The sequence below is a fragment of the Durio zibethinus genome, chromosome 5 (genome assembly GCF_047325235.1).
Source record: "Durio zibethinus cultivar Kanyao isolate XHJ-2024 chromosome 5, ASM4732523v1, whole genome shotgun sequence".
Lineage (NCBI taxonomy): Eukaryota > Viridiplantae > Streptophyta > Magnoliopsida > Malvales > Malvaceae > Durio > Durio zibethinus.
The window spans coordinates 24,683,076-24,744,023 of NC_143166.1; the positions used below are offsets into that span (position 1 = coordinate 24,683,076).

General features: G+C 29.6%; 3 non-coding genes and 1 pseudogene across 3 annotated transcripts; 2 read left to right on the top strand and 2 right to left on the bottom strand.

Moving 5' to 3' along the window:
- Positions 1-24,243: 24,243 nt before the first annotated feature.
- On the bottom strand, positions 24,244-24,349 carry LOC149518857 (small nucleolar RNA R71). The gene has a single exon (XR_016342557.1). It is a non-coding gene; the product is annotated as a small nucleolar RNA R71 (small nucleolar RNA).
- A 13,060-nt stretch (positions 24,350-37,409) lies between these two features.
- LOC149518858 (small nucleolar RNA R71) lies at positions 37,410-37,516 on the bottom strand. The gene has a single exon (XR_016342564.1). It is a non-coding gene; the product is annotated as a small nucleolar RNA R71 (small nucleolar RNA).
- Positions 37,517-43,361: 5,845 nt separating this feature from the next.
- LOC149518859 (small nucleolar RNA R71) lies at positions 43,362-43,468 on the top strand. The gene has a single exon (XR_016342542.1). It is a non-coding gene; the product is annotated as a small nucleolar RNA R71 (small nucleolar RNA).
- Positions 43,469-48,643: 5,175 nt separating this feature from the next.
- LOC111281578 (pentatricopeptide repeat-containing protein At2g02980, chloroplastic-like) lies at positions 48,644-50,103 on the top strand (annotated as a pseudogene).
- Positions 50,104-60,948: the final 10,845 nt, after the last annotated feature.

The window sequence follows — 60,948 nt, forward strand, 5'->3', positions numbered from 1 at the left end:
ATTTTTAAATTGATCTAATTAACCTAAATAAATCTAATAAAATTACCAAATAATTAAAACCTAAATTTAACTACAAATTATGAAGGTTAAAGATCTATAAGGAAAATTACTAAAAAAGGTAATTTCCTAAAATGGCAGGTTACTAGAAATGAAAAATGACAAAATCGAATATTAAATTAAGCATAATTAAATGCATAAATTAAATTTGAAATTAAAGAGTAGAGGGATAAAAACATAACCTATATTTAGCAACAAAAACAAATTGAAATTAACCTAACAAAACATAAAAAGCAAAATTAGCATTTTCAATTTAAAATTAATCTAAGTAAATTCCTAACCCAAACTAAGATGCATGAAAAATGTAAAACCAAAATTAAACATGAAATGGACATGAAATGCATGGAATGATGTCCCAAGAATAAAAATTAAAGACTACCTAAAAGCTAAAATAAAATCTTAATGCAAAGATATCAATTTTTATTGAGGCATTTTACCAAATAGCTAATGTACTACATGCAAACTTCTAAATTAACTTACCTAAATTCTAAAGCATGTAACTAGAATTAAACCTAAGCTAATCTAAAGAAAATTGACATGGAAAATGCTAGAAAGAACACCTAATTCAGACTGAAAATGGGGAAACTTCTAAATTAAACTAAAATGCAACATATGTAGCTTGATTGAAACAAAATATAATCTAAATGGATACAAACACTAAATGTAACTTGAGTAAACTAAAATGGACTGAAAATATAACCAAAACCTCTAGGAAGCTAATGCAAAAGCCAAATCAAATTAGGCAAAAAAAAAAAAAAATACAATACAAAACCAAACTTAAAAATGCACATTACATGCAACCTATGGTCTAAAATGCTATGCAAATGTGACCCTACCTAAGGAATTTGGAAAAAAAACTATCTTAGTACTTTAAAACAGACTTAAAAATGAACAAAAAAATGTATGTGACCCCTCCTTAAAATAGAACACAAAATGCAAAAAATTAAATGCAAACCAAAATTCTAGAATGCATGGACACTAAAACCTATCAATTAAAATGCTTGGCAAATGTAATCCTACCTAAGGAATTTACTAAAACTGTTGTAGTACCTTAAAAAAACATATAAAAACAAGCAAAAAGGATGCAAGAAAGCTTTGCCTAAAATTCATCAAAAAATTAGCAAAACAGTGTTAAAATCAAAAGCAAAATAAATGCCTAAAATGAAAATCTAATAGGCTAATTGCTACTCAAAATAAAAAATGCAAAAATGTGACATGAAATCTAAGCCTAGAATCTTAAAATATACATGAATATTAACAAAACATATGTAAGGGAACTTCACCAAAATAGAACCAAAAATTGATGCAAAACAGTTTTGAAAACTAATAAAAAAATGCATAAAAATGCATGGAAACCAAAACTACTTCCTTACCATTTCACTAACCATAAACAAAATGCAAAAACATCATAAAAAAATACACCAAAAACCATAAGGTTGAACATAAAACAAAAGGAAAATGGGATAGAAACTAATACAAAGTGATAAGAGCATGAAACGAAAATAATAAAAAAAAAATCAAGTCTTTTAGGCCCCCATGAGAATTTTCTCAAGCCAAGGCAAACTTGTACTATCCTTTTATTCCAATCAAAAGCTTAAATATAAAACAAACTAAAGTAGAAAATAAAAATAACCAAAACTGGGAAAAATTGAAAATGAAAGCTAAAAATTCGTTACTAAAAACGTAAAGGGCACAAGGGCAAAATATAAAAATCAAAGTTTCCTACCATAATGTCCCCTAAGCATAAGTGAAGCCCTTATCAAATACATGAAAACAAGATGAAATAATCCCTTAAAAATCATGGCAAAATAAAAATAAACTACTTACCAGAGATGTGAAAACTGAAAGGTAAGAAAAAAATCTTACAAGCAATCATTTTTCTCTTTTTGTCTCCTCAAAATGTCCTATTATCCAGCCTTATCCTAGGTCTTTTCTCAGCCCATAAATGGTTTCTCAAGCCATACAAACCAGTGACCATGCTTGACTTTTTTTTTTTTATTGTGTTTCCACTTGTAGCTTGACTTACAATTTGTTCCCTTTGCTCTCTCCTTTTTTGCCAATTCTTCTTGGTCAAATTTGCTTGAATTTTTAGCTTGTTTTTTTTTTTTTATCTCATTTCAACTTTAAACTCAGCTTGAAGTTCTTCCAAATCAGCTTGTACAATATCTCTTTTGAAACAAGCCATCTTATGTAAGAAAAAGAAGCTACCCATACCTTTGTTAATGGCTAATGGGTTGGGGCTTCATGGTCATGGCTTGGCATTTTTTTTTCTTCTTATTCATGGCTCCATTTTCTCTTGAAAATCAGCTCTTCTTGTCTCCTTAGGGCCCATAAATTGTTTTGGCAAATTTCGCACTAGATTTAGCCATTACTTGCATGATGACACTAGGTGTAGGCATGGTGTATTGGTTTTTCCTACACATGAAATTTAGAGAATTTAGGTGGATAATCAAGCAAAATTAAATCAAGTTAAAATTTAACCAATTAAGTACATGATAATTATAAAAGAATTAAAATTATCACTTGCTAACCCTTTTGTAGAAATTACCCAAATTAGGAAATGTAAGGAATACTCTGATACACTCTGTATTTATGGGGTAATAATGATGCAAATAAAACTAAAATTTTGAAAAAGGAAGAGGAAGAAATAATAAAAGAAAAACATTCTTTAAATAAATTGCTACTGACATGTAGTTGGATTTTTTGGTGTATGTCCAAAATTCACATATTCAAGAAGTTAAAAAAAATATTATTCTTCAACAAGCAAAAAGAAATGAAAAAACAAGATTTTTTTAAAATAAAGGAAAAAAAAAAGAAAAGAAAAGAAAGTTTTTCTTAAATTTTTTGTTTATGGGCTTAATAAAAAACAAACATGAAAAAAAAAGTGAAAAATCTTCGAATCCTAGTCATTATGTGTTTTTTTTTTTTGTGTTCTTGAATTTTTTCTCCTTCCAAAAAAAGGAAAAAGTTCTGAGTTCGAATGTTATTTATCCTTTTTATTTCATTTGATCTTTTTTTTTTACATACATTTTTATCATGTTTTTAAAGTTGAAAATAATAAGATAGGACATCACTTGATCTCATGCATATATTAATAAATAGTACATGCATTCCATCTCCTGTATATGTTAATATATAGTACATCACTCCATGTCAGGCATATTTTAATGGTAGTGTCAATTTCATTGGGTTTGCATAACACATGCATTGTGTTTGATGAAAATATATCTCATGCATGTAGTATGTTAGTATATCTCATATAAGTATGTTGTATCAGTCATAGGTATACATCTCATTACTCATATAGTATGTCATTTTATTTCATGCATGTGGATTCATGAATGATATGATTTTATTAAACATGCAATATGCAAATTGCAGTTCATGTTAATTCAAGAAATTGCATACATATTTGCGAATGATGTAATTTCTATTATTTGGACCTAGTACATATAAAAATCTATTGTCTTAGGCATCTTTGTATTTCATGACATTCTTTAGCATCTTTATCATATTCATGCATTCATAAACATGTTTTGTGTGTCATGCAAGTTGGAAATTATTCTATGGCATTCATTTAGTAAGAGTAATAACATAGACATTTTGGTTAAATCCCTGAAATAAAATATTTGTTTTAGTGGGTATCAGAAGGGCAACAATGGGAAATCCATTGGAGACAAGGATCAGTGCATTAGAATTGAATCAAAAGGAATTTAGGCATGAGCTTCAATAGATGAAATAACAAATTGCTCAATTGGTAGAAATGGTTAAAGGTTATGGTAAGGTTAAATATGTTTCTCCTCAAGGGTCTTTCTCATTTCCAATTCAATAAAATCAAGATCAACTAGTTCTTACTAGGTCTAACATCCTTAAAAGAGATCTTGATGCATACGGTGTCTCGAGTAAAGATCAAAGTTTGAATAAACTAAAAAAAAAAAAAGAATGGATAAATTGACCACACAAATGACTAAACTCAAAATTTTGATTTCCAAGATGGAGTCACCAAGTTTCAAACAATACTCACCAACTATCCCATATCCAAAGTTACACTTAAACTCCCATGTCTACTTTTGACCTCTTTTCCAAACACCTAACATTAGGCCCCTAAACTTTATACAACCTTTGAAAATTGCGCACCTAAACTCATATGCTTCACCTCATATTCCATAACCACCTATTCAGCCTTTTACTCTCTGACCATCTACTCAGCTAATGTCTCAAGTTCTTACTTCTGTACCAATGGATCAATCCCTCAAATAAAAGATATATGAGATAAGACTCAACTTGACTCTAGTCTTATGACAAGTATTGACCTGTATCATTATTTGGTAAAGGCTTACCTTATTACACATGTCTATATAGATATAATGAAATCCATTTATCCTAAGTGGTGTGTTTTTAATTCTCACTGTGATTACCACTATGATAATGTAGGCCACTCCATAATGAATGGCATAACCTTAAAGTACAGGGTGCAAGGTTTGATCAATGTCAACTTGTTCAATTTTGATGCCGAAACAAAGCAAAATGTTTATGAAAGTCCTTTGTTGATCCATGCTAGGATAACAAACAATATTGTAGGCAATAGCAAAATTGATCAAGACAAAAGAAGTAGGGATAGGGTGATTCTGACAAAACATGCATCCAAATGTTTAGTTATGGCTAATATGGCTCTGAATAGTCTAAAACCTTCAAAATATGGGAATCATGTTTGATGAAACTTTCAAGAAATATGCCCAACGTTGGAGAAATTAAACAGCTTATGTTCAACCTCTATTGATTAAGAAAAAAAATGGCTACACTCTTTATCAACGCCTTTCGTGCTTTTTTCTATGATACTTTGATGGGTAATGCTTTGCAAACTTTTATCAAGATAGTGATTTATAGAGACATAATAAAGAAGTCAATAAAGAGTGGCCAGATTAAAGGGAGTGATGTCGATGATGGTGATGGAGGCAATGCATATACGAAAATTAAAGTAGAGGTGTAAATAGGATAAGATTAAAAAGGCCCTTAAACTTTAAAACCAACACTTAATCCCATTCATGCATTTGCACCGCATTTTACTTTATTGTTACATGCATTCTTATATTGTCATGCATTCACATTTTGTCATTCATGTTCAATTATCATGCATACATAATATATATATTTGTGTTCATGTATACCATTCACAATTTTTTAAACATGTGGCCTTTTAGGAAAATGTTTTAAAACAAACAAAACAAGGTAGTACTCCAAGTAAAATTAACCCTTGAAATTTGACCTAAATATAGGGAGACTCTTAACGATTATCATTTATGTGAAGTTTTATTCGATTTTCATGGGGCATTTTAAAAATTTCTAAAATTAGAGGCATTTTTAAAGCTCTACCTAAATATAGGGGGTAAAAAAAGTGTCTTGATACTTAAGATTTTTCATCTTGATCCAAAATAAATTATTTTTGTTTTTTAAAAAAATTAAAATGATTTACCTTCAAAAAAATTTAAAAAAATTTAACTTTCGGAATAAATAAGTGAAAGAAAGGAATTAATTTATGAACATTAGAATAGGAATATTTTTACTAAAATTCAAGGATAGCACGCAATCAATTGGTACTATTTTTAATAGGCACTGTAGGGTTGCTAATCCTTCCTTATGCATAACTGACTCCTATATCCAACTCTAATTTTACAAATTGCAAATATTCTTTTAATAAACTTTAAACTTCTTTTAAATGTTTTATTAAAATGATAAAATTTTTGTGTGGCTAATCACACCTTAAAAAAGATTGGTGACAACTCCTCAGTTTTGATATTTCTTGAAAATGCTTTTTTACTTATATTTCCCTATGTCTAGTGGTTGGGTTCCCAAACCTACACATTGTAACAAGTAGTTCATATAATGTCTATAGCTGCCTTCTCTGTAATGATTGTATAAGTGATCCTATGACTTGAGATTACTTATGATCATATATGATGAATGCTATACTTTGACTTTACTTATGGTTCTAACCAAGAATGCTCAGGTTTAGTATTGTTAGGTATAACATGAGGCATATGAAGATGCATGAAGTAATCAAGATAAGATTAATCACTTTGTGTGATTAAAAGAATATCCCAATTAGTCTTGATTGAATTAACTCAAGAAATCTTTAACGAAATTGAAATAAGAGTTTATAATTGTTCTAAAGCTTATTTGTGAGTTAATGTCAAGGACAAGACTTAATATGATTGAACAAAAATTGAGTAGACACTAATCATACTCAATGGTCAAGCTGAGATGCTTAGTGATGAAAGGATATTAATTATACATCAAGACCATGCACGGATAAGTTGTTAAGTCACATTGACTTTCTTTAAAAATTGGGGCTCATGACAATGTGACTAGCATTGATCATGATCTATAAACATGAGATTGGCTAATTAGAGAATTAGTGATGAAGTCAAAAGGTTTTATTCATTTAAGTTTGAATATATGGATTACAATACTTATGTTTATTGCCAACATACTAAGCAACCTAATGGGTCACACACAATAGGACATGTTGTGAAAGATTAAAATTGGGATAAATTAAGTTGGATTTAATTTATTAGGTAAATTCTAATATAAAGAAATAGACAAAAGTCTGATACTAAATGGGATATTGTATGGCCAGCCAAGTTAGTAATCCTATTAAGAATAGGACTTGGTCAAAGCATAAGGAAACCTAATACCCTAGGGTTTTGACTTATCTCTTGTCTCTATATAAAGAACTTAAGCCACTCCCTCTCTTGTAGCATTGTAAGAGAACAAATGTCTTATGTGTCAAGAACAATAAAGAGAAAACACAAAAAGGGCAATCAACTAATCTCATTAGCTAGAGATTTTGGTTTTGTGTTCTTCCCATCCCTTGGAAAAGGTTTTTTCATCTTGTTTGTGTGGATCACCATTAAAAGCTGAATGCTTGGACAACTCTAGGCTTGCTAAAACAAATTCAATGAACCCTTTCTTGGTGGAAAGTGAAATAGGCACAAAAGGTAATATACTATTAGCTAAAACTAATTGTAGTGTTTGTATGATCTTGTTGATTGGTTTTGGATTTAAAGAGTTGAAAATTTTTAAAATTTTATTGCTAATACTCTGTATATTGATACATGATTCCTTTCAATTATCTATAATAGTCAATTGCCTTTAGATTAAGTAGTCGACTGGTCCATTTCCAGCTCTAGTAATCAATTGCCTTAAAGTTAGGAATCGCATGCTCTTTTGTTAAAATTTTGCCAAGAGCTTTAGCAACTTTCTAGAATAAATTTTAGTCAATTACTTATCTTTGGCAGTTGACTACTCCTCATAGCTATAGTATGGTAGTCGACTGCCGTTGTGTAAAGTCTTTTAACTTAATTATTTAATCTTAGAATCAAAGTTCTTTGACCATGGAGAATGTCTTTAAGCTTCTTTAGAGCTTAATCTAATTCATCTTTTGATTATGTCTTTTACTTAATCATATTTTCATATTTTAAAATATTTTCTAACAAGTTCTGTGCCTCCAATAATAGGCAACACCTTTTTTGCTAGCTCTAAACACTAAACAACAATTACTAAAGTCTGTTGTTACATTTTACGTAAAGAAATACAAAATTCTCATAACCAAATTTACATTCATTTTGTACAACAGATGGATACAAGAACAAATTACAAATAAAACAAACAAATTGAGATTAAAGGCTTATTTAGCATTGTTGTTGGAGTTGAAAAATTTTGGGTTTAAAAAATGCACTTAAAAAGTGTAGTAGGAAAAGTGTAGTTAAAAATTGTAAGTATTTGGTATTACTATGAAAAAGTATTATGAGTAATTGAAATTTTTAAAAAGATATGCATAAAATAATAGAATATTAGAAAATATAGGAATAATATAGTGATTTTCTCTCCTAAACACACTTTTCATCGAAAAAGCACCTTTTGAGAAGCTTTTTAGTTTGTGTTTGCAAATCATATTTTTTAAGCATTAGATCAAAACTAGCTTTTGATTACAAAAATAACTTTCAATAGCAAAGTTAAAGTAGCCCTAAGACTCCAACCACAATAGTAAACTAAAGTTTTTGGTTCAATCTTTGATAGAATTTATTTTCATTTGTTACATCATGTACTTTTATTTAGTTGTCATTTCAATGGCTTATAAGCAAGAAGTTCTTGGCTAAAATACCTTTCAACCACTTAAGAATTGTACAACTTCAAAGCCTACTCAAGATTGATGCATGGGTTGTTTTATATTAGCTAATAGAAGACCTATTCATTATATAAAAGTCCATGAGTGCATCAAATGCTCTTTTATCCAAGGATTGGACTTTGGTAAATTAGTATTCCTTTCATCTTAAGCTCCCAAAATAATATAAAAAGCCCAGGATTGAGGATATATTAACAACACTAGTGTAGTTAATCAAGAACAAGTGAAATCGATCAATGAAGAGCTTTGCATGTATCACCACCTCTAACAATCATCTTCAGGTTTTTTTTTTTATATTAATAATTAGAAATGTATCTTGTTGTTGAATATATTACCAAAGAAAATATTTTTTAAGCTTATTTAAGTAAAAACATTTTTTTTATAAATCATATAGTATGCATAAGTGTTGAAAATGATATTTTTGAAGTATGAAAAACTTATTAGATGAAGAAAAGCAAAAGTAATCTAGTACCTTGGAAAAACATTCAAATGCTTAATTTTTTGAGGATGTAGCTAGGGAATTTGAAGGCTCCTAAGAAGGAATTCGAATGTTCACATATTGTTTAAAGAATGGCTTAGAGTATTCGAATGCCATTTTTGAAAATTTAAAAAATATATTTATTGGACATGTTTCTTCATTCTAAGAGGGATGATTTTTCATCCAAAAGGTGCTAACTAATGAAAAGGTGTTTCTAACATCAATTGGGGCATATAAATACATCCATTAACACTCATATTACAAAAAAAAAATTTATTCTTTCAAGATTAAAAGTCAAATTTTTTTCTTGCACTCTTTGGTTTTTGGTTCAAGCAAGTTCAAGAAAATCTTGAAATGCAATAATTTTCTTCTTCAATTTAGGATTGTATCTTAGGGATAACATCTTCAAAAATCCATTTGCATTGTAGTGGGAAAACTATTACTCTTAAGATAGCTTCCTAAAAATGCCTTGCCTAAGGAATCAATCTTTCTTCTTTTTCATTATTGTATTATTGCGTATTGCCATAAGTAAACCCATATACAAGAATTTAAAGGTAATAGAACTTTTTCAAGGGCTATGTTTGTATTCAAGTATCATGTTCATGAAGTAAAGAAAAAGGCACCAAACAAAGTTAATGGTGTTAAATTGAATCAAAAGTTATTTTGTGAAAAAATTATCTTAGTGACTATAGAAGATTAAAATTGGTTGTTCCCCAATTTTTGTTTTTGGTTTGAGTATGACATGGAGTCATTTGTCCTGATTTGTTTTCTATAAATCTTGAACTCAGCAAGAGTAAGTATGATTGAATGAACAAAGAAGCAAAGTGGTAAATGCTATAATTGAAAAATCTACTTCAATACATCAAGTTAAGCGTTTACTTATTGCACTACTTTATCATATAGTAGAAAAATAAATTTATGTCTAAGTGATTGAATTTTCTAATTGCATGTTTGTGGTTTTAACTTATGTTTTGAAAATCATGCTTTGAAGTTTTTTCAAAGAGTGGATAGATATAGTTTTTGAATTGTCATTGGTTGATATTTCATTTACTATAACTTTATTTTTATCAAATAATTATGTTCAACTGAAATGATAAAGAAAAGGCTTAAAAATAACCTATGGAAATTTGTGTGACAAATCAAAGTTTTATTAGATGTAATGACAATGATTATACACTTTTCTTTGAATAAAACTTACTAAATATGTTTGCTAATAATTAGAGGCATTAGAGTTTACTTGGACATTATAAATATGCATATATTGGTTTTGAAATATGATGATAAATTCCTATGTGAAATATGCATGAGATTAATATTTCATATGATATCATTTTCTTGCATTTCTTGATTGTATAAAGCATGTGATAAATTATCATGTGGCTTGATATAAATTCATAAGCCTTGCATATCTTTGTGTAGTGATTATATATATGAACTTATGAAACTCTTGTTCACATTTTGTTAGTCTCTATGACTTTGAAAATGTTTTAAAATTCATTTTTAAATGGTTATAATTGTTTGATTAGAATATACATGACTCTAAATATGAGTTTTGAAAATATAATATGTTGGTAATTATAGTTTAATCATAATTAGTTGTTACATGATTATATTGAGATGATTATTGATACATAATAAGTTATATTTTGCATGAGTAAAATATATGTTTTTTAGGTTATATAAGAATTGAAAAGAACATTATATGTGACAAATATAATTCGGTGGTTATAATTTAATCATGTTTGTGATATTATTGATACATGATTAAACTTGAGTTGTTTCATGCATAAAAATATATGCTTTATATTATGATGAGTATTTCATCATGAGATTTATCATTACATGATCAAAGCATATGCTATTTTGTGTGAGATTTATGTTACTAACATCTTTGATTTTTGAGAAATCTTGAGTTGATGATTAGTAAGGATTTCAAGAAAAAGGAAGTCCATAATATATTTATTATAACAATGAACATTTAAAAGTGTATCATTTAATTAAAGGCAATTAATTTGAAACAAATTAATGTGGTGACAAATGAGATGATATGATGATAAGATTCATTAAAAATTCACTTTGTGAAAAGGAGCAAAGATGAACTTAAGTAAATAATTAAATTCAATAATAACATGCTATGATAAGCATGCCTTTGAAGAGATATAATGAGATCCTTTAAACTTGTTGAGATTCAAGTGAGTGAATTATCAAACCAAATGATGTTTGATAAATTTAAAGAAAGATAACTTATAACACAATGTTATAAAGCAAAAGGAGGGAGATATGGATTACTGGAAACCTATTTTTTTGTGATTAATTTTTTTTATGAGAGAATTTCTAAGTTACAAGCTTGAAGTTCGTTAAGTGGAAGCATAATTTAATTATACTGTGGATGATGACTTATTTTCATCAAGTGAAAAAGGAAGGTACTCAAGACAAAAAGATAAGGTAAGACAAATGAAGAGACTATAATCAAACTCTTTCTAGTATGAGGTATGTTAATTTTAAAGCAGATAAATTACAAATCTATCATTATGCAACTAAGTTAGAATTTGGATATATTAAGTTTTAAATTCACAAGTGCTTGATTATTTATCTTAAATGATGAAAACACTTTAGATAATGGTGATTAAGTTGTGATACACTACACAAAAATCAAAACTGTGTTATAAGAAACAAACTTGTGTGGCATTATTATTCATAAAATTTAAGCTAAGCAATGTCTCATGCCACTAAATAAGGATTTACTTAGATTTTAAAAGGTTTCTTGGGAAGTACATTTTGTTGAAAGAACCAAAAGATCAATAACTTTGTCTAACAATAGCAAACACATTGCTATGAAAGAAACAATCATGAATTGTAAAGAATGTAAGAAACTTCCTAATAATAAAATATTAGTGGATCCACTAACTAAATGTTAACAAATGATAAGATTGCAAAAGCCATGAGAGATATGGGATTATTACTAGTTACTAGGAGGTAATCTTGATTGATTCCTACTCTTAGTGTTGCCATTTAAGATATTGATCCTTTCAATGTAAAAGGTAATCTCTTCATGGGAAAAACATTATGTATAAGAGTTTAAGGTTTTCAATGTTGAATTATCTAAGGGATTCATATATGATATATATGAAATTCTCAATGCATCACCATCACTCTTGGAATAGTGGAGGTGAATTTATGAAGATATTCCATTATAAAGTTTCATATCTAGATGCATTTCTAGTTCACAACAAGTGGTTGGACATAAGTCCATAATAGATTAATAGCTCATTTGAGTAGAGTGTTAACTAAAAAAAGATGTTGTGGAGCACTTTAGATAAGTGTTATTATACAAGTAGAAAAGTGAAAGGCCTTTTCTTATGGATTTTCAATTAATCCTAGGGTAATTGTTTACATAGGATCAAAGCAAAGGCCCATTAGTGTGCTATTTTTGGTAGAACTCATGAACATTGGTGTGAATATAGTTCTTTGTGTTTCATATTCAAGCTAAAAGTTCAAGTTGTAAACCACCTTTAGACAAACTCTTTACATAAGAACAAAAATTGCAAAATTCTATCGATTTGCATAAGCATTTGCATTCTTTAGTAATAAATGACGGATTATTGTATATATTACCAAAGAAATGCTTTCTTAAGCTTATATAAGTAAAAACATTGTTTTTGAATCATTGCGTATCCATAAATGTTGAAAAATGATGTTTGGAAATGCAATCAAATACTTGATATGGCATACTTGGTCATAAAATTTGCATGGTTGCTAGGGAACATGTCTAAACTAATGATATCACAGCTGCGAATGGTGAAAATGGAGCTTTTGATGTATTTTTAGGTAAAATAATATTATTTCTTCTAAATATTTTGTTTAGAACATACTTCTCTATACAAGTTTAGAATAGATGTATTAAGGTTTCATTAGTAAAGCTTATGTGCTTTCTTCATCGAACATATGGGTGTATTTACTTGTATACTTAAACAATTCAAGTATTTAGATATTTTATAATATTTAATTAAGGGAAATGAATTAAATTTTATGCTTTTATAAAATGTTTCAATGTTAAATGTCATTAATAAATAAATAAAGCCATTTCAAATATTTTTTTCACTATATAAAAAATAATATTCAAATTTTAGTAACGTTTGTAAAATGCAAACGTCATTAAATATCAAATTCTACTGGTGTTTATAAAAGACAAACGCCATTAAATTTTTGACATCTAGCGATGTTTATTCTTATAAACGTCACTAAATTTGCAAAAGTCTCATTTTTTGAATTTCATATCAAGGCATTTAATAAACGTAGCTAATTATAAAAAAGGCCACAAAGTTAATAGCATTTTTGGCATTTTTTTTAAATGCTACTAAATTTCACGATGTTATAATAATTGATATTTTTAATGGTGTTTTTTTGAAAACGTCACCAAATGTCACTAAATGGTGAAAAAAAACATAGCTAAATGCCCTATTTCATGTAATGTTCCCATGTGGTGCATGCTTGTGTGGACAAATGCCTAAGTCCAAATGAAGAGGCAGTCTACTACTTCCAAGTTAGATGCATGCCATGTGAAAATTCATAAAAATGCTTAAAGCAACTAATTCTAATGAGGTAATAGTCAATTGCCATGTAAGGGTAATCGACTACTCTTTTCTTTCCCACGCTCAATTATGCTTCAATTACCTCTAATTATGTAACTTAAAAACATGTGTAGGATGATCCTTATTAACAAAACCATGTCGTCAAGACATGTATACTTCATTTTTCAAATTTTCATGTAAAAAGGCATTATTTACATCATTTTGTTTCAATGGCCAGCCATAGCTTAAACCAATAGATACAACAATTTGAATAGTTGTTGACTTAATTATTAGACTAAATGTTTCCTAAAAGTCCAATCTTGGTCTTTGATGGAAACTTTTTGCTACTAGTCTAGCTTTAAACCTATTAATAGTGCCATATGTTTTTCTTTTGACTTAAAATATCCACTTATTCCTTATAACATTTTGAAAGGAAGGATAAGGGACAAAAGTTTAGGTCTTATTTGCAATCAGAGCATTAAATTTAATAGCCATGGCTTTCACCATTCTACTGTTCGTATGGCTTAAGATGTATTAAAAGGTTCCAATGTTGTAAGAATCTTGTGTTTGTACACAAGGTAGATACATTTTGGTTTAAATATGGTATTTTAAGATCTTATAGTCATAGAATTTGTTTAGTAGGTTGAAAAGGTGCTATTTGTGGTATAGTTTGGTTTAATTGTAATTGTATTGACTTAAGAGGTATTAGACAAGTTTATGAGTTGTATGTTTGTGGAAAGAGTTTAAGAATCATTACTTGATGAAGAAACAACTGCTGATGTGTTGTCGATGATAAATGATGGTACAAAATAGCACTAGAACAAGAGTTTGAGGAAGTAGGAATAATTGTAATTCCTAGTTCTATTAAATTAGTTGTTACTTCTGCAATGTTATAGATATGTGAAAAAAATTGCAATATTATTTAGTTTGGCATATGAAAAATATGTTCAATAAATCTTACATGTCTATACATAAACATTTTAATGGTTGATAGATCCATGCTTTTGTAAACACTTTGATTGGTTATGTAACCGAGAAACACATAAGGTCTGAATTTAGGTTGAAGTTTGCTATCAGAGTATGGTTTGAGCCATGGATAGCAAAGGCAGTCAAAAGATTTTAGTTTTAAATAGCTTGGTGTGTTATGAAATAAAATCTCATAGGGAGATTTGTTTTGCAAATTCAATGTAAGCATTCTATTAATGAGATATAGTGTTGTTTGAAATGCATTTAGCTAGTAGTTGGAAGACATTAAGGCTTGGTGAATGATGATTGTAAAATTTATTGCCTTTTGAAGGTCACTTTAACCTTAAAATTTTGATAATTTCCATGAAATTTGTGTGTTCTTGATTTTCAAGTTTGCATGAAGAAATGAGTCAACTTGGACATAAATGTCAAAATCCATGCAAACATGCAAAAGTGACAAAAGGAAGCCATGCATGAACCATGTACTTCATGCAAGTTTGTGGATAACATTAGGCAAAGCCTTGAGGGAGTCAACTAAAAGCCCATTCAACCTTTTATTGGACAAATCTACAAGTGCACAGGCTTTACAAGTAATAATAGAGACTATAAAAGTTTAGATGTCGATCCCTTGAGGATCAGTTAAAGATATTCCTAAGCTGAGTACCTATTATCCCTATACCCTTTTAAAGTTGGATCGATCAACAAATGGACATGAAAACTAACTACTACAAAAACAAAATTGGACAAAGCATCAATATGTAAAACCGAAAATCAAGAAAGACATTCTAAATCTAAGTAGTAAAAATTTTCAAAAACTTGAACAAAAAGTTGTAAAACAGTGAATTAATTTTATGAAAATAAATTGCAAATGTAAGGCTAGCAAGAAAATTGCAACTAAGCTAAAAGATGCAAGCTGTGACATTGAAGAAAATGCAACCCATAACTTGTAAACTAAAATTAGAATTAAATGGCAACCAATTACATAGAATCAAGCTTAAAGTCAAGAAAATAAGTAAGAACTAAAGTGAAAACAAGGTTAAAGTTTAAATATGTAGTAAAAATTGCAAATCTCAAGTGAAAGTTAAAAACCAAAAGTAACAAACTAAATCCATAAATTGCAAAATGTTGCTAAACTTTTTAAATCTAAATCATGCAAACCTAATTGAACATGAATTAAACATTCATAGAACATTAAATTACATTATGAGAATGCAAATAGCAAAACAAGAACTAAAGAAAAATTGCAAAAATCAATGAAAAAAAAAGCTAAAACCAAAACTGATTATATAGGCTGGAAACTAACAATTTAGGGAAGAAAAATTAGAACTGTAGTTTTCTAGAAAGAATGAACTAAAACTGAGGTAATGTAACCTCTATGAGTTAACTACCTAAATCAACAAGAAAATAATATGAATCAACAAAAAAATCAACTCAATGAACTCAAAGTAAAAAATAGTGTAGAATCTGGAAAAACAGAAACTCATCAAAAATAGCACATAAAAGCATGAAATAAATTGTCCAAAATGAAACATAACAAGGTAACTAATAGAACTAAAGATCTAAATAAGAAAGAAAACCAAACAAATTGCCAAAGTGGAGAGACAATCCACTTCAAAGTTGATCTTCATGTTTAACCTCCACTCATCCTTTTCATCCACGCATGACTTCCAACTTTGATATGGATTAATGTGCAGCAAATTTAAAGTTGAATTTAGACTATGTTGTAATCATATGACTTAGGATACTACTAAAAAAGCTTGAGCAAAAACAAGCAAGATTTGATGAAGTTTTGATCCAAAAACAGTAAGTAGGTCAGTGAAATCAAATTCAAAAATAGAATTAAACATTTATGAAAAATCAATAGATTTGACTAGAAAACAAATAAAAATGGCAATTTTATTGAAAGATTCTAAAAGTGCATTGAAAAACTCTTAAGAAACAGTAAAATTGAAATGAAATCTAAAGGGAAATGTTGGAAAATAATATTTGAAAACTAAGAAAATGTAAAGTGCAGAAAAAAAATACAAAAAAGTAATGAAGAAAAAATTTAAATCCTAAGTTAACTCTCCTTTTATGGTCAGCCCTCTCCCCCTATTTATAGGTAGAGTGGAGAAGCCTCAAGTTTGAAAAAATTTTAGAAAATTCTTCATTTGGTTGGTACTTCTAAAGCCTTATTATTTCTTAGTGTTGTAGTCAGATGCTTGGCTATTTGGCACCTAGCTCCTTCAACATATTTGCAAGCTTTTTCACATGTAAATGCCGATTCAAGAAGTCAACATAAGAACTAATAATAGCTCCCTAAAATGCCACATAAGCTCCTAGCTTTGCTAATCGTAAACCACTTTGTGCGCCTTGCACTTTCATGTTCATTCCATGTACACATGCACCTTTCCACCAATTTTTATTTGCTTCATTCATTTTTTTTCATTTTTTGTACTACAAAATTTTCAGACACTTTATGAATATGTTTATCCTACATTTCACTAAAAAAAATAAAAATAATACTAAAAAAAATAATTCAAGAAAAGTCAAGAGAACTCCCTAAGTGTCAATGTTGCCTATTGACATTAGTTTATACCATTTGCATAAATTGTACCAAAAAATTTTCAAATTTGTATAAAAAATCCAAAATTTCTCAATTTCATAATTTGCACCTACATATGAGACAAATGTGCATTTAGGAGTAATTTTGCCAAAAATCCTAAGGAACAAACCTAAATATATGAAAAGTTACACTAAAAATAAGCATGAAAATACTAAAATTTTAATACAATGAACCATGCATGCAAGAAAGGTTGACTCATGCAAAGGTGGCAACTTTGGTAGCCTATGTATAGTCGAACCAAGAAGCCCAATGCATGCAAATGATATATTCAACCAAAGAAGAATGGTGTGTTTAAAGACTCTTTTAAATTCAAGAGAGTTCTAAGTCAAATGAAAGAATCAAGAGATCTTGGATTTAAATTTAAAACCAATTGAATCTCCCATTCAAAATTCAAAAGACTTTGACTTGTCAATGACACCTAGGAATATGTGGCATAAAAGGACCAATCTAAGAGCTTTATTCAACCACACGAGCTCCATATCAACCTCCATTTAGCCACACAAGCTCTATATCAACTAAGAGGCTTTCCATATTCGGCTAATCTTTTTTAAAATTCAAGATCAAATTTTTAAATTCAAATGTATTTTAGCTAGAATGGAACTATCCAGGTTTATCCCCTCTAGGCCAACCCTTGTACTATAAATAGGCCATGTTATTCATTTGTAATTCATCCCTTATTCCATTATTCACTTTAGTTTTTTTCTTTTCTCTTTAGTGTTTAGATTTTAAAAGCTTTCTTATAGTTTTAATTATTTTTGACTAGGGTGATAGACTAGCCTACATTTCTTGTTTTCTTAAGTTCAGTTTTCAATACAAGTTTAGTTTCCACTTTCATTTCAAAATTTCTTTAATTTATTTTGCATGCATAATCTATATTTCTCAACACCATTGTCTACTTTCAAAAGCTTTTAAATTTTGGTTCCATTCATTTCAATTCACCTTGTTATGTTTGGCCATCATTCATTTCAAAACTGTTTGTTCTTTTATTTTTCAATACATTTTACCTTGCAATCTTACTTTGTTCTTTACTTACTTTTCATGCCAACCCTTATTGCTACCAAGTGATAGTTGGTAAGCTAGGCTTTCAGCCCTTATAGTATTCAAGTTCCTTTAATTTTACTTCAACCAGTAACTTTTTTGGTTTTTCTAAATATAAAGTTAGAAAGAATCCACTTTGGTACTTAGCCTTGCACCTAACATAATCCTCGAGGGAACTATACTCTATTCATTACTTTATTACTTAGTGGCAACCTATGTACTTACAGGTTAAAAAAAGCAACAATCAAGTTCTTGGCACCATTGCTAGGGATTATATTGGTGTTAGAAGACCAATATCAATAAATTTTCCTTTCTACTTTGCAATCTAGATGTCTTTCATTCATACTTGTTTTAATCTATTTTTTATCCTTTCTTTGTTTGTATGCATAGATCGAGAAGTGTTGATTTAACTCTACTAGACAAAAAAATATAAAAAACATTAAGATGACTTAGATGTAGGCAAACAACTACTCTAATGGCAAATGCAGTAAATAAAAGACAAAGAACACTTAGGGACTATGTTGTCCCTAATCCTGAAGGTTTCTAACCATCAATTAAACGGCTAGCAATCCAAGTAAACAATTTCAAGATCAAGCCTTATATAATATAAATGGTCTAAACATTTACGTAGTTTGGAGGATTACCCAATGATGACTTTTTTGGAGTTATGTGACACTTTTAAATATAATGGAGTTTAGGATTGTTAGCTTTTTACGTGAAATAGTGATCCAAAAAGGAGTGAATTGGATCTCTCCAAATTCTTCCCAAACAAATGATTTCAATATAATTGAATAAAAATTAAAACAATAAGCACTTTTGATGAAAATATAATGCAAAAAATAATAATTAATGAACCTAAAATCAAATATAAACAACAATGAATTGCAAGGAGATAGGGATAGAGAAATCAAACACAATGATTTATAGAGGTTCGGTCCTTCTCTATAAGGCACCTACGTCTTCTCATCTTGGTTATCTACACCAAGGCTTCAATCCACTATTGAATAAAAACTCTTACAAGATACAAACCTATCTTGTACTAAATCTCTATCTTTTTCTCAAGGCTTAGATAACAACCTCTACCTTGACAATATCAAGAGGATACCTCACCTCTTGCTTACAAGATAACCAAAATAATTTTTGCAAACTAAAGTACCTCTCAAGATTGAGTGTTTGCCTAATGAAGTACAAAAAAAATGATGAATGAAACACAACAATATTTTGGATACAAGAAATATAAAGGATATTGAATTTAAGCTCTAAAAACTCTTGATTCTAAGAGAAAATGAAAATATAACTTGTTAGCACTTGCTCTCCTGCTTCATCAATCTTCTTAGTGTGTTGGAATGCCCAAATTATAGAGAAATTGAGGAAATAGATGTTGGGAATCCTTAGCAAATGAAAGTAGCCATTGAATGGTTGATAAAATAGCCATTGGAGATGTATTTGCCCAGACCCGATCAATCCCTTCCATGAGGGGACCGATCTTATCAGTGGCTAGATGGTTATCTCCTGTTTTGCACTTTACTCACTAATTTGATCATATCTTGAGTTATATAACTTCAAATCACAAACCGTTTGAAGATTTAGAAACTAGACTTAAAGGAATTTCTATCCATATAAAATGCATTACCTAATTCATTGAGTACGAATTATAATAAATTTTCAAATTTACCTCTTGTGCAGTTTTTCTAGCAACTGTAGAGTGTCTAATAAAAATTTGAAATCTTTTCTTAGAAATTTAGATTTTAATTTTGTTTGATCCGTTAGAAAGTAGACTCAAAGAGCTTTCCAACCATATAAAATTCAAATATTAAAACTTTTGTGAATTAATATAGAAAAATAAAATAAATTCAATGTTGAAAAACTTTATTCTTGTAAAACAACTTTCTTAAGTTAATCTATTTTTCTAAACCAATATTGTCAAAATTGTATTAAGTCCAAAATGAATAAGTTAACTTTAAAAACAATAATTGGACTTTCATTTAAGCTCAAAAAGGTAGATTTGGTTTGAGAAATATGAAAATAAAGAAAGGTTTGTTTAAGCTTTGAAAATTATATTATTTATTTAGTACCAAAATATAAAACTTAAGAACATGTACTAAATAAATCTTTTTCAAAATCTTGATCAAGCTTATTTAGCTTAATGTTTTGTCATTTCAAAATAAGGATCAATTCAAGGTTAACAATCTGCCCCTTTTTGATATGACAAACTTAAAGATAAATTTGCTTGATGAAAAACTTTCTTTGAAACATTTAAGATTTTGAAAGACATTTTGGAAAACTCCCCCTTAATTTATGCATTCTAATCCAACACAACTCAATAAACATATGTTAGTCAAATATATCAAATAAGCATAATCAAACATATGCATGTCAAGCACAAGCAAATTTGTCCATATGATATGTCTCCCTCTTTTTGTCATAGCAAAAAGGTATGAGCTTATTAATGAGCAAATAAACACAAAGAGGCATCATTAACAAATATATTCATAAAACATTTCTCCTCTTTTTTGTTTATGCTTTTTATACCAAATGTTTAAACTTCTATATCAATTGCAATAAGCATACAAGAAGAAATATCCTAAACTCTCTCCCCCTTTTTGTCATTTCAAAAGAAAGAGAGATCAATTCAAGGCATGGGATAAAATGCTTGATACCAATAATATCAAGAGTATTTTGAATACATGTAATCAAGTATAATATGCACAATAAAGTTCACATGCATGTATTCAAGCACAAAAGTATAAATGTATCCAAAATTTAGCATTTTAGCACAAGTCACCAAATGTACTACATGAAATTTATGAGCAAAGGATAATGAATGATATGCAATCTACTCATAAATCATGCTATCATAAGAAGTGCTTAGAACCTAAAAGATCAATAGTACTTAAGCATAAATTCAATCATATGCATACAAGCTCATACCAATTGTTATGGATACTAATTGTTAAAGATATGTTATGATAAAGCATACTAATTTTTATCGCAAAACAAATCAAACAAAATTGTATTCTAAGATTTCTCCTCAATTTCAAAATAAGGATTAATCAATATAAGGCACACATAATTTTGCATGAGAGGTACAAGCTATATCAAGGATAGGCACATAAATAAGCATCTATGAAAAAAAATCTTTAGCAATTTTGATATCAATTATTACCAATTGTTAGCAATTTTATTCAACAACTTTCATAGAGCAAACATACTTTAAGCATATGAAAGATTCATTCAATACATGCATAAATGGTAATCTTTCATAAGCTATCTTATCCAAACAAGAACCAAAAGCTCATATGTATATAATAAATCACAAGTACTAATGAGCAATGAGGTTCAATTATCACCATGTCATAGCAAAAATTATTCAAGCATTTTCCAAACATGATGAGCACATAAGCTATAGCAAAGAAATAATAAAAGTATAATTATTCAAATATATTTCAAATTATTTCAATGCATAGCAAAGTACTTAACTCAAACATATGCAAGTATTCAATCATATATTTCAATCAAAATCACACAAGCATATGCAAAATGCATAAGCAATATACCTAATTAAAAAATTATGCAAGCATTTAGGCATAATTTGGTACATGCCATCTCAATAATCTCAATCAATGAACATGTATATAAATTTCAAATTTATAATTCATAATCTATGAGTCAAATCAATTTAAAGATCAAGAAATAAACATGTCCAACTCATAGGCATGTTCAAAGATTCATCTTAAACAAATATTCATGCAATGAAAACTATTAATCAAAGCAATCAAGAACTAAGCATGAATATTAATAAATCCAAGCATTTAAGAAATTTAAGACACATTCTATCAAGTAGCTTGGTGATTAATTTGTGCAAAGTGTTTAGAAATTCAAACACAATATCTCATTTTTGCATATTTAAAAGCAAGCATTTATCAAATCATGCATTAAACATTACAAATCATAGGCACATAACATAGATTCAATACAATTACCTCCATCCTTATCAAGCTATGTTGTTATGCTCATTGTACTTAAGTAAGGCTTTGAATCCTCCATTCCACATCATTTGAGCTAGTCTTTGCTGTACTTGGGCTTAATTGATGAGGATGACATGCTTTGCTTGCTATACTTGAAATTCTAAAAATGTAGGCTTATTCATGCTCATTTCAAGTTCTCCTAGCATAGGCTTAGAAAATATTCTTGACAAAGGATTTTCATTAGAAGCATCAAGAAAATCAATTGATAAAAATTATACCAATTATTAGAAAACAATTCTATATTCTAAGTCATTATAGGCAAAAGAAAATTTATTCACTAAGCACAACCAATTACAAGGGAGAGATATCCTTAAGCTAGAGGCCATATATCAATTAAAACATCGAATAGCACAAGAATGGCACTAAAACAAAAGTGTCATGTAATATGTAAAAATCAAACTTTTTAGATCAATCATGAACACAAAATAGACATATTCAATATTCATATATATTCAATAAATCCCTAAATAATATGCCAAAATAAATTTTAGGCCATATGAAAACTAAAAACTCAAGGAAAACATATTTATCATAAAAAATATATTCAAGAAAAATTTAGCACAAAAGCATAAATATGTCTACACGAATTATAAGCCATAATCAACAATGACTTAAGCTAAAAATAAGCATCATAAGAAATTCATTTACTTAAGTCATGTAACAATTATGTCAAGTCAAGAAAAATCACGTTTATCATATATACACACACTTGACAAGAATAAGAGATGAACCAATAACATGTATCATTTAAAAGCAAGTAGTTCATCATATTCAAAATCACAAATCAAGAGATATATCAATTAAGCACAAGATCCAAAATATTTCACAAAATTAATAAAATATTTAAGCACAAAAATAAGCTTATTTCACAAAAGTATTTCACAAATTAAAAAAAAAATAGACAATTTAAGCAGCTTCAAATTGCAAGTATTAAGGTCAAATTGAATCAATCATCATATGAGCACATATCTTGACCAAAAGCATAAATGAACAAATAATCAATTTATATATATCACTTAAGCACAATATGTTCATCAATTCACAAATCAAGAGTTATAACAATTTAGAATATAACAATCAAGTTTAAAAATATATATTTCACACCATCCAAGCTTTAAAAACAAATTAAGTAATTTTATTCAATATGGTCATATAAGAATGTTCAACAATTACAAATCAATATGCATAAAAATCACAAAAATCATTTCCATCATGCTAAAATCATTTTAAAAAAGTATATTTATGCAAAATACCATAGGATAAATCATTCAAAGCTTAATATGTCTAGGATATTGATTTTTGCACTTTAAAACTCATTTTTGCTTGAAATATACCTTATAAATCTCAAAACTAGTCAAGCTCATTTGTAACCAACTTGAACCATTCCAACAAGTTTCAAATGACAAAACAAAGTTGGGCAAGTGGTCATTTGGCATTAGAAACAAGGAAATAAAAAAGTCAACTCTTAATCCCTATATTTCCTTAAAAATGGCTATTAAGAAGAGCAAATATGTTTAAACACACATTTAAGCTCTTCAAACCATTTAGAAAAGTTTTATTTAACATCATAAACAATTTCAACGAGCATCTAAGACATATTTAAGAGCAAAATAAATGCATAATCAATTCATGCTCACATATATCAATAAAGCATATACCAATATCCATTAGGCATTCTATGTCTAACAAGAATAGGCAACCAAATTTTGCATAATCATTCAAGCATTCAAATTTCATCAAGAATAGGTAACCAAATTCAAATACTCTTCAAATAAAAATTTAAAGGTTACCGATCTCCATTGTGTGTCTACAGTATTCAATCTCCAATCTCACATTGTAGCTCCTTGCTCCAGCACACCTACAAGAGACAATTTCATTTGATTTTTGGTACCCAAATTGTTTTGGGTCCTTGAGAGTTAGTCACCAAAACTCTTGTTCCTTTTGGAACCCATACTTGCTTAATTCTAAATAGGACTTTTCTTCTAATAGGACAAGTATGTATAGTATGACCATGAAAATTACAAAAATTGCATTTAATCATTTTAGCACTTAAACTCTGATCTAAAAGCTCTTGTTTTTCATTCATCAAAACATCAAATTTCTTTTTCATTCATCAAAACATCAAATTGTCATTTCAAAATAAGGATCAATTTAAGGCTAACAAGGATGTTGCAATTAGAGTAAGGTTGTTTCCATTTTCTCTCAGAGACAAAGCAAAGAGCTAGCTATCTTCACTAACCTTGGGCTTTATTACAATATAGGATGATCAAGTTCAAAAGATCCTTACCAAGTTCTTCCCACCAACTTAGACTGTAAATATAAGAAATAAAATTATCACCTTTCAAGAATATGATGGTGAGATATTATATGATGCTTGGGAGAGTTATAAGGGATGTTGTGCAAATACCCACACCATGGTCTCCCATAATGGTTGCAAATTTAGATATTTTACAATGGGTTAACTCTATCCATAAGAACCACTATTGATTCAGCCATTGGAGGTGCTATCATAAGCAAGTCTGTGAAAGAAACACATAAGTTGATTAAAAAGATGTCAACCAATAATTACCAATGAAAAGCCAAGAGAAAGGTCCATAAGAAAGCAATTAGGGTATTTAAACTAGACACTCTTACTTCCATCACTTCTTAGCTGCCCATTTTGACCAAAAAAATAAAGGCCTTTGAAACCCAATCATCTATTGCCCCTATCCAAACCATCTGAAGACCATTCATGACAAGTGAAATTTACGAAGGTCTGCCTCCTTTGATAGGTGTCAGTTTAGGGTAAAAATTGTTCAAAATGTCCAAACATAAAAACCTTATAACCTTGGTTGGGAAACTACACCCTAAGAGGAAAAATTTATCATTGAAAACATTTTATCATAAGTCATCCATGATTGAGAAACCACCTTAAAAATTTAAGTTATCACCTTTAAGAGCCTAAAACTTCAAATGAGTCATCTAACCAAAGAGCTCTCTATCTTTCTTGAAAAAAATACACCCCAAGAAGAATTGATGGCCTTTATTCTTAAGAGTGGAAAAGTTCTACAAGAAAAGTTGGTCATTCATAAAGTCACCTTCAAAAACCTAATTGAGGAAATTATTATAGAATATGAAATGGATGAAGATAAAGAAAGAGAAAAACACATAGCAAAAGAAGTTCACACTAGAGAATCAGTGAGGTCACAAATAGTCCATTCACCAATCCTTTTTCCACAAAGATTTCAACATCAAAAAGAAAATAAGCAATTTGCATGATTTGCCAAAAACTTTAAAAGCCTACAAGTGACCACTTCTTTCATTGAAGCCAACAAGCATATGCCGAAATATGCCAAATTCATGTAGGAAATCCTTTCCAAGAAAAAGAGATGGGAGGACTTTGGAACAATCGCAATAGTGAAATAATACAGTGCTATCCTACAACAAGGATTGCCACCTAATCTCAAAGATCTAGAGAGTTTCACTATACTTTGCACTATTGGTAGTTAACATTTTGATAAAGCTTTATATGATATTGGTGCTAGCATTAATGTCATGCCATTGTCTATTTTTTTTTTAAAAATCAATGTGGTGGATTTGAAATCAACTTTGGTGACAATCCAACTAACTGATTAGTCCCTAAGAGGCCTTGAAAGTTTGGTGGAGGATCTATTAGTCCAAATGGGAAAACTTCTATTCCTAGTTGACTTCATAGTGTTGGACATTGAAGAAAATGTTAGTGTACCTATCATTTTGGAAAGACCCTTTCTCAAGATAGGAAAGGCCCTGATCAATAAGTAAAAAAGGGAATTCATGATGCAAGGTTCCAAAATCTATTACATAGTTTTGGTTGTCTATTGGAATGGACACTTTAGTAAAGTCTCACTTGGTTCTAGCCAAGTTGACACTTTATAGTTTCTATAAATTTTGGCACTATGGTTAAATTTCTCATACAATTAACAAGTTGGTTTGTTACTATAACTTGCATTGCCATTAAATTGATTGGATCTTCTTTTAGATGAAATGTGATCATTCTGAGATTAAAAATTGTTAGTGATATTACCTCTGAAGTGTTATTAAAATTGTTACCTCTTTGTTGTTGAAACTCATAACCTTTGCCTTTCCTTACCATTTTGGCTGCTAAAACAGGATTTGTTATAGGTATTTTTTTGCTAATTACTTCTTCAATGTCAAACAATTTGTCATGTAATTACTTGAAAGATATAGCACTTTCCCTAGCCTTCTTGTTGTTGAAATTTCTTTGTGTTCAGGTTTATGTCTATTAAGAATAAAGACTATCAAATCATCTTTTGCTATAACTATTAGAGCCAATGCTAGCTCATCTATAGTGCTTCCATTGCTTGTAAGAATTCTACTACTAATTTGTTCCTTTTTATGGATGGTGACAATTTTTTCTTGAGTGACATGATTTTCGGTTAGATTTTGTTGCAAACAAGTTTGTGAGTTTTGTCAATGCCTCATTTAAAGTCTTAGAAGTAGCAATTGAGGTATAATGGTTTTGTGATTAATATTACAATGACAGTAATATTAGTTTGCTTTGCCTAATCCACTTTAAGCATGCAAGATTTGGAGAAGTAGTGTTTTGGATGGTAATGATTGGGGCTAGACAAGGATTAGTTTTATTAACGTAATCTATCAAATCGATACCAGTTAGGAAAGTATCAAATTGTAAATGCTAAGAAAAAAAGTTGCTATTATTGAATTTGAGAGAGAATTAAGGGGCTAAGTTTATTTGAATTACTTCAAGTTGAGAGTCTGTTGTTTTGTTCGAAGCAAAAGTGATTGATACCATTTCATTGAAGGTGCTATTAAGATTAAAGAGTCTCTGATACCATATAAAAATAATACAACATGAATAAGCATCAACCTTAATTCGTTGAAGTATACTGTTGGTACTTGTATACATTTTTAAGTTATCAAAGATAAGATTGATCCTATCCTTAAAGTATGTTACAGTTCTTAATCCTACACTAAGTCTTTTATCTTAATCTGACAAAAAAGGTACATAGTAACATTTGACGTTGTACATCTAGATAATTTTAAACAAAGTCAGCTAAAGATAAGCTTTTGCTATTGTTGGACTATCCTTGAATCTAATGTTGGGATTGATTATATTTGAATGAGGGATTAATCTTGCTTTAATTGGTTCAGTTGAATTTGTTTTTAAGTTTAATTATTTATTCAACTGCTTTGCTAAGCTTTGCGTATGTAGAAGTCATGTTTTGTTGTTACACATGTTTGTTGCAAGGATCGATCTTTTGTTTTGCAACTGATTGAGAATCTACAACTGCATAAAATCAGAACAAGTAATATAAAATGAGTAGAGTATTGTTTCCATGAGATTAAAATATATGAAAGAGAACTAATTATTAAAATTATTCACCCTTAATTATATCTAGAAGATCGAAAATTAGAATGCAAATAACTAAATAACTATTTAAATTAACTAATTGAACCACAATATAACTATGCATGCTAAATAAACTTAATCTGAACTTAATAGCTTAAATTAAACAAAACAGGATGTAAATTTACATAGTAAACTTAAGAACATGTGAATTAAACTTGAACTAATATACAAGATCATCAAATAATCAACTTAAACTTAACTTACAGTGAACAGAATGGAATTAAAGCTAATTAAATCCTAAACCATGCAAGAACTATTAAACTTTGATTTACCAACTTAAACGTAACTAATTAAACTAAATTTAAACTTTAAAACCTCAAACAGAATCTAAAATAAACTTAATTGTATGCAAACAACTTAAACTTAATGGATTAAAGTTCAAACTCCAAATTACGTTAAGAAAAGAAGTTAAAGAGCACAAATTGCATGAATTAAAAAGTAATTAAAAAAATGCAAATTGAATTGAATTGAATTGAAAACATGATAGAAATTTAAGAAAGCTTAAATTGAATTGAAAACAAAATAGAACTCGTATTTAAAAGAAAACTGAAATTAACTTTGCATAAACTTAAACTAACGTGAAAAAAACTTAAAGAAGCTATCTACTACAGGTTGGGCTATCACTACAAACACTATTTCAAATTTTCCCTAAACAAAGGATAGTTATTTATAGAATAAGAATACAAAGAATCCTAAATTTAAGAGGATAAGTAGGTGGCACCTGGGGCTTTCTTTAAGAGAAAAGAATGCTTTGTAATTACTTTCAAACCCTTGGTAGCCTTCTTGAATAAGAACTCAAACTTGGACTAGACTTTAACACTTCTTAGACCTTTCTTGAATTGGGCTAAGTCTTTTTTAATAATAGAATAGATAATTAACTTTTGCTCTTGGCAACTTAGAATCTTGAAGTGTTTTATGCTCTTCTTGGACAACTTCTTCATTGGGCTTGAATCTTGAAATCAATTGGTTTGATGTCAAATTCTTAAATCTTGGACTTATACTTCTAGTTGAAAAGTTCTTAAAGAAGAAGGAAGTAAAATTCTAAGTTGTATTCTCCTCATGTGCTACCTCTTTTTTATAGTGCACTTTTATCTTCATGCAAATCCTACTCTTTGTAGGAATACACATTCAAACTAAGATTTTCTACTCAACTTAGAAAAAAACAACTCTAAATAGGATAACCAAGTGCTTTTCCTAATCAAGGTAGGAATTCCAAATCAAAGTGGGATTTTCTAATCAAAGTAGGAATCTTTATTGAAATAGGAAAACTATGGGCTATTTGGACTTTTCCAAGTTGGATAGAATTTCTAAGTCATCATGCCACATAAACCTTCAAATCATCTATCTTCACTAATGAAAAAAGACTTGCTGTAGTGCCATCCATTAGTAATCCCATACATTGCACACTACAAAGCTACCATGGACTTCCATTTAACTTGAAATTATATATCTATCCCTAATCATAGCCAAACATCCCTTATACAATTCTTGTATGAATTTTCTGAAATTTTCAAAATATTCATCAATTCTAACATCAATAGGTTTGGCAAAGTAAATCTTACAAAAATTTCTCAATCTAACTTCAAGATTTCCAAGAATCAACAAGAACACATCAAGATCAGTCCAAGATTATTCCAAATGTACTAAGAATCATACAAGATTGATAAAAAAAAAAAACTCCAATATTCTTCAAGATTCACCAAGATTCATCTTTCCTTTAAGATTTCCTACAAAACAACAAATTATGCATATTTGGGGTAAAAATAAGCTTATTTTGCCAAAAATGAAGCAAAATTAACTCATTTAAGCACTAAAGACAACTTTAAATAACTCTATTTTATAAAGCTATCAGACCCCCAAACTTGAACTTTTGCTTATCTTCAGGTAAAATAACAGGCAAAATAAAACTAAGCTAGATTAAAATACATATGCTTGAAATCATATAAACTTCTAATGCTCAGATTTAAATAAATTCCTCAAAGTTTGTATGAAGAATATAACTTAGAGAAAATCATAAGCATAAATTAAACACAAGACTAATTCAAGAATAAGCTCTCTTTAAATTGCAAATTTTCCTATATGTGTGAATAATCTATCTCATATCAGTGCAAGACATTCAATTAAAATTATGCAAACATGAAATTTTCACATCACCTCAAAAGCATACACAAATTTCATAAGTTTGCTTTTCATATATCTTTCCACTAGTGTAACCACACTTAACCACAGATTAATAGGTTTTTATTAAGCTTGTAGTGTTAGGCTAGGGTTAAGGAAAGATAAAGGAGTTTAGGCTCACAACCCCTACATATGCTTTACTTAAGATCTTTTTCTTTTATAAGAGAGCTTTTAAGAAAATTGTACACCTCCAAACTCAAAATTTTTTTTCTTTTGTTCTTTTTTTTATTCTCAAATAACAATTTCTTAATGATTTTCATATATACCTTGCTGTTTTCACATTTTTACCATTTTTCTCTTTTTTGCTTTTTTGAATTCTATTTTTTTATCTAAATGTTTTTTTTTTCAATTTTTCTTTTCTTTGTTTGCAAAAAAAATCTTAGCCCATTTTTATCTTTGCAACTCCTAGAACCGTCCTTCTCCCAAACACACATAACTCTCTTATTTTGATTTCATTGATCTCTATGGACAACTTAAAATAGAAAGATAGATAAAATAAATCAATGGCTAGGTTAATATCATGTAGGTGAAAACAAAAAAAAAGATATAAAGAAGCTTAAATGAGGTGACTAAGGATAAACATATAATGATTAGCTTCAAAGGCTAAAACAATCAAAAAATGGACTAAATCAATTCCCTAGTTAAGTGTAGTCTATGTTTCACCTCAAGAGATGCTTAAACAAATTCTAAAATAAGAACATACTTAAAAAGACCAATGCAACTCCATATTCTCACAAGCTTTAACTAAACATGCCTGTATCTCAATGATCAAGACTAAATACTAAAAAATATGAAAATATCACAATTAAAAAGAAACAAACTCAAAAACTCATTTCATGCTTTCACTACATTCATTCTTTTCTAATAAGCTATATTCAAAGTCAATGAAATCAAAATTTCTATCATTAGATTATGAGAAAATAAACAAAGAAAGCATTATAATGAGTCGAAGCATTACAATTTAAGCTAAAAAACTAAACAAATTTTGCATAAATTTTCTCTCATCCCAACTTAAGTCACACATTATCCTCAACTTGTAAAAAAATCAATATAGCATTAAAGGAAAAAGTATACTCCCTTAATTCACCAAGTTTGAATCTATACTTGTTGGATCACCTTGCATCAATAGCTTGCTTTTTGGTTAACTTTTTCCAAGCACTTCAAGTTTCTCTTCCTTCTTAAAAAACCAAAGCATATCCGTTCTTAAAAAGAGAAAACCAAAAATAATGCTTACCAACAATTTAAAAGTGGAACTTAGGTTGCTTCTTAAGCGATGCTTTAGTTATAATTGATTGCTAGACTACTTCTTTCTATGGTTAAGTGATTATCCCACACTTGATACTAGCATCCATCCACTGGATTCTTTTTCTCTTTACCACCTTTCTATTAGTAAGAACTAAGTGGTGATGGTGTTTTGTAGTAGTTAATTTATTCCCCATCTCTATAAATGTTCTAAGTATATCCCCACATATTTTAAGATAGGTTGGCATTGGCTTCAATACTAACGAAAGAGGTATCATTATGGGAAGATAGGCTTGGGCTCTAAAGCTAAAGGCTCTTCCATGGGTGGTATAGTCAAAGTGAGTGCAATGGATGATGTACCATCATCCTTTTCACTGGACATAATAAAGGTTGTTTCTAGAGGTTCAAGCAAGTTTTCAAGTAGACAACCCTCTTCAACATGCTTATCCACCCCATTCAATTCCAATTGATGTATTTAGTCTTCACAAGGATAAGAAATTGACAAGAGTAGATTATAAGGCTCAGAAACTGGTTGACCAGGACTAATGGTAATCGATTCTTCAAATTTTCAAGTCCTTTAATTAATTCATCATCTTTTAAAGTTTTTATAAACCCATACTATTCAAAATCACTACACAGCTTCATACCATACCTAAGATCAATATGCTTCTCACTATGATTACTATTTTTATGTTCATCTTCCTCTGTCAGTCACTTCTTATAGTACTTCTCATTTTCTTATAAAGTGTTAGATTCGATATTTATAGGTTAGGTTTCCTAATGGTTTGTGCTAAGTGCATTTACTAACTATTTAACCTATACTTCAAGGTTCTTAAAAGGGCTTTAGTTTTGAAGAATTAAGGCAATCTGATTTTGAAAGATTTGGTTTAACACCTCATCCATGGAAGGTTTCTTTTATTAAAGTGGGGAAGGATATTAGGATGGTGGTGGGTTATATTATGTAGGATAAAATACTATGGTGAGGGAAGGAATAAAGCTTCGATAGGATAAGTCAGGTTATACATAGGTGTTAAACTAAAGGAGTGCCCCCAATTATTATCCTATAGTAATTAGGATAACCCTCGCAACCTTGATTGTAGGTGTTTGAAAAAAAAATGATTGTTAACTATAAAAACACCCATCACTATTATAGTCCTTACAATAAACATCATATTGATTCTCGAATGAATGGATAGAAGTAGGATCATAGTTAGCACTAATGGTATCAATCTTACTAGCTAGAATAGCTACTTGTGAAGCTATAGCATTAAAGGCATCTATGTTCAACCCACTAGTAGCTCGCTTAGCCTCTAAGCAATTAGATAACCATTGAGCTTGGTAATCCTCTAAAAAATGTGTATTATAGTCCAAATAGTTCCTATCCTTATACGAATAGAACTCTAACATAAAACAAAAAAATAGATTGGTGCAAGAAAATAAATTCTGAATTATAAAAAATTTGTGTTAGTATCAATATTAATTCTTCATCTTTGATCCTTAGCAACTGTGCTAAAACCTTCATTGAAAGTCTGCAATTACACAAAATCGAACAAGTAATATAGAATGAATAGAGTATCATTCCCATAGAGATTGAAATATATGGAAAAGAACTAATATTGAAATTGTTCACCCTTAATTATATCCAAAAGATCAAACATTAGAATGCAACATAACTAAATAACTATTTAAATTAACTAACTAAATTACAACCTAACTAAGCATGCAAAATAAACTCAATCTAAACTTAACAACTTAAATTTACAAAACATAATGTAAATTTACTTAGTAAACTTACAAACATGTAAATTAAACCTAAATTAATATCGAATATCATAAACTAATCAACTTAAACTTAAATCACAATGAAGAAAATTGAATTACAGCCAATTGAATCATAAGACATGCAAGAACTATTAAACTTTTATTTAACAATCTAAACTTAATTAATTAAACTTAATTTTAACTTTAAAACTTTAAACAAAGTCTGAATTCAACTTAAGTGCATGCAAACAACTTAAGCTTAATGAATTAAACTTCAAACCAAAAATTAAATTATGAATAGAACTTAAAAAACACAAATTGCATGAAATAAAAGCACTTAAAAAGAGAAAATGCAAATTGAATTGAATTAAAAGTAAGGAATAATTTTTATTAAAGCTTAAATTGAATTGAAAACAAAATAGAACTTGAATTTTAAAGAAAACTGAAATTGAACTTAACATAAACTTAAAATAACATGAAGGAAACTTAAAACATGAAAAGTAAAGAACAAGAAAACTTAAAGAAGCTAACTATTTCAAGTTGGCCTATGACTCCAAAGCCTATTTCAATTTTTCCCTAAACAAAGGATAGTTATTTATAAAACAAAAATATAAAGAATCCTAAAGTTAGAAAGATAGGTAGATGCTGGCTAGGGCTTTCTTCAAGAGAAAAAATGCTTTTTAATTACTTCTAAACCCTTGGTAGGCTTCTTGAATAGGAACTCCAAGTTGGACTAAGCTTTAGCACTTGTTGGACCTTTCTTAAATTGGGCTAAGTCTTCTTGAATAATAGAATGGACAATTGACCTTTTCTCTTAGCAGCCCATAATCTTGAAATGTTTTGGGCTCTTTTTAGACAACTTATTCCATTAGGCTTCAATCTTGAAATTAGTTGGTCATAGATCAGATTCTTAGATCTTGGACTTATGCTTCGAGTTGAAAAGTTTTTAGAGAAGAGAGAAATAAAATTATAGGTTGTGCTCTCCCAATGTTCTACCCCCTCTTTACAGTGTTCTTTTATCTTCATGCAAATCTTACCCTTGATAAGAATACCTATTCAAACTAGGATTTTATACTCAACATAGAAAAAATAATTCAAAGTAGGATAACCAAGTGCTCTTCTTAGTCAAGGTAGGAATTCCAAGTCAATGTGGGATTTTCTAATCAAAGTAGGAATCCTTTTTGAATTAGGAAAACTAAAGGCTATTTGGACTTTTTAAAGTATGGACATAACTTCAAAGTCATCATGTCACATAGGCCTATAAATAATTTCTCTTGGCCAATGAGAAAAGACTTACTGTTATGTTATCCATATAAGCTACTATGGACTTACATTTAATTGAAATTATATATCTATCCTTAATCATAGCCAAACATCCCTTACATGATTCTTACATCAATTTTATGAAATTTTCAGCAAGATTCATCAATTCTAACTTCAATAGGTTTGGCAAAGCAAATCTTGCAAAAAATTATCAAATCCAACTACAAGATTTCTAAAAATCAACAAGAACACATCAAGATCAGTACAATACTACTCCAAATGTACCCAAAAAATTCAAGATTGATCAAGAAATTTCAAGTGATAGCACCTTAAAATATAGTGTTTTTACATACTAAAATTGGTGCTAAATTTTAAATTTTGGATGATATTTGGAATTTTTCATTTTGTTTTCATGATTTTAGGATTTCAAGCTAGTGGACTTAGTTTTTATGTAAACCATGCATGTATACAATCAAAAGCACATATAGCCATATCTTGGAAACCTATAGCCAAACCTTATTGGCCAATTTCATTCAACCATATGACTAAAAAGGAGTTTTAAATGCATAAAGACACTTTCAACTCTCCTATGGTATTCAGCCAAAGCAAAAATTCGATAAGGTTCCAAGCATTTCAAGTTCACATAGACTTTATGTATTCGGTTAAAGAAGATTTTATCCAAGAATGACCATTTTGTTTAGCCATGAAAAAATTTAAATGAATAAGGACTCCTATCTTTTATCTTTCATTCAACTAAGACACAATCTAAGAAGATTCATGCAACTTCAACCTAACATAAAGACTAGTCACAGGCTTCGACCTAAGACTCAAAATCTGTGTGGCCTTAGGCTTGGAATCACCTCTTTTTTGCCTAAGTTAACTTAAAACACAAGTGTACGGGCATTAGAACAACTGGAAGGACATAATGCACAAGTTTGAGAGAACAAGAGAATTACTGGAATATGTACTATATATTACTAAAGCAAAATGTTTGATGATGTACAAAGAAAGGTGGGGCAACCCTCTATTTATAGTTGAGGTCCCTAGCTCTACTTATGGCTAGCTCCTAAAACTAAGGGATTATAATATCTCTTAGAAATCAAGGATTACACATATTACACATTAATACAAAAAGCTCATCTTAATTTTTAGGGTCAACCAAATCCTGCTAAAGGCTTCTATTGATCCTGGCTGCTTTTAAAAGATCTTGGAGTGCACTTACTCTCTTGGGCCCTCCTAAGTGTGGTGCAAGCATCTTACGGGCTTAGCCCTGACTATACGAGTAGTTTAGACTCTTCTCCAAGGCCTAGTGCTCAAACCCTCACCAGTGTCCTTGGTGCTTGAGTATTAACCTCTGGTGCTCAATCCTATGCACCTGGTTCGTTGGCCCAGGGCATGACATTCTCTCTCACTTGATTGAATGATGCCCTCGTCACGTCCTCTATATGCAACTTTCTGATCTGGTCCTAAAATTGCCATAAATCTTTTGCTAGCTCCCATCTCTTTTCACTAGCCGAAAGTCCTTTTTAGCGCACCAAGTACTCTTATCTTGTCATGGGTCAAGACTCAACCTCTAGGCCCGCATGACTTTAGGACCAGGGCATGCACTCATCTAGCATCCCAGATTAGCCTACCTATCATGGTTCACACCTTTGTGAAGTATTGTACTTTTTGGCCCATTTGGCCTCATAGTTTTATCCCACAAAAGGTACCTCACAAGGAAGGGAATTTGTGAACCCTTATATCCCAAGACTAACTCTAGTACGCAACTGATGTGGGATTTATGGCTCTTCTTTAGGACCATGACATCTAAGGATGTTTATGATTTATAGGGACTCTTTTATTTACCTTTTGAAGAATCATAATAAAAAGAGGACTCTTATCATTTGAATTGAAAGAATCTGGATGAAATTCGAACACATTGTCTTGTAATCCAAAAGCTAGACAAACCTATCTAGAAGAATGGCTCAAGATAGAAGCTACAAAGATCAAAAGGCCAAGATTAAATCCCAAGAGATCATTCAACCAATAACACTCCACCATGAAGAGTCCCATTCGACCATGATGTTTTGAAGACCAAGATTGAGCCTTATCATGTAGAATTTGAATTTAAAAACAATTCTAGTAATCCTATCCCCTTATGGTCGAAACTATAAATAAGGAGGCCATTCACCTCATTTCAGCATCCCTCATCTCATTTTTCTCCTATCTTCTTTTTTTTCTTAGTTTTTTTCTTTAGTTTTTAGCTTAGATTAGTTATTGGCTTAAGTGATAGATTTGCTAATAAAAAAAGCTTTGTTCAAATTCTTTTTTTTTAATTCAAAAGTATTTTTCAAAGATCTCTTTTTCATTACTTTTAATTTCAAATATTGTTTTTACTTTGTTATTTTTGGCAATCATATTCTTTTCTAATATTTTGTTCTTAAAATTTTGTTTTATACAAGATTAGTATCGGCCCTTAATTTTCTCTACAAGATTTCATGCAATTTAGTTTTCTTACTCTTTTATGCAATTCTATACTAGTTGACCTTCATCATTTGTTCTTATTTTTTAAGTCGTTTTCTTTAGTTTTTGGCTATATTCTTTTACTTCCTAAATGACAGCTGGTTAAGTGAAATCTAAATCCTACATTGCTTTCCAATCTTCTATTTATTTAGATCTATAGCCAAACTTAAGTTTTCATTTGTTTAGATATAGAATTTTAAGATCTTGCCATTGGTGCTTGAAAAACTACCCAATATTTAAAATCTATAATCTTTTAGGAGATGATACTAGAATATCTTCATTTTATTACTCGATTTGTGCACATGCAGGCTATACAAAAAGTAGTAATCAATTTTTTGACATCTTTGTCAAAGATTATAGTAATGTTCTCAATATCGGTAAGGATTTCTTAAACTTTTATAATCAAACTTTTTTTTTTAGTTGATCTTTTCTTTTTTTTATATTTTCTTATTTGCATGCACAAATCTAAAAGTGTTGATTTAGCTCTAATCGGTCAAGAAATTGAAAGGCCTTTAGAAGAAGAAGCAAATAGCAATCAGCACCACCTACAACACCAATGACCAATACAAATAATGAGGCTCAAAGAACACCTTAAAAGATTATACAGTTTCCAATTCTGATGGTTTTCAACAATCCATTAGAAGGCCAGCTATTCAAGCCCACAACTTTAAGATCAAGCCTTCAATAATACAAAGAGTCCAAACTTCTATGTAGTTTGGAAGACTACCAAGTGATGATCTTAACCTTCAACTTTATAATTTTCTTAAATTATGTGATACTTTTTGCTATAATGGTGTTTCTAGTGAAGCTATTGTGCTAAAAGTTTTTCATTTTTCTCTCTGGGACAAGCTTTCAATAATATAAATAGTCCAAACTTTTGTATAGTTTGGATGACTACCAAGCAATGATCCTAACCTTCAACTTTATAAATTTTCTTGAATTATGTGATACTTTCACTACAATGGTGTTTTTAGTGAAGCTATTATACCAAAACCTTTTCATTTTTCTCTCAGGGACAAGGCAAAAAGTTGGTTGACATCACTACCACCTAGTTCTATCAAAATATGGTATGATTTGGTACAAAAGATTTTGGCAAAGTTTTTCTCATTAGCCAAAATAACCAAATTAAGGGATGAGATCTCCACATTTCTATAAGCATATGGTGAAGCACTATATGATGCATGAGAAATATTCAAAGAGTTGCTAAGGAAGTGCTTACATCATGGTCTACCCCAATGGCTGCAAACCTAAATTTTTCCTATTGGTCTTACACCACCTATGAGAATCACTTTGGACTTCACTATTGAAGGGCAATTATGGGTAAGACTTCTAAGGAAACCAATGAGCTAATTGAAGAGATGGCTACTAATAACTATCGATGGGGCATGGATAGTAAGGTAAGTAGGAAATCAACTAGTTTATTTGAGATAGATGCAATCACCTCCATCAATTCCTCGTTAGCTACCCTAACCAAAAAGATAAAAGCCCTAAGAGGCCAACCTTAAATGTGAAAGCAATCCAAAACCCTTTTATTTCTTGTGATATCTATGAAGAAAACCATTCTAGTGAAAGATGTCAGTTCAAGATAGAACTTGTCCAATACATCTAACAATCTAAGCTTAACCACAATCCCTATAGTAATACCTACAACATTGGATGGTGAAACCACCCTAATGTTTTTTGGAACCAACCAAACCACCAATCCACCAACAACCAAAATAATAACTATCACCCTAATCCACCAACTTACAACCCACCCCAAGAAAAGAAACTTATTTTTAAAGATATATTGACCTAATTGATGCAAGCCAACAATGTTAACATCTAAAACCAAGCTGCATCGATCAAAAACTTTAAAAACCAGATAAGTCAACTAGCTTAAGTTATATCCAACTGCTTTGTAGGTATCTTGCCTAGCAATATTGAATCCAACCCTAAAAGACAAGGTAAGAAAACATGTAATGCTATTTATTCTTTAAAGATTTTATGATGGTGGATTCTGATTAGGAGGATGATTTCATAGATGAACCTATAATGGTAAACCTCTCCAGTTTTATGAAACAACCTAAGGTAAAATTTGTGAGAGAAAAAGAAATACTAGAAAATGAAGAACTTATAAGATATGGAAGAAAAATTTTAGAGGGTTTTAACCTTATGACACTGAAGGCCCTTAAAAACATTAAATCTTATAAGGAAGACCATGAAGAAGAAAATACTAAGATGGAATATGAAGAAGATCCTGAAGAATACATTGAAAGATTTATTGAAGAAGGGCAGATGCTATTGCAAAAAGGGATAGCATTATTAAAAAGCATTTAATCTGAACCTAAGGAGGCAATTCAAGAAATAGTTGAAGAGGGGACAATCCAAGAAGAAGTAAGTCAAGAGGTAGAATTTCATAAGAAAAAAGTGGAAGAGAAAGTGCAAGCAAAGTGAAGGATGACTTCAAAAATGTATAGGTAGTGTTTTAACATAGCACCACCTTCTCCAAGGCCTACTCAAAAAAAGCTACTTGAAGAATTAAAAGAAGCCACATTTTTTAAAGATTGTAACCCTGAACTTCAACAACTTTTACCGAAAAAGAAAAAAACTCTAAGGAGTTTTACTATTCCTTACAAAGTTGAAAATTTAAAATTTGATCTTTATGATCTTGGCTTGAGCATAAGCCTAATACCTTTAAATATTTTTATACAGTTAAGCTGTGGAGAGTTGAAGCCTGTAAAATTCAACCTTAAATTTACTGATCAGTCTACTAAGCTACCATAAAGGATGTTGGAAAATACACTTCTGAAAGTTAGTAAGTATGCATTCTTTATGGATTTCACTATTTTAGACATGAAAGATGATAAAGCTCCATTACCATTAGGAAGACATTTCCTATTGACTACCAAAGCTTTAATAAATGTTTACAACACTATCTTTACCTTTAGATTTAAAAATAAAAAGCTACAGTTTATGACTATAGGGTGTGATGTTCTCAGAGATGAAGATGATGTTAATGTAGTCAAGGTCAAGAAAAACCTTAAGGATTCTAACTTAGTAGATAAACCTCTTGACCCTCTGATACAAACCCATTTGGCAACCCATAGCTCTAGCAATGTCAAACCCATGAGGAAATCAAGCTCTGTTTATGTTATTTCTATTAGGAAAGTTAATAAACCTCCTAAAACCAATTCTATTTATGTCATTCCTCAGAGAATGAGAAAACAAGGTAAACTCCCTCCTAAAGGGATAAGATGATTTTGTTAGATTTAAGATGGTCAAGCTTATCTAAAACTAGTGTTATTAGGGTGGCAACCTAAAGTTTATTTTCCAAGTTTATGTTTTCTTTATTTTTATTAGGACAAGTATGTTTTAATGTTGTGTGTTTAAGTTGTTTTTGTAGAAATAAAGTGAAGCAATAAGGATATCTGATTGTTGCTTTTTGTATAAAGCCTGGAAACCCATAGATCAAGTAATAAAGTGGTATATTCCAAGTATCATCTGTTTAGAGATTATAAAATGTAATGTTAGGTAGTTTAAAAGTACAAGGTAAAAGGCTAAGATCCTATATCTAAACAAATGAATGTTTAGGGTTTTAGGATTACATGGTTTAAATTGATAGGTGTCAAGTTAAGATTAAAGGTGATGTATGGTAGGGTTCCTAAACTTCACCAAATGTCACTTGGGAAGCCAAGATTAATGCCAACAACTAATCCTAAAACCAAAACTTAAAAGATTGCAAAGTAAAGAATTAAAAGATTATAAATAAGAATGTCAGATTGTTTTTTAAGAAAATAAAGGTTGCATGAAAGAAATTAAACAAAAAGAAACATGTAGCTAAATCTTGTAAAAGAAAATAAAGAAAACTTGGATCAATCTTGGAAAAGAATGCTTTAGCCAAAATTAAAGAAAAGAAGAAACAAGATTTTATGAACAAGAAAACAAGAAAAGAGATCTCTGAATGAAAATACTTCTTGATTGAAAAAAGATTTAACGAACAAAAACTTAGTAATTGGTAAATCTATCACCTAAGCCAATAGCTTAAACAAAAGAATTAAAGAACTAAAGAAACTTAAAAACTAAAAGAAAGAAGAGAAGTAAGAAAAAAGATGATGAAACAAGTGAATGGCCTTGCCTATTTATAAGAATGGGTTCAGCTAAATGGGTGGGCTTTACAAGTGATTGAGTTTAATTCAAAAACTAAGAGATAAAGCTCTATCTTAATCCTCAAGGTTGCATCAAAAATCAAACTCTTCATTCTTGAAATGCTTTGGCCGAATGTGATGATCTTGGCCTTTGATCTTCATATGATGCAATCTTGAATAATCCCTCGGTTTGGCTAAGATGAGATTTCAAAAGGAGATAAGCTACATTATATTCAAACTCTTGATCTTCAAAGTGATAAAGTCATTATCTTGTCAAAACTCTTCAAAACAAAGCAAAAGACTCATGATTAGCTTCAAACTCCTCTTGGTCGAATGGATTGAGCTTGGAGTGTCTAAATGCTTGCAAATTTTCTTCCCTCTTACATAGCTAAATGTGATAGTGTCTTTATATAAGTCATTTTTTTTTTCTTCAACTTCTTGGACTTTGAAAAATTAAGAGCTGTTTTTACAAACTTGATTTGTGAGGCATTCATTATTGCTTTGTATTTTTGGCCTTTTCTTAATGATAGCCATTTTTTAGCTTTATTAAGCTTTGCCTTTGCTTTTGTTGATTTTCTTTTTCTTTCCTTGCACCTCTCTTCCTCTTAAATACAAGAATATGTCCATGATACACAAGTAAGTATAGTGGGTTAGGACAACAAAAGAAATGAAAATAATCAAAGAAAATGCTTATTGGGCTTACAATGTGGCTAAATAAACAAAGAAAAGGATTTCGACTCAAGGGTTGAGCAAGTAAATTCTAAAGCACTTATTCAAATCTTAAATTTCATGCAAGTTCATATTTCACAAACCTTCACAAAAATTATAGCATTTCATATAAAGAGAATAGAGATGTATGCATAATAATCATATCTAAAGTAAAGACATGCTTAACAATTCTTTTCAAGTTCTGGTATATCTATAATTAAACTTTATATCATACTTTAGTCATTCAAGAGAGTATATATAATTTCCTACTAAGTGAACATCATAATGAAGTTTAGCAAGCCAATTTGGTTTGAAAAGCAAAAATGAGTTAAAATAAAAAGGTTTTCTTTTTCCCCTACACTTAAATGAAAACATATATCAATAACTCAAAGGAAAAAGAAATACTCCCAAAAATTTTTCAAGGTCGAATATCCATGATGCATCCTCCTTGCTTCTCTTCATCCTTTAAAACAAAAAAAAAAAAACTCATACAAAAACATTAAAACATGCATGTCGTAAAAGTAAAAGAATCATAAAGCATAACCATTAAAGTAGAGTAATGGAAGATGACAATGGAACTTGTCATCTTTCATATCTAAAATAGAAAAATCCATAGAAAAAGCATTTTTCCAATATTCACCAAGACATTTTTTAGCATCCATTGTGGTAACTTAGAAGATTGATTAGTGAAATTAATGTTAAATGTAAGAGGTTTAAGCTCTCGATAACCTAGCTGCATGAAAACATTCATAGGCAATAAATTTATACTTGAACTAATATCACCAAAAGCATAAAAGAATTTCAATTTTTCAATCATGCAGGTATAGTAAAACTCTCTAGATCTTTTAACTTTTCAAATAGGAGTTGCTGAAGCTTTGGGTTGCAACCATTTAAGAATGTGGCTTCTTTTAGTTCATTGAGCAACTCATTGAGAATAGGCCTTGGTGCAAGTGGGTTAACATTAAAACACAACCTATACATTCTGGCAGTCATCTTTGGCCTTTGTTAAACTTTCTCTTGAATATCTTATTTTTTTTCTTTTTTTTTTCTTTAAGATCTTCTACTTAGGGACCTTCTTCTAGCATTACCCCTTTTCTTTGGTTATTTTGGGCAAGCATATCTTGGGCTATTTCTTCAGGTAAAATACTTTCTACTAATGCTCTCCTTACTTGCAACAGCATTTGTTCTTCTTTAAGAGACCCTTTAATGTATTCTTCTAGATCTTCCTTATAGTTCATCTCATTTTTTTCTTTCTTAAGGTTTTTTTCATAAGTTTCAAAAACTTCAAGGGTTTTTAATGCCATGGGGTCAAAACCTTCCAAGATTTCTCTAACAAGTCTTAAAAGCTCTTCATATTTCAGAATACCCTTTTTTCTAATAAAATCCACTTTTGGTTATCTTATAAAGCTGGATAGGTTGACTATAATGGATTTATCATCTTTTTCATTATAATCGTCCATCATAACATCCCCAAAGAATATGCTGCCTTAAATCCCTTATTTTTTTTATCTTTTAAGGCTAGTTTAAGTGTTACTAATCAAGGTACCTACTGGGTGATTTGCCATGGCTTGGGCAAGTTGACCTATTTAATTTTCTAGGTTTTTATGGATGCAACATAGCTTTGAATATTGGCATTGTTAGCTTACATCAACTAGATCAACATGTCTTTAAAGGTAAGTTTCTTTTCTTAGGGTGGGTTATAGTTTGGTGGATTAAGGCAGTAGTTGTTGGTTTAGTTTTTGGTGGCTTGGTGGATTGGGGTGATAACATTTGGTTTGGCTGTTAGTGGATTGGTTCTAAGAAAAGTTAAAGTGGTTTCGATAGTCAAGATTGTAGGTATTGCTATAAGTATTGTTACTTAATTTCATTTATTGGGTGTAATGGACAAGTTCTATGATAAATTGGCATCTTTTTTAAAAATAGGGTCTTTCACATATGCTACAGGATATAAAGAGACTTTATATGGTATTAATAGGGTTGGCTTGTGTTTGATTTCCTAGGGCATCAATCTTTTTTTTAAAGACACCAATTGGGAGTTAATGGAAGTAAACTTCAAATAAACTAGCAAATTTTTTATTGACTTTTCTTTCCATGCCCCATGGTAATTATTGGCAACTATCTCTTCTATTAGCTCATTAGCCTTCTCAGGAGGCTTGTTCATTATAGCCCCTTCAGTAGTCAAATCTAAGGTGGTCCTCATGAGTGGTGTAAAACCATTGTAAAAAAATCTAAATTTAGTAAACCATGATATGGGCATTTTTTAAGCAATTCTTTAAAACTCTCCCATCCATCATACAAAGTTTCACCATCAACTTGCATAAAAGTGGTAATCTCATTCCTTAGTTTTGCAATCTTTGTTGGTGGAAAAATTTTGCCAAAAATTTCTAAACTAGATCATCCCATGTTGTAATTGAGCCTAGTGGTAAAGAAGATAGCCAACTTTTCACTTTGTCCCTAAGAGAAAAAAGAATAATCTTAGTCTAATTGCTTTCTTAGAAACACCATTGTAATAAAAAGTATCACAAAGTTCAATAAAATTAGAAAGATGTAAATTTGGATCATCACTTGGTAGTCCTTAAACTGCACAAAAGTTTGGATCATTTGTATAATTGAAGGCTTTATCTCAAAGTTATTGGCTTGAATAGTTAGCCTTTGAATAGATGGCTGAAAACCATTTACATTGGGAACTGCTTAGTCCCTCAAAGTTTTTTGCCCTTCATTATTTGCATTCGTCATTGGAGCAGGTGCTGGTGGTGTTGATTACTCTTTTCTTTTTCTTCTAAAAGTTCTTTATATCTCTTGATCAATTAGAGCTAAGTCAACACTTTTGGATCTGCACATGCAAACAAGAAAAAGATCAAAGAAAAGTAAAAAGAAAAAGAAAATAAATAAAAAAAGAGTTTAGATTATAAGAGCTTAGGAATTCTTTATTGATATTACAAACACTATTATAATCCTCGGCATCGATGCCAAAAACTTGATTGCTAGTTTTGTATAGAGCCTGCAAGCACACAGATCAGTATGAAAGTAGAGTATTCCAAGTCTAATCTCCTTAAGAATTATAGAATGTAATGTTGGGTAGTTCACAAATACCAAAGGTGAAAGGTTGAAATCCTATATCTAAACAAATGAATATTCAAGGTTTTTGGGATATATGGTTTAAATACACAGGGATCAAGTAAAGATTAAAGGTGATGTACAGTAGGGTTCTTAAACTTCATTGATTGTCACTTAGAAAGCCAAGTTTAAAGCCAACAACTAATCCTAAAATCGAAACTTAAAAATTACAAAGTAAAGAATTAAAAGATTGTAAACAAGAATACCGAATTGCTTTTGAAAAAAATAAAGGTTGGATGAAAGAAATTAAAGAAAAAGAAAGACCATGTAATCGAATCTTGCAAAGAAAATAAAGAAAACTTGGATCAATCTTGGAAAAGAATGCTTTGGCTAAAATTAAAGAAAACAAGAAACAAGATTTTATGAATGAGAAAATAAGAAAATAGATCTTTAAATGAAAATACTTCTTGACTGAAAAAAGATATAAAGAAAAAAAACTTGGTAATTGGAAAATCTATTACCTAAGCCGATACCTTAACTAAAAGAAGTAAAGAACTAAAGAAACTTAGAAACTAAAAGAAAAAAGAGAAGTGAGAAGAGGGATGATGAAACAAGTGAATGGCCATGCCTATTTATAGGCATAGGTTCAACGAAAGGGGTGGGTTTTGCAAGTGATTGAGTTTAATTCAAAAACTAGGAGATAAAGTTGTATCTTAATCCTTAAGGTTGCATAAAAAAAATCAAACTCTTCATTCTTGAAATGCTTTGGCAGAATGTGATAATGTTGGCCCTTAATCTTTATATGATGCAATCTTGATCAATCCCTAGGTTCGGCTAAGATGAGATTTCATAAAGAGATAAGTTGCATTTTATTCAAACTTTTGATCTTCAAAGTGATAAAGTCCTTATCTTGTCAAAACTCTTCAAGACAAAGTAAAAGGCTCATGATTGGCTTCAAACTTCTTTTGGCCAAATGGATTGAGCTTGGAGATTCCAAATGCTTGGAAATTTTCCTTTCTTCTTACATAGTCGAATGTGATAGTGTCCTTATGCAAGTCATTCTTTTCATGGCTTATTAAAGAATCATGATGTTATCTCACAAATTCACCTTTGCTGAATGGAATAGGATTCAATTAGGCTTGTGCATGCTTAAACTTAGACCAATGGTGGGTGGCATAGAGCTTCCATGGTTGGGCCAAATGTGAGTTTTGAATGATTACATACATGGCTTGCATGAAAAAGAGTCTTGAGCTTGAAAAACCTAAAGCTATGAACATAGCATGAAAAGCAAAAAAAATCATCCAAAAATTTAAATTTTAGCACCATTTTAACATGTAAATTCTCTATATATTTTGGTGCATCAATATCTCATGAAGATTCAACCTTGAAGTAAATTTAGGGAGTATTTCTTTTTCCTTTGATTTTTATTTTGATACATTATTCAATTTAAGTGTGAGGGAGAAAAGAATGCTTTATAAACTTAAATGATTTTTGATAATTATGGTTCCATCTTTGCTTTTAAACCAATAATACTAGATCTCATTGATATGCACACTTAGTTGATTTTGCATGGCTTTCTAAGATTGACTTAAGTATGATATGAAGTTTGATTATGAATATGGTGGAACTTGAAATGAATTCTTAAGCATGTTTCTCATTGGATATGATTTTTATACATATGTTTTTATTCTCTTTTAAGGAAATGCTTTGATTCTTACGAAAAGTTTCTGGGATGTGGATTTGCATGACATTTGAAAATATGAATAAGCATTCTAGAATTCACCTACTCAACCTTTGAGGTGAAATCCTAGGCTGTATTTGACTTAAAAGATGATCTAGGTAGTTTTTTGGATCATTGGAGCCTTTTACCAATTGTTTTATTTTGATGCATCCTTGTACCTTTATTTTAGGCCTATTATATTATTCCTTTTTTTTTGTTTATTTAGCCACATAATAAGCTAATAAGCCTTTTTTTTCATTATTATCCCGTTTTTCTTTCATTATTACCCTATCTTTTGTTTTACCTAACCCAATTATGCTTACTTGTGTATTATAGACATATTTTTATATTTGAGAATAAGGGAGGCACAAGGAAAAAAAGAAAAAAAATTACAAAAGCAAAGGCAAATCCTAATAAAGCAAAAAATGGCTAATTTTCCAAAAAAAAAAGAGATATTATGAATAAAGAATAAAGTGATGCCTTAAAAGTAAAAAGTCTCAGAAAGAGCTTTCAATTGTTCAAAGTCTAAAAAAATTCAAAGAAAGTAAGCTTAAGGTTTTGAGCCTAAAATTTTCTTTTTCCTACCTTGACCCAAGCTTTACATTACAAGTCAAAAAGACCTTTTAATCTTGACTCAAGTATATAAGTCTAACATTAGTGGAGAGGAAAGAGGAAAGTGAACATATGAAGTCTATTCTATCTTTGAATTAAAATGTGATGAAATGTTTTGCATTCTTTTTATTTGAGTTATATGCATGAATTAAAGATTGAGTAGATGTATAGGTGTAAAGAATATATGTGTAAAGACCATAAGATATTGGTAGCTTGTTTTTGAAGGAATTTATTATAACTCTATGTTTATATTCAACTTTGTATTATGCTATATTGCATGATAGGAATTTTTGGTAATTCTTCACTTTGAAAGTATGTATAATGATTTATAGTTTTGTTGATTTAAGGATTTTGCTTGAGGACAAGCAAAGATTTAAGTGTGGAGGTATGATAGCACCTTAACATATAATGTTTTTATTTACTAAAATTGGTGCTAAATTTTAAATTTTTGTTATTTTGGTTACCTTTCATGTTGTTTTCATGATTTCAGGGTTTCAAGCTATTAGACTTAGTTTTCATGCAAACCAGGTATGTATACATGTAAAAACACATATGGCCATATTTTGGAAGCCTATAGCTGAAACCTATTGCCCTAAGGGGGCCCAATTTCATACAACCATGTGGCCAAGAAAAAGTTTTAAATGCACATGGACACTTCAAAATCTCTTATGGCATTTGGCCAAAGCAAAAATTCAAAAAAGGTTCCTAGCATTTTCAAGTTCACATGGGCTTTATTTATCTGGCCAAATAAGATTTTATCCAATAATGACTCTTTTTGCTTTGCCATGAAGAAATTTAAATAAATAAGGATTCCTATCTCTTATCTCCTATTCAGTTAAGACACGATCCAAGAGGATTTCATGCAACTTTAACCCAACATGGAGACTAGATACATTCAACTAAGGATGTTTGTGATGGACAAGACTCTTTTGCTTGCTCTTTAAAGAATCACGATAAAAGGAGGACTCTTGCCATTTGAATTGAAAGAGTTTGGATGAAATTCAAATGCATTGTCTTGTAATCCAAGAGCTAGCCAAACCTCTCTAGAAAAATGGATTAAGATGGAAGCTGCAAATATCAAAAGGCCAAGATTAAATCCCAAAAAACCATTCAGCCAAGACCTTTCCTCCATGAAGAGTCTAATTCGACCATGATGCTTTAGAGAATTTAAATTTAAATATAATTTTTGTAATCCTACCCTCTTATGGTTGAATCCCTCACTATAAATAAGGAGCCCATTCACCTCATTTCATCATCCCTCATCTTAATCTTCTCCTCCTTTCTCTCTTCTCTTAGTTCTTTTATTTAGTGTTTAGCTTAGATTAGTTATTGGCTTAGGTGACAGATTTTTCAACAACAAAAGTTTTGTTCAAATTCTTTTCTTTTAATTCAAGAAGTGTTTTTCAAATATCTCATTTCATTACTTTTAATTTCAAACCCTGTTTTTACTTTCTTATTTTCGACAATCATATTCTTTTCTAATCTTTTGCTTTTCAAATTATTTTTTATGCAAGATTAGTTTCAGCCATTGCTTTTCTTAACAAGATTTCATGCAATTTAGTTTTCTTACTCTTTTATGCAATTTTATACCATTCGACCTTTATCATTTGTTCTTATTTTCCTAGTTGTTTTCTTTTGTTTTTAGCTATATTCTTTTACTTCTAAGTGATAGTCAGTTAAGTAAAATTTATAGCCTAGATTGCTTTCCAATCTTCTGTTTATTTAGATCTACAACCAAACCCAAGTTTTCATCTGTTTACATATAAAATTTTAAGATCTCACCATTAATACTTGAAGAACTACCCAACATTTACAATCTATAATCTCTTAGGAAATGATACCGGAATATTTCCATTTTACTACCTAATCTATCCACTTTAAGACTATACAAAAAGCAACAATCACCAAGATTCTTCAAGATTCATTAAGATTCAAGATTTTTCAAGATTTTCTAGAAAACAGCAAATTAAGCACATTAGGAATAAAAAAAATCTTATTTTACCCAAGGCAAACCAAAATTAACTCATTTAAGCACTAAAAACAAGTCTAAATAATTCTATTTTATAAGTTATTAGTGGATATTATGCTAAATGTATTAGTGCTATTTATGATTGGTTTTAATACACTTCACTTTCCCTTTCATACTTAAAGCTTGCATCGGTCTCCACACAGGCTACGAAGCTCATGCATTCATAATCAAACTTGGTTCGCATTCTGACGTTTATATAAACAATGCATTGATCAAATTTTATGGCTAGTTTGGGTTAATGGCAAAGGCACTCAATTGTTTGATAAAATGCCTGAGAAAATTTTGGTTTCTTAGCCTAGTATGATCTTTTTTTTTTTTTACAGTATTAATTTTGGGTACAAAGCTTTTGGTTTGTTTCAAGAAATGCAATTGGTGGAAAATTTTAAACTAGATGAAAGTTACCATTCTTAGTGTAATATTTTTTGTTTTGAAGTTACGGACTTTAGAGTTTGGTAAATGGGTTGATTTGTTTATTTCAAGAAATGCATTGAAACACATCATTTCACTGGGTACTGCATTGATTGATATGATTCAAGATGTGGCTCTATTAATGATTCTGTAAAAATTTTTAAAAGAATGCGTGTGAAAAATGTATTGACTTGGACAGTGTTGATTAATGGGCTGGTTGTTCACAAGGGCAATAAAAAGCATTAGATGTGTTATATGAGATTGAAAAAATTAGCTTCAAGCTTGATCATGTTACTTTTAATGTTATTTTACTAGATTGTAGTCATAGGGGACTTATGGACTATAGATAAGGGGTTTAAGAGTATTAAGATGGATTATGGTGTAAAACCTATGATTGTATGGTTGTATGTTTGATTTTCTTGGTCGTGCAGGGTTGTTTTACAAAGCTTTTGAATTTATGGATAGAAAGCCTACTAGGCCAAATGTTGTTATTTTAAGGCATTTGTTGAAAGCTTGTGTGAAACATAATGAGCTTATATTGGCTAAGAAAATGAATGAGAGGATTTTTTAGCTAGACCCTAATCATGATGGTGATTATGTGCTTTTATCAAATGCATTTGATGGAGTTGGTAGATGGGTTGAGAAAGCAATTGTGAGAAATTTGATAAGGAAGAAGAAAATTAGGAAGAATCCTAGCTATAGTTTGTTTAGTGCAAAGGATATGGTGTATGAAATTGTTTAGGGAGACAATTCACATCTAAATCCAAGAAAATTAAAGAATTCTTGGTTTCAATAATTGATGATCATTAATTTGAAAGTTATACACCCTATACATCCAATGTATTACATAACATTGAGGAGAAGGAGGAAAATGAGGAAAGTCTTAGTTGTCATAAGGAAAAGTTGGTTGTTGCTTTTGCACTTAACATTAAGGATAGAACAACCATAAAAGTCATAAAGAATCTTCAAATTTTTTATAATTCCATTGTTTTATGAAACATGTCTCAAATAAATTTGATAGAGAAATCATTGTCAAAAATTAGAATTGATTCCATCATTTAAGTAAGGGATCTTGTTCTTGCCAATATTACTGGTAATAAATATCCTTTATGGTCGCCTGTTCCATCTTTTGCATGTTTATATTAATAATGGATTCCATATATGTCTTAGGTGTCTTTTAGACATGTAGCTATTCTACTTTATCTTAGAAATTTTCAAAGTAAAGTATGAAAACTAATCCCACATTGGAAAAGGAAAAGATAAAACAATCATTTACATAAAAGGAGTAAAAGCCCAATGTAGTTGGACTTAAGTGGCTAAAGTGCAAAGATGGACCATGGGCTCCAATTTTCAAGCTTGGTTGGTCTTACATTAATTAAATAATTAATATATATTAATATTTAATTAATGGCACTTGGTACTTAGACACTAGCACGTGTAGTGTGGTAAATAAAACATTATTTTATTTAAAATCTAATTTTTAATTAAACAAAAGTTAGTTAAGTATCGGATTAATTAAGTCTACTCAAAACAAATAGCTAACAATATATACTTAAGCTTGTACAAAACAAACAAATAAATCTATTTAAATAGACAATTTTAATTATTAAAAATAGACAGTTTTTGTCTATTCAAAATAGACAGTTATATATACAAAATGAAAATGCACTTAAGTAATTATATAAACTCCTCAGGTTTTATGAAAAAATACATAAACAAGTCGCAAAACTCTCCCTCATTCTTTAAATAATTTTCATATTTCTTTTATAAAATATTTTAGCAAAAATTCTTTCTTGAAGTTTGGTTATCTTGTAATACTCCTATGAATCCTTAGTGGACTGATTTTGTCAATACAAAACGTAATTAGTCACTAGGTTTCATTTTATTCTCAAGGTTTATCGTTAACAATCCTTTTGCGCACCTACTAGTACATAAATGGGTGGAGGAAAATAAACCTTGATAAAAATGGCACCGCTGCACGTTTTGAAGCCTTTCATCAAATTTTCAAATTTACCAGAAATAGTAATTCCATATTACCAAATTTTGATTCTAACAATCTTAAGGTTTTATTTGGTTCAACGATGGATACTAAAGCAATGCTCAAAGAATTGGCTTCAAATTTTGTCAAATTGGATCTATTCAATGGTGGTAATTTTCAAAGAAGAAAATGTATTTTCTATTTACAACCTTGAAGGTTGTATATCTTCTACTATTCCCAAGCCAGAAAAAAATGATATAGAATTTGTTCCTACAAAAAAAAGAGATGCAAAAATGGGATTAGGCAGACTATATGTGTAAAGGCTATATTCCTAATCGTCTGTCTAACAACCTAGTTGATACATACCAAAATGAGGCTATGGCAAAGAAGTTGCAGGACAACTTAGAGACTAGGTATTTGACGAAATGATTGATAATCTACAAATGCATAGAATCATACAAGTAATATAGAATGAATAAAGTATTGTTCCCTCAAATATTGTGTATATGAGATCACAAGAACCAAAATTGTTTCATTCAAACCTGTACTTAGATAAATCAAATCAAGAAAGACTATAAACTAATCAAATTAAACCTAAAACATGCAAAGTTATATAAATCAATATCAAATTAACCTAAGCAATAATCAAATAACTAAAAATAGCTAAAACTAAAACTATAATATGCAATATAATTAAAACCCAAGTCAAATAAACCTAAATAACATAAACCAAATGAAACAAAGCAAGAATAAACCAATTAACATGCAATATTAATCAAAAGAATAAGAACCGAAACTAAATAGATCCAATATGCAATAATCGAAAAAAAAAAAGCTATGCAAATAAACATGCAAAACATGCAAATCCACTAAATTCAAACCCTAAATAGCTTTTAAAACATGTAATGAACTTAAATTAACCAATTAACATGCACTTGAATCAATTTAAATAAAAAAAGAATTTAAATCAACCTAACATGCAAGAACCAAAACTTATAAACCCTAAAACCATGCAAACACACAAACCTTAATTAATAAACCCTAAACCGATTTGAAATAAACCTAAATATGCAATAACTCAATTAAAAGCAATTGAAAAAGCAATAACATAAACTGTTTTAAACAATAAACAAGTAAACTAAATTGAATATGCAAAAACTCATGTAATTAAACTAGATTAAAACGCTAAACATGCAAACTAAACAAGATAAGCATTAACCAAATTAAATCCATTCTTAAAAACAACAATAGAAAGCTTTAAAAATGATTTAAAATTTCAATTGAATGATTGATCATCAAAACAGTAGCTAGCCGAATAGATTAAACAAGATCTAATCAAAATCGCAACTTGTATAATCAAAAATCAAGAAAACCGAATGTAAATATCAATCTTTAAACCAAAGTACATGAAAACTAATGGGAACCAAATAGAAAGACAACTTTGAAACCAAAATTTAATTGAATTAAACTTAAAAAGAATGTGCATAAACCAAAGTAATCAAAACATAAAATTAAAATTGAAAAAAAGCTTAAATTAAAAGTTGAAAGCAAGAAAACTTTAAAGAAAACAAGAAAGCTAATAAGTTGGTCTGTCACCTCAACCTTTGTACAACCTTTTCTAGCCAAGATAAATCTCCAAGTGCAACACATGTGTTTCGGTTAAACTTGGTTTCTGGAATCTAAAAATGCCTCTTGTGGTTGAATTCAACTAGAACTCTTAAAAAAGAAAGCTTATAGACCATTCTTGTATTCTAGATCATATCCATCTCTATTCTTAACATATAGCAACTTAAAAAATACATAAAAGAAAGCTTAAAACTAAATCTTGCTTACCAAAGAAGTGACATTCAACCAAGGTGTATAAACTTTTAAAAATTGCTTCAAATTGCTAGAATCTTGAACTCATCTTGTAGTACACCACTTAGTATTGAATCTTGGACAAAACTAGAGGTTTATTTCACGTAGAATTCTTCCTTAATGCCGCCCATCCTATGCTCCTTTTATAACTTCATGCAAATCCTACTCCAAATAGAATTAGGAATAACAAATCCTAATGTGAATAGGAAATCCAAATCCAAGTAGGAAAAGTAAATAAAATTGCCACCTCATCATACCACATCATCCTCCATGTCATCTTTTTTAACCAATAAGAAAAGACTCCATGCCATGTCATCCATTAGTAATCGCATGCATGTGCACCTACATAAGCAATCTTAGACCTGTATTCACTTGAAATTATAATTCTGCCCTCACTCATTAACGAAATTACCAACTTGAATCATGTATAAATTTTTTCATTTTTTGTCAAGATTGCATAAACTCAACTCCTTTAAAGTCCACAAAATTAATCGTGGACATCTTTCCCATTCTTTAACTTCAAGATTTCAAAGAAAATCAAAAACTTCCAAGAACATAACAAGAACACTACAAGATTCCATATTATGCATATTAAATCATCAAGATTTACAAAGATTCATTCTTTTGCTCAAGAAAACCTACAAAACAAAAAAATCAAACCATTTAGGAGTAAAAAGAACAATATTTAGATAAGAACTAAGCAAAAGCCAACCAATTAAGGACTAAAAACAACTTAAATAGCTTTATTTTATAAAGTTATCAAACCCCTAAACTTGAACTTTTGCTTATCCTCAAGCAAAATAAAACTAAGCTAAATAAGAAAGTAGCATGGTAGATATCAGAATACATAATTCCCATAATCAAATTCTTATGAATCTTCAAAAATTGCACAATGACTATATCTTAAAAGAAAAGCATAAGCATATATCCAACATAAAACTCATTCAAGAATAAACTTGCATTCCAATCATAAATTTTCACGGGCATGCATATAATCTATCTCAAATCTATGCAAAATATTCAATTTAAGCTAAGCAAACATGAGATCAACAAATCACCTCAAAGCATGCACAAATTTCATAAGTTTGCTTTTCACACACTCTCTCCACTAATGTAGCCATAACTTAACCAAAGATCAATAAGCTTTTTATTAAACTTGTAAAGTCAGGCTAGGGTTAAGGTATGATAAAGGAAAATTTAGGCTCATAAACACCAAGCATGCATTGCATTACGTAGGAGCTACATTTTTAATGAGAAAGCTTTCAAAAGAATATAACACCCCTAAACTTAAAATCTTTTTTATTTTTTTTCTTTTTTTCTTGAAATAGCAACTCAACTTAATTTATAAGGATACTTGCTATTTTCCATGTTTTTACCATTCTCTTTATTCTTTTTTTATTTTTTGCATTTTTTTTCTCTCTTCTAAAGCTATTTTCAGCTTTTGCTTGAAACAAAATTTACACAATCTTTTTACCTCAACTCCACCCTTTCTTCTTAATTAAACATAGCTCTCATAATTCTTTGATTGATCCATATGCACATAGGGTAAGGTAGAAAGATAAAGATAATAAATCAAAAGGTGGCTAATTTATAAAGGTGAAAATAAATAAAGGGAATATACACATATTAGGCTCAAAAGGGGTGACTAGGGATAAACATAAAAAGGTTAGATTGAAAGGTTCAAGCGATCCAAAAATGGCCTAAATCATCTCCATAGTTAAGTGTGGCCTATGACTTCACCTCAAGAGATGCTCAAACAAATTCTAAAATATGTACATACCCTCAAAAATCAAAGCAACTTCACATCTACATAAACTTCAACTAAACATACATGCATCCTAATGATCAAGACTAAGTGCTTAAGAATGCGAAAAAATTGTTGTTGCGACATCTCGGGACATGGAGGTGGGCTGACTCGAAAGCTAGATGAATGAGAAATTTTTCAAAAGTACGGGGATTAAAACTATTTTCAATAAAAATTAAAACAAGGAGTTTCCACCAATCTTTTTTAGGATGTGATTGACCACCTAAAAATTTTTTCTTTTTAATAAAACATTTTAAAACATGTTTAAAAGTTTTAAAAAAAGAACAAATTTATGATATGCTAAATCAACAATAAATCTGGGAGTAAGTTATGTGTAGGAAAGGATTAGCAACCCCGTAGTGCCCATTGAATATTGTACCAATTGATTGCATGTAATCTCATAATTTTGATTAAAATGGTTCTATTTTGCTTAATGTCTAAAATTAATTCCCATTCTTCTTTTCTTTTTTTCTTTTTTTTTTTAAAACAAAAACAAATAAAATTTAAAATAAAACTCAATTTTTTTAATAATTCTGGATCAAAGTGAAAACACTTAAATATCACAACACTTCTTTTACTCTCATGTTACTAGGTAAAGCTTCAAGAATATTCCTAATTTAAAGGTTTACAAATTGTCCCACAAACACCTCTCATAAATAGTAATCATCGAGAGTCTTCCTATAGTTAAACAAGATCTCGATGACTATATTTACTAGAGATATTGTCTTATTTCAAAACATGTTTTTTTTTTTTTTTAACTAGGTTTTACAAAACAAATGCATAAGATGCATGAAGATAATAAGATATGATGAATGCATGACAATATAATATAGATGACAAAGCATAAATGCATGATAATATGAAAATGCATGTGAAGACAAGATAAAATGAAATACAAAAACATGATTGGTTTTAGGGTTGGTTTAAGGTCTAGGTTAGGGTTTAGGGTCGAGGTTTAGAGTTAAGGTTTAGGTTTAGCATTAGCTTTTTAGGTTTAGGGTTTAGGATTTAGGGTTTAGGTTTATGCTATGTTTGGATACTGTAAGCTTTTTAAATGACATGGTCATCCAAAAGGGGGTGAATTAGATTTCTCTAAGTTCTTCCCAAACAATGATTTCAAAATAATTGAATGAAAAATTAAAATCAATATCAAAATATGATGTAAATGACAACAATTGATATATCTAGAAGTATATATAATCAACAATGAAAATAAAGTGATAGGGATAGAGAAATCAAACACAAAGATTTATAAAAGTTTAGTCATTCTCCATAAGGCCCCTACGTCATATCTTTTTAGTTATCCACACCAAGACTTCAATCCACTAATCTTGAATTGAAAATACAACCCTATCTTTTTCTCTCTAAGGCTTAAGATAAAAACCTCTACATTTTGTAGTATTTTATCTAATCTCACTACAATGCTCTCAAGATGATACCTTACCTTTTGTTCTCTTCCACCCTTATATATCAAAGGTAATTTTGTAAACGATAGAATAACCTCTCTAAGGCTAAGTGTTTTCTAAGTTTAAGTACAAGAAAATGATAAATGAACAAAAATAATGAATTTGATACAATAAATACAAAGATATAGACTTTAAAGCTTTGAAACTGTTAATTTCTATGAGGGAATGAATATATGGCTTGTTTGAAATTGCTCTCTTGATTTATCAACCTTCTTGGTGTGTTGGAGCATCTTATATGTAGAGAAATTAAACAACTAGCTGTTGGGGATGGTTTGGAAGAAGAAATTCCTATTGGGAGCTTGAAAAACTAGCTATTATGCACATCTCTAGGCAGACCTAATCGACTGGTTTTGATAGGGGATCTCTCTTGTGCCTTACCCAATCCATCTTTTCATGTAAGAGATCGATCCTTTTGGTGTTTTTCAAATCCATTTTGTTTCTATAAGAAAAATTAATGAATCCATTACAAGATGGGCTCAATTGGTTTAGCTAGGGGATTGATCTTGTAAGCCAAGGGATCAATCCAGTCAAGCTGGGTGGTTGTATCCTATTTTGCACTCTATTCACTAATTTGATCATATCTTGAGTTATACAATTCCAAATCAAAAACCATTTGAAGATTTATACTTACAGGGCTTTCTATCCAAATAAAATTCATCACCTAATTCATTGTAATGAATTATAGTGAATTTTCAAAACTATCCCTTGTTCAGTTTTTAGATAACTATAAAATGTCTAGTAAAAAGTCAAAATCTTTTCTTAAAAAATTTGGATTTTCATTTTGTTTAATTAAATAGAAAGTAGATTCAAAGAGCTTTCCAACCATATAAAACTCAAATATTAAAGCTTTGTGAATTAATACAGAAAAATAAAACAAGTTCAATGTTAGAAAACTTTGTTCTTATAACACAACTTTCTTAAGTTAATCTATTTCTCAAAGCTAATATTATCAAAATTGTATTGAGTCCAACATGAATAAGTTCACTTTAAAAACAACAATTGGAATTTCATTTAAGCTCAAATAAATAGTGTTTAAAGATAATTTTGATTTGAGAAATAAGAAAACATAAAGAAAGGTTTGTTTAAACTTTGAAAATTATATTATTTATTTAGTACCAAAAATAATAAAACTTAAGAAAATGTACTAAATAAATCTTTTTCAAAATCTTAATCAAGCTTATTTAGCTTAATGTTTTGTCATTTCAAAGTAAGGATCAATTCAAGGCTAACAATCTCCCCCTTTTTGATATGATAAAACTTAAAGATAAATTTGCTTGATAAAAAACTTTCTTTAAGACATGTAAGATTTTGAAAAACATTTTGAAAAACTCCCTTTTAATTAATGCATCCTAATCCAACACAACTCAACAAACATATATTAGTCAAATATATGAAATAAGCACAATCAAACATATGCATATCAAGCACAAGCAAATTTGTCCATATGATATTTCTCCCCCTTTTTATCATAACAAAAAGGCATAAGCATATTAATGAGCAAATAAACACAAAAAGGCAACATTAACAAATATATTCATGAAACATTTCTCCTTCTTTTTTTATGCTCTTTATACGAAATGTTTAAGCTCCTATATCAATTGCTAGAAGCGTACAAGACGAAATAGGACAAAACTCACCCTTTTTTTGTCATGGCAAAAGAAAGAGAGATCAATTCAAGGCATGGGACAAAATGCATGATACCAATAATATCAAGAATATTTTTGAATGCATGTAATAAAGTGATGTTCACAATTAAGATCAAATACATGTAGTCAAACACAAAAGCATAAAAGTATTCTAATGTATCCAATTTTAACATTTTAGTACAAGTCATTAAATTTACTACATGAAATTTATAAGCAAAGGATAATGAATGATATGCAACCTACTCATGAATCATGTTAGCATAAGATGTGCTTAGATCCTAAAGCATTAATAGCAATTAAGCATAAATTCAAGCACATGCATACAAGCTCATACCAATTGTTTAGGATACCAATTGTTAAAGATATGTTATCACAAAGCATACCGATTGTTATCACAAAACAAATCAAGCAAAATTGTATTCTAAGATTTCTCCTTTTTTTCAAAATAAGGATTAATCAATTTAAGGCACACATAATTTTACATGAAAGGTACAAGCTATATCAAGGATAGGCATATAAACAAGTGTCCATGAAAGTTAAAAAATTCTTTAGCAATTTTGACACCAATTGCTACCAAATGTTAGCCATTTTGTTCACAAACTTTCAAGGATCACAATATATTTCAAGCATATGAAAAGTTCAACCAATAGCATTCTTTCATAAAGGTATCCTATCTAAAACAAATATTCATTCATCATGTTATAGCGAAGAATTATACAAGCATGATGAACACATATGCTATAGCAAAGAAATAATAAAAGTATAATTATTCAAATATATTTCAAATTATTTCAATGCAAAGCAATATTCTTAATCCAAACATATACAAGTACATAAATATAGTTCAAACATATTTTTCAATCAAAATCATACAAGCATACGGAAAAATATTTTGAATCACATATACCAATATACCAATAACGATACAAATATTTGGACATAATGTGGTACATGTTATCCTAATGATCTCAATCAATGAACATGTTCAAAGAAATCAATCTATTTAACTCATAGCCATGTCCAAAGATTCAAACGAATATTCATGCAATAAAAACTATTAATCAAAGCAATCAAGAACTAGGCATGAATATCAACGAAGGTGAGTTAATCAATCCAAGCTTTCAAGAATATTAAAACAATAACTACCAAATGGCATGGTGATTAATTTGTGCAATGTGTTCATATGTTCTAGTACAATATCTCATTTTTGCACACAATCAAAGTAAGCTTGTATAGACACATAACATAGATTCAATATAATTACCTCTATCATTATCAAGCTATGTTGATGTGCTCATTTGGTTTTGAGTTTTCCATTCCAAAAGTTTTGAGCAAATCTTTGATGTACTTAGGCTTGATTGATAAAGATGCTTTGCTTGCTATACTTGAAACTTCAAAAAGAATATTGACCCATTCATGCTTATTTCAAGTTCTTCTAGCATAGACTTAGAAAATTTGTTGGAAAAGGATTTTTGTTAGAAGCGTCAAGAAAATCAATTGATAAAAATTATACCAATTGTTAGAAACTATTTCCATATTCTAAGTCATTATAGGCAAAAGAAAATTTATTTACTAAGTACAAGTTGCCAATTGCAATGGAGATATATTTCATCAAAAATACATTATAAACTTATGCTAAAGGCTATGTATCAAATCAAATATCAAATAACTCAATATTAGCACTAAAGCAAAAGTTCTTAAGCAATGAGCAAAACATGAATCCTTTCTAAATCATTTAGAAATAATGAACACAAAGAAGAAATATTCAATATTCATGTAAATTCAATAAATCACCAAAGAATATGTCAAGACAAATTTTAGGCCATGTAAAAATTGAAAACTCAAGGAAGATATATTTATCATCCAAACAAATTTAAGAAAATTTCATCATAAAAGAATAAATATGTTAACACAAATCATAGGCCAAAATGGACAATAACTTAAGGTAAAAATAAGCACCATAAGAAAATCACTCACTTAAGTCATATTGCAAGCATGTCAAGTAAAGCTTAATCATATTCATATAAGCACACACTTGACAAGAATAATAGATGAACCAACAACACATATCATTTTAAAAAACAAGTAGTTCATTAATTTAAAAACACAAATTAAGAGATAAAACATTTAAACACAAGAGCAAGCATATCACAAAAAGTATTTCACAAATTAAGAAATAAACAATTTAAGCACTTTCAAATCATAAGTATTAAGGTCAAGTTGAACCAATCATCATATGAGCACATATCTTGACCAAAAATATAGATAAATAAAGAATCAATATATATCCTTTAAGCACATAAAGTTCATTAATTCATCAACACAAGAGAAGAAATAAATCTTGAATTAATAAGGATAAAGAAGTAAAGCATATTTCAAGACTATATTTCATAAGAAATCAAAAGATGAACAATCAAACATCAATATTTATGATTTAAACACAAGATGATCATCAATTTCAAAAATCACAAGTCAAGAGTTACAACAATTGAGAATAAAATAATTAAGCTTAAATAATATTTCCCAAGATCCAAGCATTACCAACAAGTGGAGCAATTTCAAACATCATGGTTATATAAGCATGTTCAACAATCACAAATCAATATGCATAAAAATCACAAAAATCATTTCCATCATGCCAAAATCATTCAAACAAATATATTTATGCAAAATACAATAGGATAATCCATTCAAAGCTTAATATGTCTAAGATTTTGATTTTTGCACTTTAAGCCTCATTTTTACTTGAAAAGTACCTTAATAAATCTCAAAACTAGTCAAGCTCATTTTTAACCATCTTGAACCTTTCTAACAAGTTTCAAATGACAAAACAAAGTTGTTCAAGTTGTCATTTGGCCTTAGAAAAAAAAAAGTCAATTCTTAAACCATATATTTCCTTGAAAAAGGCTATTAAGATGAGTAAATATGTTTAAACTCACATTTAAACTCTTCAAACCATTTAGAAAAGTTTTATATCACACTCTAAAAAAGTCTAAATGGTTTTTATGCCCATAATTGTTCAAAACCAAGATTTGATATTTTAAGCTCTAAAATCCTTCGAAACTTGCATGTAGCACTAATGAGAAATTGAAACCATTGCAAGTTATCTAGTTTTCTTTGTTTGGGAAAGTTTAAATTATTGAAATCAAGATATTCAAATTCATTTTACAATTAACAACTTGCTAAAACAAAATTTCATATTTTAATGCTTAACTCTAGCAAAATTCACTTTCAAAGTAAAACATAAAA